Raw genomic sequence first — 72089 nt, forward strand, 5'->3', positions numbered from 1 at the left:
AGTGTTGCTATGTTACTTTTACTAGAATTCCTGTATTTCAGTAGATATAGTAAGACAATATTTTATGTGTTATCTATGTACTGTGTTTGTGTCACATTGTAAAGTGTACATTGACAGCATTAGGACATTAACGTTTTTTTGCGTGTGTAAAAGTTCAATAGTCACTTTTGTAGGACTTATTTAGAGGAGAAACTGTCAATTGCTCATTTACATGGTGGTAACTAGATCTATGTTCAAAGGCAATAAGCAAGCACGCATCACAATGCCACAAAATGAATTAAATAGTGTGAATGCATCGTCAACTAGTGCCACAGAATTTAATACCGCCGTAGTTAGAGATATGTCGATTACGGCTGAGCAACCATCAATAATTAATGCGCTCACGCCGTCGACACAAACGGTTGCTAGTTCCGACATTCATATGTCGAAAGAAGTCCAGAGAAATATGCAGCAACCAACAAACAACATGAATTTTATCTCTGACACAGACGCGTGCGAAAACGAAATGACTGTACCGAAAATTGTGTCGGTACAATCCTCATTAAGCCCAGTGCAATCGCCAATTGCTGAGAATACCGATTTGTTATCCCAGCTGATGTCAAGTTTGACTGTCATAACACAAGGGATTAAGGCATTGGAAACATCGCAATCTAATTTTGCAAACGACGTGAATCGTAGATTCCAAGTATTGGAGAGTGCGCAATTTAATTTGGCTCAGGAGCAATCTAATAAACTAAAAGAAATAAATGATAAGATTACTGAAAAATTCCAGAGTTTGGAAACAAAGCAGAGTCACTTGATTACCAGTCAGGCACAACTCATAGTTACACAAGAACAACAGTATCAGGAATTAACAAACAAATACAAAGACATCTTATGTCGTCAAGATACACTAAATCATCAAGTGCAGGAAGTTATTCATGTACAGAACACTATTGCGCAAGACGTGAATACAATTAAGCACGATAACGAGCAAGCTGTCATTGAGCTTACTCGAAGGATAGACACTCTCAGTCTCGAAGGCGAGAAACACATAGAGAAACTTTTCAATGAACATAAGATCGCATTCTCTAAGGACATTGAAGATTGGGCGAAAGAGCAAACCGAGACAGTGCGAAATTATGTTGACAAAACCTTGAAAGAAACGGTTTCTAACGTGCAAGTTAACAACGAAGCTGCACAAGAACAACTTAAGGTAGAAGTTAAAGAGATTAAGGAGAATATAGGAGATGAATTTCCTGCTTGGAAAGCAAAGATAGAAAATACATTAAAAGCATGCCAGCAAGGTCTAGTTAATACTAGAGGGGCACATACTACTTGCAGTTTATCAAAGGCAGACATTATTCCTGATGAAACCAGTGAAACCGAATCCATGCAACAATATCCATGTATTGGTGCATATTTACGTAATCAACCAGAAACAGATGATCGAGATTATCATTCGCCGCGAAGTAGCCACCAGAATACACCTGTGACCATGAATGAAGAAAAAATGCTTAAATATCGTCAATTCCAGATATTTATTCCCGAAAGGAAGTCGATCAATCCCGTGGTATTTATCAAGCAATTTAAAGGGATATTGCCGCAAATGTGGACTGAGCAACAAAAAATTATGTACGTTGCAGGATTCATACATGGAGATGGATCGATGTGGGCGTCAGAAGCATCCGATTGGTGTCAAGATTATGACCAATTTGAACGCGCTTTCTTGCACAAATACTGGAATAAGGGAGTACAAGAAAGACTACGTAAGGAAGTTTTTGACCCACAACCTTTTTCTTTCAAAAATGGATCTTTAAGAAAGTATTTCGAGAAGTATATAAATAAAAGTAAATACTGGAATGAACCAATCCCGACGCAGGATGTCATTCGAATATTAAAGGGCAAACTTCCACTTGAAGTTAAGGAAAAACTTCTACATGTGCCTGAACAACATGTGGAATATTTTCTAGCCACATTGGATTCAATAGACATTCTGTTCGAAGAATCACGTGTGCGCTATAACCAGCCAAGTTACCAACCTAACAAATATAATAGTAACAACAAACAGTATGGAAACAAACCTTTTGCACACAATTCACCAAACCCACAGGTGAATTATTTCCAGAAAAACGTGAAATTTGGTAACGAAAATCCCGACCAGTGTAATCATGACCAACAATGTGAACAAACATATAAACGGAAATGGAGGAAGAATAATAAGAAGAGGAAAGGATACTATCAAGAAGGGAATCATCAGCAAAAACGCCGATATCAGCAACCAACCCAAGAATATCACAACCAACCACAAACTTCAGGTTGGATACCAAATGATAATGCAAATGAATGGAGAAATCAACCACCAATAATAACCGACGTAACGGAGCAGAGATCTACTAATAATGGACAATCGTCAAACTAAACTCGACTGTCAGAAGCCCCGACGGTGCAGTCGAGGAAGTTTTCAGGGGCGAAAATTCAAGCGTCAATTTCTTTCGGTACAATGATGGCAAATTATTAATAGAAGAACTTCAGAAAGATATGATGCCTTGTCAAGAGGAACATATCACTGAACCTGTTGCGAAAATTCAGGCGGCAATTGAAGGCATTACTGTGCAAGTTACTTTAGATACAGGAGCAGCAGTAAATGTCGTTTCTGAGAAGTTATTTCAAAGAATACTCCAGAAAGCAAATCCACCGGTTTTTCCTGTTCAATGTTGTAGAATTGTAGGTCCTACTGGTCATAAGTCTTCTCAGGTTAAAGTGCAGACTCAACTCCAGTTAGATATAGGAAATGTAGCTATAAATTGCACGTTCCTTGTAATAGAAAAATTGGTTGAGGACTGTATCCTGGGTATAGATGAATTTAGAGAGAGAAATTGGCATATCGATTTTTCTCTAGGCCGTGCCAGTTTTACAATAATGGATCAGAAACATCAAGTGAATCTTCTCAGGGAATATAGTACCCATGGAAAGTATTGTCAGGGACGAAAGCTGCAAATAAAGTGGATACATAGCAAACCTGTACGGTATTACCAAATTAATTACTTGCAACCAGTTTTAAACCCTGAAGATACGGTATATGAAAAGGTACAAGAACCTGAATATTTGCAACAACACCAAAGAAAGCAATTATATGATCTTCTACAGGAATATCATGAAGTCTTTCAAGAAAGACCTGGTGTAATCAAGGGATACACATGTCATTTAGATGTGATACCACACCAAGTTTTCTGCCGTATTTCTTATCCAGTACCGTGGCACCAACGAAAGGCAGTTGATGCGGAAATCCACCAGATGCTTGAATGGGATCTGATCGAACCTTCGACGAGTCCATACTGTAGTCCGATTCATGTTGTCTCGAAAAAGGGAGGAAAAGTTCGTCTCGTGCTAGACGCACGGCAGATAAATAAGATTATCGTGCCCGTGCGAACTCATCCGGAAAATATCGATGAGCTAATTCAAAAGTTCGAGGGGATGAAATACTTAACAAATATTGATTTGAGAAGTTCATTTTGGCAGGTGGCTCTAGACGAACCATCAAAAAAGTACACCGCATTTGTACATGCAGGTAGAAGCTATCAATTTAAGGTTTTACCTTTCGGGTTAAACGTGAGCTCAGGAGTTTTTATAAATGCTCTAGATTATGCTTTGGGACCTGCACTTCGAAGCAATTTAACTTTGTTTGTGGACGACATGCTCATAGCTACGACCACATGGGAGGAGCACGTTGATTTATTGAGAAGAGTGTTAGAACGTTTCAAGGAAGCAGGCATAACCGCAAATCTGCAAAAGTCCCACTTTGCTCGAGATAAAATCAAATTTTTGGGTCATCTTATAAATGGAAAAGGCATCTTACCGGACTCCGAGAAACTAAAGGCAATCAAAAACTTTCCACTTCCAACAACAAAAAAGCAGTTAAAGGGCTTCCTCGGAGTTGTCTCTTTCTTCAGGCGTTTCATTCACGACCACTCTATTAACGCAGAACCGTTGTACAGCTTGTTGCGCAAAAATAGTCCGTGGGTGTGGACGCAACAATGTCAGAATGCATTTGAAGCAATAAAACATGCCTTAGTCAATTCACAAATATTATATCATCCAGATATGAGCCAAGAATTCGGTTTAATGGCAGATGCTTCGGAAATTGGAATAGGTTCATGCCTCTTCCAAGTAAGGATGATAGACAGAAAATCAACTTTCTGTCCAATAGCCTTTGCTAGCCGACTCTTAACTGCTTGTGAAAGAACATATACGACTACCGAAAGGGAAGCATTGGCTGTTGTCTGGTCATTTAAGAAATTTTACTATTACTTATATGGAGCGAAGACAACAGTATACTGTGACCACAAAGCGTTAAGTTTTTTGCAAACATGTAAATTATTACATCCAAGATTAGCAAGATGGACGCTCTCACTCCAAGAGTTTCAATTTGAAATTAAATACGTAAGCGGACAGGATAATTTCATCGCTGATGCACTGTCTAGAATGCCAGATGGAGATTTGTCAACTATCAACATCACGGACAATCCGTCCGAATTTAATGTTCTTATAATGACTGATAGAATATATAGGAAACATTTTCTTGACATGTGTAAGAACATGGAAAAACTGCAGAATGAAGATCCTCGTTGGCATTCAATAAAGGAAACTTTAGCAAAGCCTGGAAACGATGATCTGAAGAGACTGTACAAAGTTGAGAGCGACGTCTTATTCTTCAAAGGGCATCTTGATTCAGATAATTGGAAGGTGTGTATTCCCGAGAAGAATGAGAATGACTTAATTTTGCACACGCACATCACTTGGGGACATTTTGGAGTATTAAAGTGTGCTCGGAAGATTCAAGCATATTGCTACTTCCCAAACATTCGCAGGAAAGTGCACAGACAGTTAAGGAAATGTAAAATTTGTCAGCTAGCCAAACCAGGAAATTTTTGTGTGAAAGATTTCCTACATCCTATTATACCCACTAAACCGCTGTCAATCATTTCGGTCGACGTCTGTGGTCCTCTACCATCATCAAAGGGAGGATGCAAATATATTGTAGCTTTTCTTGATATATTTACTAAGTATGTCAAACTTTATCCATTAAAATCAGCTACTGCTGCATCCATAGCCAAGAAGCTGGTCAAGGATTATATAGTCAAGGTTGGCAAACCAGAGGCTATTCTTTCTGACAATGGGTCAATGTTCACTGGATTTCGTTGGAGGCAAACATTAGCCAGTTGTGATATAAAACAAATTCTAACATCAGTGTATCACCCTTCGGCGAATCCCGTGGAACGAATTTTTCGTGTATTAAACCGGTTCATGAGAACATATTGCCACAACCAGCAACCCAAATGGATCGATTATCTTCACGATTTTCAGGAAATTGTAAACAATATGCCACATACTACGACGGAATACACCCCATACGAACTGATGTTTGGAAAACAGGAACAGAATGACTGGATTCGACCAATTCCTAAAGTAGCTATTAACAAAATAGACCTACAAAATAAAGTACGACAATCCTTACTTAATATAATGGACAAGGCAAGAAAAAGGAAAATATATTTTGACAATCGACTTGGAAAAATAAAAACATATAAAGTGAAAGACCAAGTTTTAGTAAAAACTCATCCTAAGGCTTCACTTATACAGAGGAAGAACACAAAATGGCAATTACTGTATCAAGGACCATTTGTGATTACCAAAATACCCCATCCAGGAACTTATGTTTTGAAGGATGTGAAGAATGGAAGGGTGAAAGGAATGTATCCTCATCACTTGTTAAAGCAATTTCATGATGACTGAAGATTCTGAAGATTGAAAATACTATTCTTACCAAATAATATTGATTACAAAATTTTCATTAAACCTATGAATCATACTTAGGATAGTTTCTTTTTTTTTGCAATTTAGTAGTTAGTTTTTCTTTTCAGGCATAATGTACGAGAGATATGCTGGCATTATGTATTTGTTTTCCACTGTAAAGATAAGTTTTCTTTTCAGTATACAGAGAATTTAGCTATAGTATGAATGATTTCTTTTAAAATTTTTTAATTTTTATTTAGTTGGTAGTAACTTCAATCAGGTTTCACAATGCATAATGACCATGGGTTAGTAACTCAAATGAATCTGGTCTATGGCAAGATATTTTTTTCTTATGTCAATTTAACAATCTCAATGTATGTTTGTATTTGTTTTTTTTACTCGCTGAGCTGAAGTCATGCTGTTCGGAAGGGGTAACCCGTTCTCAGTTTTAAAAGGACGCATATCACTTTGTTTCAATCTTTTGTGATGAACATTGTCTTTAGAATTGCACTATTGTTGTAACATACCTGTGTATGTAAATTATGTTATATCAATTGTTGCTCGCGAAGTTACCAACTGAGCGAATGCCTTTCAGTTACAAGCACATCAACAAGTGTTAAAGTCCATCTGAAGGATGACGAGCATAAGTTGACACGGCAGCTCCAGTTGGATTTGTGTATAGTGCATTCTAGGGTTGTTGATAGAAATGAAGAACACCTTACGACTTCCGAATATTTCGAATTCAGGACAGAGAATTAGAAAGAACTTTAGATTAGATTCTATTTCAGCTCAGCATAGATCAAACACCTTTTCCACGGAACTTACACTGACTCTTATTTTCATGTTAACCATATGCGGAAAACCATAATACCCACGAGGAGACGGTGAAATGGGAATAGAATTCAATCAGTTACCCGGAGATGACTGATAGAAGGGAATCGTAGATGGACGTAAACCAACGCGTCGACGGTTCACCTCAAGACACAGAAGATTAACAGTGTTGTGTTTCTTTTGTGAACAGTGTTTAAATTCATTCAACAAAAAAAAAATCCATATTGTAAATATTTTTTTTATTTTCCATTGTAATTCAATTAATTATCTTTGCAAATGAGAAATACGAGGATGGTAAATCTACCCCGAGGTTTTCCTTGGTTTTCCTTTGTGGGGCTTGGCCGAATGGCTAGATTATCCGTTTGAGACATCCCAAGGCGAGTGACAGAAGCTTTGAGTGATGATGAAAAAGGTTTCTGATCACATCTCATGCCATCCTCGACAAATGAATAAAAGCAGCATGTAAGCTATGCATATATGCTGCATCAGGAATTCAGAACAGCCTTTGTCAGCAGTATATGCACCCAAATCTATAATTTACATTTAGATAGTCATTCACTAATACCAAATATCATAAGAAATACAGTGGACATTAATACTCTAGTGGACTTTAATACAGCGTCATAAACAATCATCGATATAGTGTTGTGTGAACGCTCGTGTTTGTTTTTGCCCAAAAACGTTCGTCCACAAGAGGGGCATATATGATGTATCATGCAGCGTAACTTGCTGTGACAGTGCGAGAGAGAGACAAAGATATTGTTTATTACTCTGTGGCGGTCAGCGCTCACATAATTATTCTTAGGATATAGTTTTTTGTTTTGTTCTTGTTAAGAGTAATTTGAGGAGAGGAGAGCCATTCTTGTGATGTAAAAATCGACGCCATTGCGAGTTTGTGATTCATATTGTAAAATATAAGTGCATATGGAAGGAAATCAGTTAATAGAACAATAAAAATATTGTTCATTTCAAGAAGGTACGTCTTATTATACACCCAGCGATATACTGCTATTGTGATCTACTAATATCCCACAGCTGAGAACAGTTCCGACGGGAGCGTTCAGTTCTAGTGAAATAGTTCGATGTTTTCTTCGGAAAAGAAGTCACTTCATGGATCATTCAAATCCACAATAGTAACTGGACATTTCTCAGAACTGAAAGCAATCTGATTGCTATGCAACAGAGCCCGAAGAATATTTCTCCGTACTTTGGTTACCACTTTCAGCTCAACACGGTATCTGCAGCATCTGGAGCAGATTTCTACAACAGCGGAAGAGTGTAATCGCTATCAGTTTCACACACCGCCCTGTGTACGCTGTATGTATTTACCCACAACAGTGAACAAACAGTTACTCACACACATAGAAGTCAATACTAGGTGGTGTGGAGAACCATTTCAGTATAAAGGCCCTGTAGAGCTAAAATAGTAATTAGCCTAGTAATAATAGGAGTCTTTATATCCTGTAATCTGAGTACTGAATGGTAACAGTGTGTTCTTCACGAATTAATGTTTTACTTTGCCGTAACCTGCTGCTTCTTCGGTTTTGCTTCTGAGTCCTGTAGTTTTGTTCCCGAAATACCGGAATACATCTTTTACTCTTAACGTATTTAAGTTTCATTCACAGGTTGTAATTATTTTCATTTTTCACCTTCTTAGGAATTTTGAGTTCTCTTATATTCCTATAAGGGAAACGTTTTGTTTCTTTATTCTATTGTGAAATTGTGATAACCCAGTTTCACACTCGGTTCCCAATTTTATTCATTGCATTGCCAGCAACTCCGTCAGTAATAAATAGGAGGAACGGTAAACTGTTATGATTTTCAGCTGTCTATTAAATAAATGCAAACCTGAATCTCCGTGGTCAAGAGTAATGGAAATTCTTGCAACTTGCTATGTACACGGCGGTAAGAAACAATCTGAAAAGCTTGTAAGGGTGTTTCAGGGTAAGTTGTGCTGAGAAATAATTCTTTAAAAAAAATTCGATATGTTACCCAGTTTCCGAGTTAATTAGCATTGTAGTTAGCCAATCAGGCCGTTGCGTGCGCAAATTCAAGTGGCCTGCCACATAAATTAGTATCAGTTGTTCTCATACTGTAGATGATAGTGCACGAGGTTGCACAGCTTTGGGGTCGGGTTCGATCCTTACTACCAACCCATGACCAATCTTTGTATAGCTCTCTTGCTTGGTTTTAGGAAACCAAACGAAGAAAATCTTTGGCGATACCGTCTCTGGCGCGCCGTTTGAATTCACGCGGACAAAGGCCTGATTGGCTAACTTCAGTGCTAATTAACGCTGTAACGGCGTGGCGTATCGAATTTGTTATTTCTCAGCACAACCTACCCTGCAACACATCCTTAAAAGTTTTCAAACTCCTTTTCATACTGTTTCTGACCACCCTCTGTATGGTAACACTCAAGTCGACGCTATACGGCACACTTTCATTGGGCTGAGGTGAAAGGACCACTAAAACAAATATTTACTTTATTGTCTTCTATCATATCATTAGATCTGAAATCCGAACTGACAGTTATAGGCTGACTTCATATTCGGAGGATTTTGTCACGACGCTTTTCACAACCTTTCTGATTTATATCCTCCGCTCGCGGTGAACAATAGGAGAATTGCTTCATAAAGGTCTTGTCTTGGATGGAGTTCTTATGAGTCTCAGAGACAGAGCTTCCCAATATCCCACTTGTCAACAAGATTCAAGATGGTTGAAGGGTGGGGGGTGGGGGGAGGGTTAGCGGGCAGGTATATTAGTGAGTCACATTCGGACTCAGGTACGCAAGACATCCGTGGGTCGGAAGAGTAGTCTTTACACAGACAACTCGCCGCTAGTCGCAGTATCTCCGATGTAGAAACCTTGTTTCTAAGAGCACAGGAATATTACTTGCACTGTTCTTTCTTTTTCCGTACGTTTCTCCGAGAATGTCACATACGTCTAGATCTTTATTTATACTCTGTAATACAATGTGAAATGGATGGCATAAGATACTCTCCATCTCACCATGTATTATGGCTTCTTCGTGTCCTATTCGCGTATGGACCGCGGGAACAATAATTGCTTCGAAGCCTCTGTGCATATTATAATTAATCTCACCTTGTCTTCGCCATTTCTATGGAAACGCTGTAGTATAGTACTAGCACACTTACTTACTACCGCTTCCTGAAACTTTGTAAGTAGAATTTCGTCGGAATTTTCAGTAATTCAATGGTGCCCTCCCACGGGTCAAACAAACCTACCATCAGTCTCGCTGCTCTTTTTGTATTAATCTGATATCCCCTGTTGACACTACTTGCTACGGGGCTCATACACCTAGGCTGCATTCAACAACAGGTTCATCGAGTCTTTTGTAAGCAATCTAGCTTACAGACGGATGGAATTTTTCAGAATATTACCAGTGAACCGAAGTCCACTACCTGCGACTGACCCCATGAGATAATTTTATTTCAGATCCTTACAGATTATTACACCCAGGTATTTCCTACAAGGAGGGGTCCCTAGCAGTGCGACCGACTTTTTGAAACTATTTATGCTCTTATACAGGTTAATATCTCAGGTATCTCACACTACAGCCATTCACCCTGGTGGCCCCTCGTTTGCGAGTAATTCATGAAAAAAAAGTCAGAATTTTGTGTGACATTTATAGCGTTAAAAAAGCTTTGTGTGGTATAATGGATAGTATAAAAGCTTCAGATGCAGGACATTATGAATAAAAATCTGATCAGGTACACAAATTTTTTATTTTCAAATCTTTATCCAAACGACATCGATAATTATTTTTATTCAGTTAATTGATTTAATTGTAATTTTTACTTCTATTCCTTTGTCACATCATTTTAATCACCGTATGAACTTTTTAATGTGTTTAATTTTTTCTTTATATCATTCTTTTTCCAATTGGAATTTTTGTGAATATGAATTTAATTATATGTATGTATCATACTATTCAATTATGTGAAAATTTAGATCTATCGGTTTCAAAAAAGACGAAATAATGTATTTGTATCTGTGCAGAGGCGTGAAGAACTTATTTTTGTTACCAGGTGCGCAATTTTTTTGCAACGTTATCGGCATACAAACATTTAAAACATAACCTAAATAGCAATTGGACTATGGTAGAAATAACGAAGATGACAACTTAAATAAAAGGCGGTTTTATAAGTAAAACGAAGTTCAAGCAAAATTAGAAATAGATATAATGAAACGAATAATGTGCACGAAAAAATAGGGCGATACAAAAAATTAATTGAAAACACATGAACAAAGATTTAAAGTTGAGAAACAAAGATAAGAATAAAAATGGGAGCAAATGAAGTAGTTGATATTATGCTTAAAGTTGTGATAAAGGAATGGACTTAAAAAATTACTTTGGAACCAATTAACTGAATAAAAATGAAGAAGTCAATTCGATACAGAATTATTACAGAACGCGACAGAGCCAAGTGACTTACGCCCTTCTAAAGAAGACCGATTGGTCTTTCTCATGCTTCCGTTTAACTGGGCTTATAATTCATTATAATGAAACCGACATCTGGATCAGCAGACTAGTGGCCGCATCCATTTCCAGTCCACTTCTCGAATGCTGCTCAATTCATCTCTTAGTCTTTTCAGTTAGGGTTTCTTTGTAACAGTGATGAAATCTTGTACAGTGTTTGGTTACACCGAAAGATTTGTGAAAGGAAATAATTTTTTGTTTCGCAGTTAACGTGGGATTGAAAATAAAATTTTGTTTTAATGGACGTAGGTTACTGATATGTGCCCTTTTAAAACTGAACAATTGGCAATGTCCAAGTGCGTGCCAAAAACTTGAAGAGCTCGCGTGCCCCGTGTCTTCCGAGCTTGCGATATGTTTACTAGGAGCAAAGTGTGTGATGATGCATGTGTTTATAGTGGTGCTGAAGATAAGACACGGAGAAGGAGGATAGGACGAAATCCATTTTGTTAAAAGAGCGCGAAAATAAAGGTACCACGGTTGAAAGGCGAAGCCTACGTAAATCACAGTGGCAGTCCAATTCAGTCTAAACGATCCAGATTATCTTGCAGGTAAGCTGGTAATTTGCTTATGCAGCATCTACAGATAAGTATGTTTCAACTGGTACTTGTTATCATATCAAACTAACCTACATAGTATGTTACCATCGGTGAGCACTGTTGTGAGTTACATCCCTCTCCTACGTCTAATTGCATTCTTTGGTGTTTTCCCAGGTGTAAGAAAAGATGCTTAGAACATCTTGGAGAAGATAACAGCATACACATCTTTACAACGTTTTCTGGTATTATAACTAAGATTGAACAAGACTTGTTCCTTGAAGGGCTAATAGATTGCAGATAACCAAGCAGAGCCGTCGAAGAAAAAATGAACTACCTGTGGTAGTACGTTCTTCCAGTTTCACTTACCACCTTTTGGTAGGCACATCTCGAGGAGTGTATGACGTCAGTGAAAAGCGAATTAGAAGAATAAGGCAACTGAACCTTTCTGGCAAAACCCCAGAAGACAAGAGGGGTAGAGGAGTTAGTCATAGTATTCCCTCCTCTGTCCGAGCTCAAGTAAGGGAGCATTTTAAGTCCTTTCTATTGAAGGAATTGCACTACTGTTCTACAAAGATCTTTAACCTCAATGCAGATTTATATGTCAAAAATTTGTGGAAGTTGTTGTTAGAGATGCATCATGGTCCCAAAATAAGTTACTATTTCTACTCGAAGTATTCAAGGAGAATTTAAACTATCGATTTAGGGGTCTCAGGTTGACACCTGTTATACATGCGAAGAGTTGAAACTTAATCTTAGTTCAACACATCTCAATGATACAGCAAAACACGGAACTGCTGCAAAACTTATGATACACCAGCATTGAAGTACGACATTTTACTCTGCTCTTATCTATGAAAAATCAGATGAAGCCAAAGGAAAGATACATTTGATTATATGCGAAATATTAACCTTTCAAAAGTACCAATACAGGATATATTTTATCTCAGAAAGATCTCACTCAATGCTCTGCATTCAGGACATAAAAAGGGGTCAACTTTGTACCTTCATCATGAAGGAGTCGCTGGAGAGGATGCCAATGAAGTCTGTTCCTTTTTATTTATCTGAAAGTTATCCACGAAAATATCACAGACCTCGACTGCTCTGTGATAACTGCACGGACAGAACAAAAACCAAACGCTCTCTAAGTTCTTACTTTTACTGACAGATTCTGGACGTTTCAAACTTATTCAATAGTATTTCCCAGTGAGAGGGCACCGTTCGTACCGTGCAATAGATACTTTGCTATCATTTCAAAGAAGCTTCGACAGAATGATGGGATATTCACTGTTCATCAAATAATACATCACATTCTAAAAAAGCAGTATGAAATCTGGAAAATTTATAGTTACAGAAGTTGACACACCTGACATTCTGGACTTTAAAGGTTAGTGGACAAAATTTAATAAGAAGACAGTAGTTTCTAAAGAAATAAGGAACTAGTCAAGATGTGACAGATATAACTTCGTAATGTACAGTTTATTTCCATATCCGAGTGCCAGAATTGGGTTCATCAAAGGTTCGACGTGTATCATGGAGTTAGTGAAACACACTTTCTTCACGGTACATCGGCGGAACCTGTTCCTCCACCAAAAAACGCTGCGTGCCCAGCAGGGCGGGTGCCAATTAAAGCGCAAAAAATTCAAGACTTAAAAAAGGATACAGCAGTACGTTTCATGTTAGCATACGCAATTCTACGAGGTGCTTTTGAGCTGGACTACTGACAGTACTACAGTAGATGACGATGACAGGGGACAGCCCATCACAGGTGAAAAGACTGAAGGTTCATGTACCTTTTCCAATATTTCTACACGTTTATTTGGCCAGTTTAAAATTATTATGTTCATTTTCTGCAGCTTACAGTCGTTTTTGTAACATTTAATTCATTAATGTGGCCAAGTAATGACATTTTGTTCTGTATCTTCTTCTCATGAGACCAATTTTTTTTAAAAGTGTGGATTTTTTTTTTATTTTAAATGCCCTTAACACTGTATGTATTTGTATTCATGTAACGATTAATGTGTGCACAAGTCAAGGAGCACCTATACTGCTAGTTCAAGTGAGCAGACTTTCTTATTTCATGGTATTTTTCTTCTAAAGCATTTTTTTAATTTCGCACTAAGTTACTTTTCTTGACTTGCACCCTTTTAAAAAAACCGATTCAGTTTTTATAATATACTATGCATTTCATCTATATACTGTTTCGGTATCTGTGCTGACTTAAGCAAAACTATAAAACTTAAATGCTTCTTTTGCATAAAAACAACTTTTTGGATAGAAACAGCTGTTACTTCTTGTAAAAGCATTTCACACGTATTGTTGAGGAATCAGAAAACTAAATGATTCCTGTCAAGCTAATGTTTGGTCTTCCACTACCCTGAAAGCGATGACCTAAATGATTCGCAATGCAACAAATACGGAAATTCGCAGACGAACTATAATCCTGCAGCTTGTAAAAATAAAGAACTGTCAATGCAGTGTTACAAACTGTTTGTTACAGATTCTCGTGGAAAAGTGTTGAATATACTAACCGTCACATAAATAAAACAAATTTTGGGGAAATCAGGTCACGTGTATAATTACATGTGTGATACTACGGCTACAAGTTGCTCAATTGATGAAATCACTGTTTTGGTTGCAGATATAAAAGAGATAAACCATAATATCGACTCCACTTCGCATCGTGTGTTGTGACAGAAACTCAATTTTTGGCCCCTTGTCACTTTTCTCAGAAGCTGGTTTCAAACGTTAAAACGAGAGTGATAAAAGTGCGCGGTTTTTATGTATGGCCTACGACAACGCCAAACACTTTAGTAGACTCTCTTTGTTCTGCTGTGTGTCACATGACATGTCGTCAGAGGACTAGCTCACTGTGGGCACTGTCAAATTGCAAACCTTTTGCTGAGATGAATCTAGTGTTTCCTTCGAAGCTGGACCAAGCAGCCATACGTAGTCAGCAACAATTGGAAGCAGGGCTGGTAATCTTCGTGAGTTAGATCCGGTTATGTAATGCTCTGAACAGAATTCAAGCTATTTTGCTCTTTAGATGATCTGATTTTATTTGTCGACAGTTGAATTTCTTATAATTCTAGCAGTTTGTGATTTTCAAACCACGCCATCTCGTAGGTGTGTTTCAGTTGTATTAGTTTCAATTATTGAAAGCCTACGTGATGCTACTAGCTTTTCCTGATTTGGTAACGATTTTATTTGTATTTTTAAATTATTGACTCGGTTTTGTCTCTTTTAGGTTGATGTGTGAAGCACCAGTTTACGTAGTTATCAAAATAAGTCCGTGAATATACGTGTGTTCGACTAATATGAGCCTTCAGTTACTGATCATACATATTTGAATTTTATTTGCCTCACCCATTTCTACTCGTAGTTCGTGTTCCCGGTTTACTCACGTTTCTCTTTGATTATATGCCTATAAAAAGGAAACGCTGGTTTTTGATATTACTTTGGCCTGAGGCCGCTAACTTTTCAGGTTCGTACCGTGCTTACTTACATTGTCTTATCGCCTTTCTTATATACGAGTATATTCTTCTGCCAGCACCTCTTCTTCAACCATACTGTAGTCCCATAGACTGTGACTAAATCATTTATCCGCTATATCCATTCTTCCAGAATGATAGTCCCTCACAACTGTACAGATTGGGGGGGGGGGGCAAACAAGGTAGTGGCGGAAGTAAAGCAATGAGAGCGAATCATGGGTCGCACTTCGTTCAGTCGGCAATCACTTTCATGCTCAAAAGATGGAAATCCTAATTCTAAATATTTCAGTTTCTCCAAAACTACTAATCGTATTTTGAAGAATGAAATTGCGGTGAATTTGTCTCTTTTTTTAGAAAGAGACGAAATGTCATTTATTAAAAAGTTTTGCATAACTCATTTCGATGAAAACAAAAACTACGGTATTTTAAACAGTTCAGTTGGGTTACACTTTAAGCGAAACAACACAAGAAACTTTCATAGAAATATTCCAAAATAGTTTAAGGACGTACACACCACCAAGTAAAGAGTTTATAGATCTAGAAACACAGAAGACTGCATATAACAACATTAAAAACTGTAGAATATTTGCGGTCTACTTCAAAGAGTTACACAACTGCGATCCACCAAAAGAAGAATATAATTTTGATAATGTAACCCAAATACAACAAGGCTCAAATTTATCAACAATAGAGGATCTTACAGAAATCATAAAACAACAAAGCATCAGGATAAAACAATATAGTTGCTGAATTGTGGAAACATTGCAGCCACAACAATTCTATGTCTAACAAGAATCATTAACGAAAATTGGACAACAAACAGCTTACCATCAGAATGGACATCGACATTAATTCATCCACCACAAAAAAGAAGAAAAGAGAACCCTAACAATAGTAGAGGAATCTCCCTCTTACTAGTGACATATAAGACCTTCTCCACGGCACCTTTAAAGAAAGCTCAAGGAATACTCGGCCCACAACTATGAGACTATCAAGCAGGATTTAGGAAGGAAAGATCTGTGCAGAGCAAATACTAAATGTAAAGAACATAAAAGAAATGAGGAAAATCAGAAACTTGAAAAATGTGATGACTTTCGTAGATTTTAAAAAGGCATATGATTCAATTGATAGAAATGCACTACTCGGCATTATAAAGGAATTCGGACTCGACAATAAAACGACAGAAATAAAGGAACTTTAACAAACACAATATCAAAAGTAAAATTTGTGGGGGAACTGTCAAAGTGGGAGATGGTGTATCACCCCACTTCTTAAATGCACTTTAGAGAAGGTAGTGTGAAAATGGAGAAAATCTTTCACTACTAAATGTGTTCAACCCAAATAAAATCACCATAGATTTCTAGCTTTTGCAGATGACATAGCATTCATTACTGAATCAATGGACAGTGCAAAGAACAAATCGCAGAACTACGGGAACAAGAAGACAAAACAGGACTAAAAGAATCGTTTGAAAAAAAAAAGTGTTTCTTGACGAATATCAATGGCGCCCCTGCAAATCTTAAAATTCTTAAGAGGACAATATATAATATGAACTGTTTCAAATGTGTAGGAGACAAAGCAACACAAAAGAAAAGATAGCCGTAGAAAATAAGAGTACATGAAATGGAAAGGGCATTCTAAATAAAAAAAAATGTAACAAAAGAAATTTGTCCTGGAACCCACCGTCAACCTGTGGTCAGGTTTGAAACACTGTATGCAACAGAAACACTAAAACTAACTAGTTTTGGGGATCTTGAAAAAGTTGGAAGAACAATCCTGAGGAAAATACTGGGCTCAAGAAGTAAGAGCAATGTTGAATAGATATTAAGAAGAAACAGAGAGCTCTATTTTAAAATGGAAAAAACTAACTCATGTAATGAGTAAAAGAGTAAAAGAGTTGTATGGATACATGTACCGAATGGAGAGTAACACTAATAAAGCAGATTTTGAATTTACAAAACAGCTGCAAATCCAAACCCATATGGTTCACCAAAATTCACACAATGAAAAACACAGGAATTGCAATGTACAGATGTATCGAGGAATGATCTGGGGAATCCGGTAAAAAATCAAATCTCCGACAACGCTGCGGCCGGAAAAAGATCGTGCAAGAACAGGACCAGCAACGACTGAAGACAATCGTTCAACGTGAGAGAAGTGCAACCCTTCCGCAAATTGCTGCAGATTTCAGTGCTGGCCATCAACACGTGTCAGCGTACGAACCATTCAATGAAACATCTTCGATATGAGCTTTCGGAGCGAAAAGCCCACTCGTGTGCCCTTGATGACTGCACGACACAAGCTTTACGCCTCGCTTGGGCCCTGGACCCGTCAACACCGACTTTGGACTGTTGATGACTGGAAACATGTTGCCTACTCGGACGAGTCTGGTTTCAGATTGTATCGAGCGGGTGGGTATGGAGGTAACCTCATGAATCCATGGACCCTGCGTGTCAGCAGGGGACTGTTCAAGCTGGTGGAGGCTCTGTAATGGTGTGCGGCGTGTACAGTTGAAGTAATATGGGATGCCTCATACACCTAGATACTACTCCGACAGGTGACACATACGTAGGCATCCTGTCGGATAACCTGCATCCTTTCATGTCCATTGTGCATTCCGACAGACTTGGGCAATTCCAGCAGGACAATTCGTCACCCCACACGTCTTGAATTGCTACAGAGTGGCTCCAGGAACACTCTTCTGAGGTTGAACACCAAACTACCCAGATGTAAACATTACTGAGCATATCTGGGATGCCTTGCAACGTGCTGTTCAGAAGAGATCTCCAATCTCCACCCCCTTGTACTGTTTCGGACTTATTGGCAGCCATGCAGGATTCATGGTATCAGTTCCCTCCAGCACTACTTCAGACATCAGTCGAATAGTGGTCACGTCGTGTTGCGGCACTTCTGCGTGCTCGCGGAGGGTCTAAACAATATCAGGCACGTGTACCACTTTCTTTGGCTCTTCAGTATTTCTACAAACTACCATTCTGGCGAGCTACTTACTCAGTGCTCAATAGCCTTCTTTAATCCATTGGTGATGTATTTTATTAGAATATTATTTAACGTAGTTACTGTTGAAATTAACTGTAAGCTACCTGACTGGGGTATGATCTATTCATTACTCGACAGCCTTCAGTAATTGCTTGGTGTTTTGGTATTTTATTGGAATTAGTTTCAATGCTTTGCTTCCAAAACTCGTTTAATTCATTGGTATTTTGTATTTTACTAGGATAAACTTTAACGCTTTGAGTGCTTGTCAAACGCGTTCTATTCTTTGGGGTTTTGTATTTTGTAAAAATTGTGTTTAATTCTGCTTCTATGTGACGGAGTTAAAGCCGAAGTGGTGTAAGTCACGTTTTTAAAACTATTGACTTAAGTGCTGTAATACAATTTTGAAATATAGATCTGTTAAATGGAAGAATTGTGTAACTCACAGTTTTGTTCTTATCCCCATAGATAGCGTTAGCAGTTTCACTTGTGAATGAAACGGCCGCTTTGTTTACAGGCATTGCGGTGCAAGTCTGACTTACGCCATTATTCCTCTAAGTGCTTCTAAGGTGTGCTTTCGTACTGTGTAGTTTGCGTGTTTTGGTGAAGATGGATCCTCACTTTGATGAAGACACAAGTAGTGAATGCGGTATATTGCAAAATGCAGGATCTAATGATGATTATGATCCTTCAGAGAATGAAATGTTTGGTTCTTCAGGTAAGTTTAACTCACGTAGTCTATCATTTGGCCAATTACGTTAGTAACACATTATCATGTCTTTGAAGTTTAACAATGACTGGCCTATAAACGTAATTTCACCGAAAATAATAGCAAACGTGGTGCGCGAGCTAAACGATGTAGCATAATTTCTGCAAAACAATTCGTAAAAATAATAACAGTCTTGATACACAACCTCAAAACGTCGTAGCATAACATTCGGAAAATAATTATGTGTGTTTATTTGGTTTCAGAGGAACAAGTGGAAATAACACAACATGAATTACCAAATCGAAGTAGAAAGAGGCAAAAAAGGGGGAATACGAAGCAGGAAAGAAAGAAAAAAAGAAATTTGCGTCAGGCATATGAAACTAAGGAAGGGAGAAAGGTTCCTGAAAAGACGTTCTCGAACATAAATTGTAACTTCAGATTAAAATGTATAGATATCAGAAGTGGCACGCAGAAGTTGATTCGAAACATTTTGGACTTTAGGTTCTTTTTCCTGTCAGAATGCTTTTCTATGTGGATTAATTAAGCAAATAAGTCCTCAACATAGGCGTCCTAGAGATGGATCAAGATTGCCAAAGTCAACCAGCAATCAATTTTATATTCAAGTTGATGGAACTAGTGTTAAAGTACGCAAAAAATGTTTCCTTCAAACATTCCAAATATCAGATGGGCGGATGACCAGAGCTGTACAAAAGCTGAAAATGGGAGAGCAACCAGGATCGGACAAACGAGGAAGTGGGATACCCGTGAACAAAATCTCTGATGAAAGAATGGATATTGTCCGGAAGCATATTTCATTATTCCTCCCATACCAGTCTCATTATACAAGAGCTCAAAATCCAAACAGAAAATATTTATCCCCTGACCTTAATGTACGTCTAATGTGTAACTTACACAGAGAATACTGCAAAGAGAAAAAAATCTTACCTGTTAAAGAGCCCATTTATCGCAGATATTTCAGTCATGACTTCAACTTGCACTTTCATGCTCCACGTAAAGATACCTGTGTGAAGTGTGACAAGTACAAAATACAGATGTCCACTTTAGAAGATGCGATAGAAAGAAAGAACGTTGAAGCACAACACGAACTTCATCTTCGAAAGGCGGAGGCTGCTAGAACATCCATGAAATAAGATAAAGAAAAGTCACAGAAAGATAAATTGTATTATGCCTTCACTTTTGACTTGCAGAAAGCTCTACCATTCCCCAAACTGACCACTTCTGTGGCCTATTATAAAAGAAACATGTACTTATACAATCTTGGCTGTAATGAGCTGTTAACTGATATTGGCTTTATGTACACGTGGGATGAGACAATGGCCTCACGTGGGTCACAAGAAATAGGTTCTTGTGTTACAAAACATGTTACTACAAGAGCTTCAATTCAAAACATGTTGTCATGTATAGTGACACTTGTACGGGGAAAAACAGGAATTTGAAATTTGCATTGTGTCTCATGAAATTGCTTCACACCAGTGTTAACATCGACTTTATGGACCATAAATTTATGGTTAGTGGCCACTCCTATCTCCCTAATAATTCAGTTTTTGGATCTATAGAATCCTACGCAAGAGGTAAAACAGTTTACGTTCCTGCTGATTGGTACTACATAATCGCAAAATCAAGAAAAAAGAAAGCTTTTATTGTTACGCAAATGTCACGTGAAGACTTATAGTCTACGAAGAATCTTGAACAAGCTATTACAAGGAGCAAACAAAATGTCACTAAAAAACCAGTGTCGTGGCTTAATATGCAGTGGATTAGTTTACTGAAGAACGAACCTTTTATGCTCTATTACAAGGAGACTCTTAATGAGGATTTTCCATTCTCCGCTCTATGTCTAAAGCCAGCCAAACCAGAAAGGCCAGTTTCACTTGGACGTATTGCTATGGAAAACCTATACCATGGACCAAGACCTGTAACCAAGGACAAGAAAAGGGGCATGCTAGATCTTCTACCATACATTCAACCCATCAACCATGCTTACTTCCAGGGCCTTACAACAGCTGAAGCAACAGTAGATGACGCAGGCCCGCTGAACGTGACTGAACATTGTCATAGCTAAGAAAGGATATTTCGTTGTACTGCTCTTAGTTATTTCTGAAATATATAATTTGTCATTAAAAATACATTTTGGTTTTATTTAAATTTACTGCAAATACAAGATTGGTTAAAGGAAAAATGGAGTAAGTCATTTGGGCCCTTCAAAAGACACATAATTTTGTATTAAACCGTTTTCAATTATGAACACATTGAAACAATGACACCTTCCTGTGATGTAAAACACAAAAAAGGTGGTGTTGATTTCTTGTGGAATTTGTTATAATGCTTCTCACAATACCTTCTGTTTCTCAAAATGCATGAAACATGACTTACACCACTTTGGCTTTAACCGCCTCATGTATGTGTTGGAAGATCTATTAGGCATGATGGAATCCACGGGGAAACCCGGAAAGGTTTTGGTTGCTCTTGTGACGTTCACCAAATCAATTTGCAATGTAAACTCCTCGCACCCGCTGCTTCACTCGCCGTAGACTTTATAGTCTGCACTAATTTCTTTCTTTGTTTTTCTTTAATCGAATTTTTATATCGTTGACAAATTGCAGCACTTTCAAAAATTTTCACGCCAATTAATGCCACAGAAGCATAGTCTTTACCGAATGTACTGACCAAAAGCGATTCTGGTAGCTGGAATCGGAGGTTTTTGTTAATCCTGCCTTTTGACTTCTTGTGCTGATATTTCCATGCAAATTTCATCAACCGAGAAGTGAAATACCAGTTTTCACAGATTTAGTTTTAACATTTTTTTGTATAACTAAATATTTTCTTAAAAGCTTTCTTCTCCTATTTTGCTCCTTTTGGGTACGAATTTACAAAAATACTGAAACACGTATTTATTTTTTAAATTTCCAACCGGAAAGTCAATTACCAATTTTCATAGCCGTATCTTTAGTAGTATTTCAATGACGATTTATTAAAAAAAAACTTTCACCCACAATGTTACTCCTTTTGTGACTGAATTTCCAAAGACGCCGAAACATATATTTTGTATTTCTTTCTGACAAGCCAAATAACAAATTCGTAGTTCTAGCTTCAAAACTGACTTAACAGCGACATATTTTCAAAAAACCTTTCATCCGCTACTTCACCTCATTAGGGGTAGAATTTTCAACAATTCCTCACTAAACCTTGCCTACAGAGTAAGATGAACACCCTTTCCAAATTTTAAGGTTCTATTCTTAGTAGTTTGGGCTGAGCAATGATCAGTCATTGAATCAGTCAGATCCTATTTCACCCTCTTAGGGATTGACTTTCCAAAACCACTGAAACACGTTTTTCTTTATTTGTAGCAGAGGAGCCCATAGATGTAACTTTACAAATGATTCAGTAATACTTCTATAATTATTTATTTATAAGACGTTCACTCACTATTTTTAAACCCATTGGTGGTTGAATTCCAAAAATGCAGGAGTTAGCCCCACCCCACCCTCTGCATCAGGTAAGACCTGAAGATAGTGCAATGAAGCACCGAAACTGGTAGCCATACAGTAAATGACATCATAAGAAGGCTGTAGTGAACAGTCGTCGTTCCCAGACCACTAGTCATAAGGATGGACAAACAAAAAACAAATCCGATCAATCTGCTCTATATATTATACAGTTTTGTGTTAAAGGACAAGTAAATGACACAGCATTAGCGACAACTGATAGGACGAATGGGACACTTGTTGTGTAAATAATTTACTTAACAGTCAAAGGAAGTACATTAATTTAAGCCACTATGCCTCAGATGAGACACCTGATTCCAGTACGAAGGATTTTACAAGAGAACTTGAAACTGTTGTATGTACATTGAAGAACTTCTGGAAACGTCTGCTACCAGAGAATTCAACTCTATAGCATACATCCCAAGACTGAAGAAACGATTTGTTCTCCTTGGAGATAAGGTGGTAGCGATCGCTAATACAATTACAATGCTTTGACAACAATTAACAGAACCTGAATGGCTAAGAGGCTTCAATGGATAAATTTACACAATAAGCAGGCAGCTATAGGAGAATAGTACATGTTGCTGGTTTGTGTTGACTTTCTGTTGGTGGGTGGTGAAAGACAATAGCTGCAAGGAACAGAGCAAATAAAACAGGAAGTAGGTCGTGTATGTAAGAATGATAAGTGTACGTAATGGCAACTACTGTATGTTTAGGAAGCTATCAATATTTAATCCGCTGTTATGGGGAAACTTATGCAACTTGAGAATCTCAGTAGGGTAAAATTTAAAAAAAAGTGATAACTTAGAAAAAAATAAAGCAAATGGCTTGTAAGCTATGCAGAATATAGCACTTAAATCAGTGACGTGAAGTTTGTCTTTCGTCGCATGTACAGAGAAGACTACTGTTGTTTTGAATAAAAATGTTGTAATTTCTGACATGACGGCGAGACTAATAGGGTAGATTCGATTAGTCAAAAAAATGGTTCAAATGGTTCTGAGCACTATGGGACTTAACATCTGTGGTCATCAGTCCCCTAGAACTTAGAACTACTTAAACCTAACTAACCTAAGGACATCACACACATCCATGCCCGAGGCAGGATACAAACCTGCGACCGTAGCAGTCGTGCGGTTCCGGACTGAGCGCCTGAACCGCTAGACCACCGCGGCCGGCAGATTCGATTAGTCACAAGTGTTTCAAATATTGTGTACGTATAGCATCATATAATGTCCTCCACTCACTGAAGAGTTACGATGACGTGCCACGTATTATGAAAAAAAAATGTTCATTGTTAAGGTTGATAATTGAAGTCTACTGACATGAGTACCCCCAGAGCGCCTTGTGTAGCTGATGCTCTATTTCCACACAGTGATGGAAGTACGTAGAGGAGCTCACAAAATTAAATCGCATCCTAAAAGCAAAATAGTCCAATACTCAGGGAATGAGTGTAGGGGAGCTGATGCAGGAATCGTGTATGGCCGTTCTTGGCAAGGTCCTAGTGGAAGTGACTTGCCAGTGCTGTCCTCCGACCTGTCATGAAGTGTCACGCTGTGGCAAGGCAGGATTGGCCCACACATTCTTATCATAGAATGAAGGCTTTCACGACCGGATAACATAGTTGCTGATAAACCTTTCGGGATGTGAGAAAACTCTTCTGTCCCTGACGTTTTGTCCAGCACTGCGCTGAACATCTTCAGAGGTGCTCCTCGTCTGCGTCTTGCCGACTGACTGGTCGACTGACGTCCGAGAGCGACATATATGCTCTAAGAAAGGGGACGTAGTCACAGTAACATGTGATAAGCAGACACAGTCCTTATCAAAGATAAAACTTAACTATCGATTGTCATATTTTTAAAGATACAACTGTCCAGCCATTCTGCAGAGCTACTGTCCATTTGTCGCTAAGTTCCATTGTCTTCTCTTTTTTATTAAAATGACCTGATGTTTATAAATTTCAATGGCTTCTCTGTATAGTCGTAGATGATAATTTGACGTTGTAGATAAAATTTATGTTTCAGAAAATTTCAATTCGTGGTTTCCTGACTGAAGAGCATGCTCTGCTACAGCTGATTTCTCTGTTTTTCCTAGTCGACAAAGACTTTTGTGCTCTTTTAGCCGTATATTTACTCTCCTCTTGGTAGTTATAAGCTTTACCACATGTACACGGAATTTTGTATACATCACACGTCGATAGAGGAGGGCGTTTATCCTTCACAGATCGGAGTATTGGCTGATTTTCTTTGTAGGTCTAAAGACCGGTCTGATGTTTCTGTAAAATCTTACCTATCTGATCCGTTACCTTTTTAATAAAATAGAACGGATAAGGCTTGTTTTGCATGGTCAATCCTGGCTTGCAAGAGAAATTACACAAAAGATCCGCAGCGCACATATTGATATGGTTGACACCTTGATATTCGTAAGTGTTATAGCTCTGATGGTATGGAGTTCCCCGTCATGATCCAGGACATACCTAAATTTGAGACGCAGAATACCGCAATGTCGGTTCATGTTTATGGCCTGGAGAAGAAAAGCAAGTGAGATGAGCAAGAGGAGCATAGTGTCGTCGGCTCCCTCCATATCTCAAAATTTGCTGGTGAATGTGAGTTGCATGTAAATATGCTTCTCTTCTATGATGGTGACAATTATCACTCCGTTTGGATCAAAGACAAGTCCCGACTCCTTTCTGCCTAGATGAATAAACATAAACAGCATATTTGCTTAAAGTGTCTGAATTATTACTTCTCAGACAAGTTACACTACTGGTCATTAAAATTGCTACACTAAGAAGAAATGCAGATGATAAACGGGTAGTCATTGGACAAATATATTGTACTAGAACTGACATGTGATTACATTTTCACGAAATTTGGGTGCACAGATCCTGAGAAATCAGTACCCAGAAAAACCATCTCTGGCCGTAATAACCGCCCTGATACGCCTGGGCATTGAGTCAAACAGAGCTTGGATGGCGTGTACAGGTACAGCTGCCCATGCAGCTTCAACACGACACCACAGTTCATCAAGAGTAGTGACTGGCGTATTGTCACGAGCCAGTTGCTCGGCCACCATTGACCAGACGTTTTCAGTTGGTGAGAGATCTGGAGAATGTGCTGGGCAGGGCAGCAGTCGAACATTTTCATTTTCTGCATCCAGAAAGGTCCGTACAGGACCTGCTACATGCGGTCGTGCAATGTCCTGCTGAGATGTAGGGTTTCGCAGGGATCGAATGAAGGGTAGAGCCACGGGTCGTAACACATCTGAAATGTAACGTCCATTGTTCAAAGCGCCGTCAATGCGAACAAGAGGTGACCGAGACGTATAACCAATGGCACCCCATACCATCACGCCGGGTGATATACTAGTATGGTGATGACGAATACACGCTTCCAATGTGCGTTCACCGCGATGTCGACAAACACGGATGCGACGATCATGATGCTGTAAACAGAACCCGGATTCATACGAAAAAATGACGTTTTGCCATTCGTGCACCCAGATTCGTCGTTGAGTACACCATCGCAGGCGCTCCTGTCTGTAATGCAGCGTCAAGGCTAACCGCAGCCATGGTCTCAGAGCTGATAGTCCATGCTGCTGCAAACGTCGTCGAACTGTTGGTGCAGATGATTGTTGTCTTGCAAACGTCCCCATGTGTTAACTCAGGGATTGAGACGTGGCTGCACGACCCGTTACAGCCATGCGGATAAGATGCCTGTCATCTCGACTGCTAGTGATATGAGGCCGTTGGGATCCAGTACGGCGTTCCGTATTACCCTCCTGAACCCGCCGATTCCATATTCTGCTAACAGTCATTGGATCTCAAACAACGCGAGCAGCAATGTCGTGATACGATAAACCGCAATCGCGATACGCTCCAATTCGACCTTTATCAAAGTCGGAAACGTGATGGTACGCATTTCTCCTCCTTAGACGAGGCATCACAACAACGTTTCACCAGGCAACGCCGGTCAACTGCTGTTTGTGTATGAGAAATCAGTTGGAAACTTTCCTCATGTCAGCACGTTGTAGGTGTCGCCACCGGCGCCAACCTTATGTGAATGCTCTGAAAAGCTAATCATTTACATATCACAGAATTTTCTTCCTGTCGGTTAAATTTCGCGTCTGTAGCACGTCATCTTCGTGGTGTAGCAATTTTAATGGCCAGTAGTGTATTAAAGGTGCATATAGTAGACTTTGCTCCCAAGGACCCAGTAAACTTTATTATGCCTACTGAGGAAAACAAACTCATAAAGTTTAGGGATGTTCACCTCCAGGAGTGATGCCCGTTTGTCGTCTACGTCGACTTTGAATGCCTCCTCGCTCCTGTGACCCGCTGTGAAGGTGACCTTACAGCCTCACATAGAACCTTTACAGAAAAGCACGTACCGTATACAGCAGTGTACCAAATCGTATCGTCATAGGAGTCCAGTCTTAACTGTTACAAATCTTACGTCGGGGACAGCCCTGCGGTTTGGAAACAGAAAAGCTGAAACTCCTCGTAGGGACCATGGTCATCTTGCGGTGCAGCTCACAAGGCATGCAATTTGAAGTACCAGCTACATAGACACATACCCGTTTTCTTCAACAATTTAAGTGGGTATGACACTCACTTTCTAGATGAGCACTTGGCTGATTTCAGTTTGGAGAAAGATCAGGTCAGCGTCCTGTATGAGAGCGTCGAGAAGTACATTTCATTCTCCAAAAGAATAATTCAAAGAATTACGCTCTGCTTCCTTGATATGCTACGTTTTATGTAGGCGCCACTCCAGAAACTCGTGACATTCAACCTAGGGGGATATGAATATCACTTGAGCTGTATTTCCCGACGAGGGAAAGTTTCAACTTGTGACTGGGAAGAGGTTTGTCCCGTATGAGTATGTGGATGGTATGGTGAAACTCAACGAAACCAGGCTACCTGACATAACTGCATTCTCCAGCAACCTTACAGGCGATGCCATAACGGATGCAATGAGCATGCCGTGAATATCTGGCGGGAATTCAACATCACTTTAGAGGAGAATGCACAGATGTACATGGACACAGGTGTTCACTTTCTTGTGGACGTTTTCGAGAAATTCCAGAGTCTATGCATGACCACATATTCTCAGGATCCCGCCTTTTATTACACGGCACCTGGGTTGTCTTGGGATGAAATGCTCAAGAAAACGAAGTGCCGCATTGAATTATGACAGATACTGACATACTTCTTTTCTTTGAGCGAGGGACCCATGGGGGACTTTACCAATGTGTCAATAGGTATATGAAGGCTAATAACACGGGGATGGGTGACAGGTTCAACGCATCCCTTGATTCGAGTTACATAATAAACCTCGACGTAAATAACTTATATGGGCATGCCATGCAGCAATCACTGCCGACTGGTGAGTTTCGATGGGTGCCCAAAGACGAATGCAAGGGATTAGGTGGAAAAATCATGGGGGGTATGGCAGCTGATTCTGATGGAGGCACTCACATACCCTATTAATTTGCCGCTGTGTCCAGAGCAGCTAGTTCCACGAGGATGTTCCGTGCCAAAAGCGATGACAACACTGGGGGATAAGCTGAGATACATTATTATCTATTGTAATCTCCAGCAGTGTCTCAGCTTGGGTATAAAGCTGGTTTGAATCACCCGGGATATCTTCTTCAAGCAGTCCCCCTGGTTGAAGGAGTATATTGATTTGAGTACGAAATGAATTCGACACGTCCTCATACACAGCTGATAATGCTTATGGTATTATCCCGCAGAACAAGAAGGTTATTGGTCTTATGAAGGATGAGGCGAATGGATTGCAGTTGCGGAGTTTGTAGGTCTATTCTCAAAAATGTCTGTGTATCACATATTGGAAGGTGCCACCTAGAGGCGGGTTAAGGCTTTGCGTCATACAGCATCGTGAGCCTTCTCTATCAAAGACTATTTGCAGTGCCGGTGCAGTGCTGTTTGCGGTGATGCACCACAACCACCACATATGGCGCGGCGGACAGTATTCGATCGAGAGGACACGAGGTATACACTGTGCAGCAGTCTAAAATCGATCTGTCGCATCATGATGATAAAAGGGTCATTTGTGATGACAGGACTGAAACTCGCCCGTATTCACACTACTCACTTGTAGCGAGAGAAGGGGTAGGGGCATCTGATTGAGTGATAGTGAGTGAGAGAGAGAGACAGAGAGAGAGAGAGAGAGAGAGAGAGAGAGTGAGAAAGAGAGTATGTCTGGAGAGTAGTAGTATGGCCCTTTTATCATAGTGTAAGTAATTTTGTGTGTGTGTTTGTGTGTCATGTAAATATGTTTGTGTACTATGCACACGTGTATATACGTGCATAGAGAGAGAGAGAGAGAGAGAGAGAGAGACAGAGAATGTGTGAAAAAAGGATAAAAGAAAGAAAAAAAGAACAAAATTTATGTTTATATAAGCAAACCATGTGTGTGAAATAAAGAAAAAAGCACAAACAAAATTTATTAAAAAGTAAAAAATAGAAAAAATGTTTTATTGATTTATTTGTTCATACACAATGGAGGTGTAGCCTGTAAATACATACATACATACACACACACACACACATACACATATATATATATATATATGCACCATGTGCGTGTTGTAAATTGAATAGCCTTTAAGTTTTTCACCTGCTGCTATCCATCCAAGTCAGAATAGTTTTTATGTGTATGAAGCTCACAGCCCATCAGAAATGTTATTGTTAAAACTTTTGCTATTGTAGACTGTTGAAATTAGATTCTACGTGAGCACAGTCCAACAAAATTATTGTGAAAACTATGCTACTTGGGCTGTGGAATTTAGCTGTAATAGTAAAGAAAATATCTGCACATTAGTTTTTAACATTGATTTATGAAACAAAAATTTCCTACCAGTGTTACTGTTGTAGCGTGTAAGTCAAAAGTATTTCCGCACTGGAATAGCAGAGTCAATTTATACCTCAAGAATTATATTGTATCTCAAGAATTATATTGTACCTCAAGAATTATACTGTACCTCAAGAACTATATTGTATTTGTGTGAACTGAGTGAACCAAGAAAAAATTATTCACCATACGTGTTTGTTGTGGTTATTTACAAAAAAACCTTATCCCCTATTGCATTATGTATGTGTATGTATATAAAGGCGTGCATGTCTCAAAAGACATTAGTTTTGCTGAAGATGAGTCTATCAAGGAGGTGAAGTTTAAGCAATCGTAATATTTAATTGTAGTTACATTGGTAAATATGTTTCTGGCTCCCAATATTCTTGTGAGTCTTGAATGTATTTGATGATTTGTAGACAAATTTTGTGGGGTTTAACTGTCAGCGCAATTTAGCGATATGTGCAAAATAATTTTGCCACTGAAAGTCTCGTCTGCAGAAAATAATGGTGGATGGTGCTCCTATACCAGCAGCAGCAGCATTTTGACGGGTAAATTCAGTGACAGGTGGGTTTCCCCATTAGGATCGCTAGGAACAATGCACCCTGTGCTATTTTGGGAAGCATTGGAACATCTCTCTCAGTACTGGACCTGCACCACAGCTATGTGTCATTGCATCAGCAATGGTTCCTAGATGAACACATATTCCGACAGGAATTTCTCAGGCATCAAGTATGAAAGAGATACCGCCACCTCATCCTTGTGGAACTTTGGGACTTGAACTGACACCAACGCATCGCTTGGCAGCTGACGACTGCGTCGTCACTTTAAGGTGACCACCAGTTTATCTCGACTCCGGCGTCAGCATCGGGTGTCGGGCATCGAGTGGCAGGATGTGTTTTTTACTACCGATCTTATGTTTAAACTATATTCCATCGATTTGACCGACCGATAGGATGCTGTGAATCAAAATCAATTACCCCCATACATGTGAAGGATACCGATTTAATTCATTTGCATACATTTTTTATATCAATGTGGTGTTAGCAGTACAATAGTTAATGGGAGGGTGTGTGTGAGTGGGTGTCATGGAGCAGAACAGCAGGTTAAGTGCAGAACAACAGGTTAATTTGCATAATTTTTGTGTAAAATGAAGTACAATAGTTCAAGGTGGTGAGTGACAAAGACGAATGTGCCAGAAATGGCGCTCAAAAGCATGTGAGATTCGAAAAGTGTACCAGAAAATGGTGGGAGCACATAACTAATTACTTAATTTGGTATCAAAGGCGGTACATTAGCTTAAGGAAAGGGGGGTGACATGGAAAACATGGAGAACAATAGGATAACTGCTGACGATGGCCCAACATTAGGTTAAGACACCCAGAGTACAGTGCCAACAATAGGTTGTTGTTGTTGTTGTTGTTGTTGTTGTGGTCTTCAGTTCTGAGACTGGTTTCATGCAGCTCTCCATGCTACTCTATCTTGTGCAAGCTTCTTCATCTACCAGTACATACTGCAGCCTACATCCTTCTGAATCTGCTTAGTGTATTCATCTCTTGGTCTCCCTCTACGATTTTTACCCTCCACGCTGCCTTGGCGATCCCTTGATGCCTCAAAACATGTCCTACCAACCGATACCTTCTTCTAGTCAAGTTGTGCCACAAACTCCTCTTCTCTCCAATCCTATTCAGTACCTCCTCAATAGTTATGTGATCTACCCATCTAATCTTCAGTATTCTTCGGTAGCACCACATTTGGAAAGCTTCTATTCTCTTCTTGTCCAAACTATTTATCGTCCATGTTTCACTTCCATACATGGCTACACTGCATACAAATACTTTCAGAAACGACTTCCTGACACTTAAATCTATACTCGACGTTAACAAATTCCTCTTCTTCACAAACGCTTTTCTTGCCATTACCAATCTACATTTTATATCCTTTCTACTTCGACCATCATCAGTTATTTTGCTCCTCAAATAGCAAAACTCCTTTACTACTTAAGTGTTTCATTTCGTAATCAAATTCCCTCAGCATCACCCGACTTAATTCAACTACATTCCATTATCCTCGTTTTGCTTTTGTTGATGTTAATCTTATATCCTCCTTTCAAGACACTGTCCATTCAGTTCAACTGCTCTTCCAAGTCCTTTGCTGTCTCTGACAGAATTAAAATCTCATTGGCGAACCTCAAAATTTTTATTTCTTCTCCATGGATTTTAATATCTACTCCGAATTTTTCTTTTGTTTCCTTTGATGCTTGCTCAATATACAGATTGAATAATATCGGGGAGAAGCTACAACCATGTCTCACTCCCTTACCAATCACTGCTTCCCTTTCATGTCCATCGACTCATAACTGCCATCTGGTTTCTGTACAAATTGTAAATAGCCTTGCGCTCCCTGTATTTTACCCCTGCCACCTTTAGAATTTGAAAGAAAGTATTCCAGTCAACATTGTCAAAAGCTTTCTCTAAGTCAACAAATGCTAGAAATGTAGGTTTGCCTTTTCTTAATCTTTCTTCTAAGATAAGACGTACTGTCAGTATTGCCTCATGTGTTCCCATATTTCTACGGAATCCAAACTGATCTTCCCCGAGGTCAGCTTCTACCAGTTTTTCCATTCGTCTGTAAAGAATTCGCGTTAGTATTTTGCAGCCTTGACTTATTAAACGGATAGTTTGGTAATTTTCACATCTGTCAACGCCTGCTTTCTTTAGGATTAGAATTATTATATTCTTCTTGAAATCTGAGGGAATTTTGCCTGTCTCATACATTTTGCTTACCAGATGAAAGAGTTTTGTCAGGACTGGCTCTCCCAAGGCTGTCAGTAGTTCTAATGGAATGTTGTCTACTCCCGGGGCCTTCTTTCAACTTAGGTCTTTCAGTGCTCTATCAAACTCTTCACGCAGGATCATATCTCCCTTTTCATCTTCATCTACATCCTCTTCCCTTTCTATAACATTGCCCTCAAGTACATCACCCTTGTATAGTCCCTCTATATACTCCTTCCACCTTTCTGCTTTCCCTTCTTTGCTTAGAACTGGGTTTCCGTCTGAGCTCTTGTTGTTCGTACAAGTGGTTCTCTTTTCTCTAAAGGTCTCTTTAATTTTCCTGTAAGCAGTATCTATCTTATCCCTAGTGAGATAAGCCTCTACATCCTTACATTTATCCTCTAGCCATGGCTGCTTAGCCATTTTGCGCTTCCTGTTGATCTCATTTTTGAGACGTTTGTATTCCTTTTTGCCTGCTTCATGAACGGAATTTTCATATTTCTTCCTTTCATCAATTAAATTCAGTAGCCGGCCGCGGTGGTCTAGCGGTTCTGGCGCTGCAGTCCGGAACCGCGGGACTGCTACGGTCGCAGGTTCGTATCCTGCCTCGGGCATGGGAGTGTGTGGTGTCCCTAGGTTAGTTAGGTTTAAGTAGTTCTAAGTTCTAGGGGACTTATGACCTAAGATGTTGAGTCCCATAGTGCTCAGAGCCATTTGAACCATTTAAATTCAGTATTTCTTCTGTCACCCAAAGTATTCTACTAGCCCTCTTCTTTTTACTTACTTGCTCTTCTGCTGCCTTACTTGAACTCCTATTTTTTATTCATTATTAAACCTACTCCTGCATTACCCCTATTTGATTTTGTATTTATAACCCTTCCTCCTGCCACTGAACTTCGCTAATTCCCACTATATCTAACTTTAACCTATCCATTTCCCTTTTTAAATATTCTAATCTACCTGCCCAATTAAGGGATTTGACATTCCACGCTCCGATCTGTAGAACGCCAGTTTTCTTTCTCCTGATAACAACATCCTCTTGAGTAGTCCCCACCTGGAGATCTGAATGGGGGACTATTTTACCTCTGGAATATTTTACCCAAGAGGACGCCATCATAATTTATCCATACAGTAAAGCTGCATGCCCTTGGGTAAAATTATGGCTGTAGTTTCCCCTTGCTTTCAGCCGTTTGCAGTACTAGCACAGCAAGGCCGTTTTGGTTAGTGTTACAAGGCCAGATCAGTCAATCATCCAGACTGTTGCCCCTGCAACTATTGAAAAGGCTGCTGCCCCTCTTCACAAACCATACATTAGTCTGGCCTCTCAACAGACACCCCTCTGTTGTGGTTGCACCTATAGTATGGCTATCTGTATCGCTGAGGCACGCAAGCCTCTCCATCAAAGGCAAGGTCTATGGTTCATGGGGGGAACATTAGGTTATGCAACATGTTTGTCCCATGGAATTACTTCTTACAAGGACTACATGTTTCTAAACAACAGAGAATGATGAGCAAGAGAAATCCAACCCCCACTTACTGATCTTTTTATAAATAATTAATATATCCTTGAATTTTCTGTTATGAGATCCTTCCTCTCCACCACCAGACCCCAATCTTGGAGTATGTCATGGAAGGGACGACAGTGCCCTCTGGTGGCAGTACTGTGTACTGGATCGGTTGGGCTCTGGACCTTGGGGCGAATACACTTGATGGCGGTACTGCCTCTCATTGTTTGAATAAAGACTAAAAATAAAGACTTATGTCCATCCTGTCCAGCACAGGGTGAGTCCTTTTTCCCAACCAATTCCTAGGAAGTGGTGGTGGTCGAATGACTTAGGTTAGTGGAGGTAGCCAAAGTGCCCTTTTATTCCCACCATTTTCATAGGTTAGTGGAGGTGGTCATTGTGTGTTGCATGGACCTGATGGAATTTGAACTTCCCACCATTTTCTAGGGAGGAGAGGGGAGGGGGTTTACCAGTGACTGAGAGTTTAATTAATTGATCAATTTAAATAAGTAGGCAATGAAATTGATAAGAGTGAGAGGAGCTATCCCAATAACTTAGACCTGAAAGTGTACCTGTATCAGAGAATGGTGTGCTGTCCTATGGGGGGAGGGGTGGGAGTGGTGGGAAGGGGTGGGGGAACAATAGGTTAAGTGCCTGTCAATGAAAAGGAAGGATCCTTTTAACAAAACAATAGGTTAACGACCTCTCAATCAAAGGAGAACAATAGGTTTGCCCCTGAGTGCATACCCACACCTTATGTAGGCAACCCGCACTAACAAAATGCACCACAACTTACTCTGTTCCACTGCTTACCCCTTCTCCTCCTCTCGCCAGCCAAATAGTGACAGAGAAAATTTTTCACCGCCAGGATTTGAAGTGGCTTACCTCCGAACCATCACTCAGGCATGAGTTGCAACTGATGCATTGCAGCGAACTCGCCGATGGCCACGAAGCAGTCGTTGCCGGTGGATGTGGCAGAGCACGCTCTTTCGCATCACTAGCAGCATCTGCCGTCAGCCTGCCATGGATGCAGCCTGTTTGGGAGTGGTATTGCTCACTGAGGTGGTGAAAAAATACCCTGAAATACGGGACACATCTTGCAGAGCCTCATGGTTTCGACGGCGTGTAGTGTTTTGTGAACCTTTTGCTGCGGAACCGAATCAGGAGAGAAATGATTCTTCGTTTAACAATAACAGTTTAAAATAAATTATGTTATCTCTGTGGGTTCAGCGTAATCAATTTTTTATGCTTTTGCAGCTGCAAAATACATAATTGTGCACATTTCAGTAATTATATAAACTGAATCGTCTTGTACTTTCGGTAATAAATTGATTCAGTGTTCAATACGTTTGCTACCGACCAGTTTTATATACATTTGTTTTGCTAGCATCGTTAAAGTAATCAGTCAAAACTTTTGTTCCACTGTTTCATGAACTTCCTGTTTGGGTTGATGGGATTTCATTGCCCAGATCACGTAGTATGCTTTTCAAATCCCTTGGCATTTTTCAGTCACCTTTCCTCTGTGAATGTCGGTATGCACTTTTGTTGAAGGCTTCCCACGCAGATTTACAGACTTCCCTTGCTGTTTTACAGTGTTGTGTGGCTGATTCCGTATTGATAATGCATAATAATTAGAGTGCAGCCACTGCCCAGACAATTACGTGAAAAAGATGAACAGTGGACACTATGGCTGTTGTTTTACTGCTGATTCGTCAAAGGACTGCACATTCATTCGGAAATAAAAATTTATTTTCAACTGCTTTTAAACTCATGAACAGATAGCAGTACTAAATCATGTTTTTGATTATAAACTCTCAAAGTGTACATTTACTGCCAAATACTGCACTTTACATTAATTTTGCACAAACAGTACAAACTGAAATTAGAACGTCTTATGTACAGACCTTCGACCATAGACAACTATAGAAAGGGCTTGATGTACAGAGGCTATGCGCTTGGAGTGTCTCAGACTTGAAACCACGTGACTGTTGGCAAAATGTTTGCAGCATTTCAGATCAGGAATTTGGCTCCCGATATTTGTATCCTATTTTTCACAAATTTCTTAATGAAATGCTGCGTAATTCCTACAAAAACTTTTTTTTCTTCTGTGATAAATTAAACCAGAGCTACAGTTGACCTGCATCTGTTGCTGTTGCAGTTATAAAAGCCTAACAAATACATAAGACGCCACTTGAGTAGTTATCGAAACGAAATTACTCGATAAAATATCAATTATGGCAAACGACACTAAAATTCTTGTAAGAAATAAGAGTGAGTTCGTGTCTGAACTAAAAACGTTGTATGCGCGGATTTTTTTTATCTCTGGTCACTTATAAAAGAAAACAAACAGTTGATATTGTTGTCCGCGAAAGCTACAGAAATGCAAACAGGAAGGAGCATTTAACACTGTTTCTTCCCCTTAATATGTTCAGGAAAATAGAAAAGCGTTGGAACACCAACACTGCAAAGCCAACTCCCTCCAGTCTTTGGCCTGTCAAAACATTTTTCCTGAGAGTGTTTCGCGCAAATGCGCTAGTGGAAAGTTGGCTTACCGTCCTTGCGTTTCAGCGCCTGTAACAATAGCTGCATTTGCCCTACAATTTTCAGTAAACATATTTTCATTAGTATAACAATAGTTTCACCATTAAATGTAATTTTGCCACCGGCGACAAAGCGCTCTGAAACCCTTAAGCACAACACGAAACAACCACGTTTTGCCAGTAGTCACGTGGTTTCAGCCGAGAGTTGTTTGAGCCACGAAAATGACGTCGTGTCCAGTCTACTAGTATCTAGCTATGGCCGAAGGTACAGACAAACCTTGTTCAGTGCTGAGGTATTAGCGTACGGTAGGAAGAGAGGAAGCCGGAGCTGGCTGCGGGACTGTCGAGAGGTAGCACAGGCAGACGGAGTCGCGGCACTCGAAGTACCCCGGAGGCGCGCCGCCGCGCCGGATGCTGCAGCTGAGGGCGCAGCCGGGGTCGAAGGGCCAGCCCAGCTGGGTCGACGTGCGGCTGCACACCTCCACGGCGGACCTCCTGCAGCAGCTGGGCGCTGCCAACACACGGCGCCGCTAAGTGTCTGACCAGCTTCCCTTCGCACCTGCTAGGTGGTCGTTAAGTTCCTATGGGACAAAACTGCTGAGGTCACCGGTCCCTAGGCTTACACACTACTCAATCTAACTCAAACTAACTTACGCTAAGGACAACACACACACCCATGCCCGAGGGAGGAGTCGTACCTCAGACGGAGGAAGCCGCGTGAACCGTGCAAGGCGCCCTAGAGAGCGCGGCTACCCCGCGCTGCACCTCTGCTAGCATATGCTACGTGTGACAACACACGTTGTGAACGCTTTGTTCGCCAGATTCCGGATCTACATCTACATCTACATCTACATGATTACTCTGCAATTCACATTTCAGTGCTTGGCAGAGGGTTCGTCGAACCACAATCATACTATCTCACTACCATTCCACTCCTGAACAGCGCGCAGGAAAAACGAACCCCTAAACCTTTCTGTTCGACCTCTGATTTCTCTTATTTTATTTTTATGATCATTCCTACCTATGTAGGTTGGGCTCAAAAAAATATTTTCGCATTCGGAAGAGAAAGTAAGTGACTGAAATTTCGTAAATAGATCTCGCCGCGACGAAAAACGTCTTTGCTTTAATGACTTCCATCCCAACTCGCGTATCATATCTGCCACACTCTCCCCCCTATTACGTGATAATACAAAACGAGCTGCCCTTTTTTGCACCCTTTCGATGTCCTCCGTCAATCCCACCTGGTAAGGATCCCACACCGCGCAGCAATATTCTAACAGAGGACGAACTAGTGTAGTGTAAGCTGTCTCTTTAGTGGACTTGTTGCATCTTCTAAGTGTCCTGCCAATGAAACGCAACCTTTGGCTCACCTTCCCCACAATATTATCTATGTGGTCTTTCCAACTGAAGTTATTCGTAATTTTTACACCCAGGTACTTAGTTGAAATGACAGCCTTGAGAATCGTATTTATCGAGTAATCGAATTCCAACGGACTTCTTTTGGAACTCATGTGGATCACCTCACACTTTTCGTTATTTAGCGTCAACTGCCACCTGCCACACCATACAGCAATCTTTTCTAAATCGCTTTGCAACTGATACTGGTCTTCGGATGACCTTACTAGGCGGTAAATTACAGCTTCATCTGCGAACAACCTAAGAGAGTGTAAAATCGGAAGATGGCCAACATATGGTCCAAAAAGCCTACGATTGTTATCCTATTACGTGATTGCGCAGGGTAGTTATAATTATTAGCCGCGCAGAGTGGTCATGCGGTTTTGAGACGCTATGTCACAGACAGCGCGGCCCCTCTTGCCGGAGATTCGAGTCCTCCCTCGGGCATGGGTGTGTGTGTTGTTCTTAGCATAAGTTAGTTTAAGCTAGTTTAAGTAGTAAGTAAGTTTAGGGATCGATGACCTCAGCAGATAGGTCCTTTAGGAATCCACACACATTTGAACATTTTATAATTAATCTTTCGTTGCTTGAGAAGGTCCCTATGAAAAACGAATGATCGTAGGAACACTGAAATTTTGTGGAAATATTTATACAGGTTTTTATACAGGCATGTGGAAGAAAAATAACGAATTAACCACTGAACGAAACATATTTTAATTTCCACACGAGTGGGTAACATCTGATAATTAGTACCATGTTTATGTTCTAGTCAAATGAAGCTATATGTTTCCAAAGATCTTTTGAAGTATGAGACATCTATGACCTATATACGCAGGCTGGGATTCGAACCCAGTTCTCCTGCTCAGTAGGCACATGCACTAACCACTAAGCCACCCAGGCACAGTGGCTTTGCACACCTGGACAGACTACCCTAGCGCACTTCTCTCCTCTATAGTGGTTAGCAAATCTGCCTATTCATCAGGAGACCAGTGTTCTCTGGAACTGTAGAGTTTAATTTGATTAAAGCAGTTGGAGAGTCTCTGCGATGATGTTCGACTTTAGGGGAACACAAAGGGGCTGAGCTGTCAAGGGAGTTGTGTGAAGCCACTGTGCCAAGGTGGCGTAGTGGTTAGTGCGTCTACCTAGTGAGTAAGAGAACCGGGTTCGAATACTTACCATGGTAAAAATTATCATTCGCCGCTTCAGTCTACATATATACACTCCTGGAAATTGAAATAAGAACACCGTGAATTCATTGTCCCAGGAAGGGGAAACTTTATTGACACATTCCTGGGGTCAGATACATCACACGATCACACTGACAGAACCACAGGCACATAGACACAGGCAACAGAGCATGCGCAATGTCGGCACTAGTACAGTGTATATCCACCTTTCGCAGCAATGCAGGCTGCTATTCTCCCATGGAGACGATCGTAGAGATGCTGGATGTAGTCCTGTGGAACGGCTTGCCATGCCATTTCCACCTGGCGCCTCAGTTGGACCAGCGTTCGTGCTGGACGTGCAGACCGCGTGAGACGACGCTTCATCCAGTCCCAAACATGCTCAATGGGGGACAGATCCGGAGATCTTGCTGGCCAGGGTAGTTGACTTACACCTTCTAGAGCACGTTGGGTGACACGGGATAAATGCGGACGTGCATTGTCCTGTTGGAACAGCAAGTTCCCTTGCCGGTCTAGGAATGGTAGAACGATGGGTTCGATGACGGTTTGGATGTACCGTGCACTACTCAGTGTCCCCTCGACGATCACCAGTGGTGTACGGCCAGTGTAGGAGATCGCTCCCCACACCATGATGCCGGGTGTTGGCCCTGTGTGCCTCGGTCGTATGCAGTCCTGATTGTGGCGCTCACCTGCACGGCGCCAAACACGCATACGACCATCATTGGCACCAAGGCAGAAGCGACTCTCATCACTGAAGACGACACGTCTCCATTCGTCCCTCCATTCACGCCTGTCGCGACACCACTGGAGGCGGGCTGCACGATGTTGGGGCGTGAGCGGAAGACGGCCTAACGGTGTGCGGGACCGTAGCCCAGCTTCATGGAGACGGTTGCGAATGGTCCTCGCCGATACCCCAGGAGCAACAGTGTCCCTAATTTGCTGGGAAGTGGCGGTGCGGTCCCCTACGGCACTGCGTAGGATCCTACGGTCTTGGCGTGCATCCGTGCGTCGCTGCGGTCCGGTCCCAGGTCGACGGGCACGTGCACCTTCCGCCGACCACTGGCGACAACATCGATGTACTGTGGAGACCTCACGCCCCACGTGTTGAGCAATTCGGCGGTACGTCCACCCGGCCTCCCGCATGCCCACTATACGCCCTCGCTCAAAGTCCGTCAACTGCACATACGGTTCACGTCCACGCTGTCGCGGCATGCTACCAGTGTTAAAGACTGCGATGGAGCTCCGTATGCCACGGCAAACTGGCTGACACTGACGGCGGCGGTGCACAAATGCTGCGCAGCTAGCGCCATTCGACGGCCAACACCGCGGTTCCTGGTGTGTCCGCTGTGCCGTGCGTGTGATCATTGCTTGTACAGCCCTCTCGCAGTGTCCGGAGCAAGTATGGTGGGTCTGACACCGGTGTCAATGTGTTCTTTTTTCCATCTCCAGGAGAGTACATCATGGATGTTTGAGACTTGAGAATGTCCCTGAAACCACATGGTTTCCTTTGGTTAAAGCACCTATACCTGGGTTTCTGGCAGGATACCCCATTTCATTAGATCCTGAGGTGCTGTGCCAATACAGTTGGAAACACTCTGCAGTGATGTTCGTGATTAGCGGTAATACCAAATGGGCTGAAGCGTGAATGGGAATTTGGATTGAGGAGGGAGGCGTCCTAAAGATAGCTCGTGCAGTAGTGCAACGCCACTGTTCCAGTGTGCCGTAGGTGTTAGAGTAATTTTCATTTATCGCTTCAGTCTGCATACTTACGTTCCAGGTTACAAACGTTGCCTAATGTGGCGAGCATCTGCACCCACGAAAACATGGAACTGCACGAGAAATTGCTCTACTACTGCCCGAAAAATTTCAGGTACAATGTTGGCCACCTCCTTCGCTGGGCTCATGTTCAATCTCCAAAATGAGTTAGTGGCCCACTGGTAAACCCTGTCTCCCAGGTAACTCCTCAGCCAGAAATCACAAGGGTTCGAGTCTCATGATCGTGGTGGCTTAGCAGTTTAGAACTTTCGGACAATGATTCGGTTTTCTCCAAATGTGTTACAGATTAATCGGGTGAACTCACGAGCAATGCGCCGATACTCGAAAAGAACCATAGCTCTATAGCTGCTGTTTTGATAAGACTGGTTTACGATCAAACCACTGCTCATCTTGACCAGATCCATGTTGACTCTCTGCAGTCGTAATCAACATTTATGCTTGTGTAGCAACCGAAAGTCGGTGTCTCAGCACCGGCGCCTGAAGGCAAGTCATGACATCAACTCTACTAACAACCCAAGCCGCACGGAGTGGCCCTGTGGTTTCAGGCGCCATGTCCGTGTTGCGTGGCCACAGCCGCCGGAGGTTCGAGTCCTCCCTCGGGAATGGGTGTGTGTGTGTTGTTTTTGGCATAAATTGGCTTAAGTTAGTATAAGTAGTTTGTAAGTCTAGGGACCGATGACCTCAGCAGTGTGTTCCCTTAGGAAGTCACACTCACACACACACTCACACACACACACACACACACACACAAACACACACACACACACACACACACACTCACACACACACACACACACACACACATATATATACGCAACTGAAAGGTGATTTCTACACTCCTGGAAATGGAAAAAATAACACATTGACACCGGTGTGTCAGACCCACCATACTTGCTCCGGACACTGCGAGAGGGCTGTACAAGCAATGATGACACGCACGGCACAGCGGACACACCAGGAACCGCGGTGTTGGCCGTCGAATGGCGCTAGCTGCGCAGCATTTGTGCACCGCCGCCGTCAGTGTCAGCCAGTTTGCCGTGGCATACGGAGCTCCATCGCAGTCTTTAACACTGGTAGCATGCCGCGACAGCGTGGACGTGAACCGTATGTGCAGTTGACGGACTTTGAGCGAGAGCGTATAGTGGGCATGCGGGAGGCCGGGTGGACGTACCGCCGAATTGCTCAACACGTGGGGCGTGAGGTCTCCACAGTACATCGATGTTGTCGCCAGTGGTCGGCGGAAGGTGCACGTGCCCGTCGACCTGGGACCGGACCGCAGCGACGCACGGATGCACGCCAAGACCGTAGGATCCTACGCAGTGCCGTAGGGAACCGCACCGCCACTTCCCAGCAAATTAGGGACACTGTTGCTCCTGGGGTATCGGCGAGGACCATTCGCAACCGTCTCCATGAAGCTGGGCTACGGTCCCGCACACCGTTAGGCTGTCTTCCGCTCACGCCCCAACATCGTGCAGCCCGCCTCCAGTGGTGTCGCGACAGGCGTGAATGGAGGGACGAATGGAGACGTGTCGTCTTCAGCGATGAGAGTCGCTTCTGCCTTGGTGCCAATGATGGTCGTATGCGTGTTTGGCGCCGTGCAGGTGAGCGCCACAATCAGGACTGCATACGACTGAGTCACACAGGGCCAACACCCGGCATCATGGTGTGGGGAGCGATCTCCTACACTGGCCGTACACCACTGGTGATCGTTGAGGGGACACTGAATAGTGCACGGTACATCCAAACCGTCATCGAACCCATCGTTCTACCATTCCTAGACCGGCAAGGGAACTTGCTGTTCCAACAGGACAATGCACGTCCGCATGTATTCCGTGCCACCCAACGTGCTCTAGAAAGTGTAAGTCAACTACCCTGGCCAGCAAGATCTCCGGATCTGTCCCCCATTGAGCATGTTGGGGACTGGATGAAGCGTCGTCTCACGCGGTCTGCACGTCCAGCACGAACGCTGGTCCAACTGAGGCGCCAGGTGGAAATGGCATGGCAAGCCGTTCCACAGGACTACATCCAGCATCTCTACGATCGTCTCCATGGGAGAATAGCAGCCTGCATTGCTGCGAAAGGTGGATATACACTGTACTAGTGCCAACATTGTGCATGCTCTGTTGCCTGTGTCTATGTGCCTGTGGTTCTGTCAGTGTGATCATGTGATGTATCTGACCCCAGGAATGTGTCAATAAAGTTTCCCCTTCCTGGGACAATGAATTCACGGTGTTCTTATTTCAATTTCCAGGAGTGTATAAAGTTGGGTATCCGGACGGTAAATAGTTTTCCCTCTACAGTGGTTCAAGTAGCGAAAGTTTAATTGTAACCATAATATATAATGCTACCAAACAAGGCAAAATACAGTGATATCATCTCTTAGAAACCTCAAAACCACCTGAGGGAATAGTAACTGAATGAATATTTAAGTTAGTAGAATCAATGAGACTGCACGTATATCAACGAACTGTCGGAAGAAAATAATCCACCCAATCCTGCAGACATTAAAGGCAAATAAATGTGACAATCTTCGCAATATCAGCTTAACAGTTTAAACATTCAATCTGACCACGAGAATAATATACCAAAGAATGGAAAATAAAACCGAGGAACTATTAGATGACAATCGCTTTGGCTTTAGGAAAGGTTATGATATTGCGCTTGATAATGCAGGGAAGGGTTAAGAAAATCAGGACATATTAATAGGAGCTGTTGATCCGGAAAAAGCGTCCGACAGCGTAAAATGGAGTAAGACGTTTGAAATTCTCAGAAAAATTGGCATAATATTCACGGAGATACGGATAATTTACAATATGTGGAAGAACAAGTAGGGTATAATACGAATGGAAGACCATCACTAAAGTGGTTGGATTAGAAGAGGTGTAAGAACACGATGTAGTTTCTCCGTCTAATAATGCCCAATATTAAAAAAGTGTTCCAAAGTGGGATTAAAATTCAGAGTGAAAGGATATGAATGATAATATTGCTATAAATGATAATACTGCCGGTGACGTAACTACCCTTGGCGAAATTGGCGAAGAATTAGAGAATATGTTAAATGAAGTGGTCTAATGAAATGATGTGGACAGAGTACACCAAAGAAAGACGAAAAGTAACAGGAATGAGATTAGCAAATGGTTAATTTTGGCGACACCGTAGTAGACGATGTGAAAGAATTCTGTTATCTTATAAGCGAAGCAACACACGACGGAGGAAAGAACGAAAGGCAGTCTACTACACTCCTGGAAATTGAAATAAGAACACCGTGAATTCATTGTCCCAGGAAGGGGAAACTTTATTGACACATTCCTGGGGTCAGATACATCACATGATCACACTGACAGAACCACAGGCACATAGACACAGGCAACAGAGCATGCACAATGTCGGCACTAGTACAGTGTATATCCACCTTTCGCAGCAATGCAGGCTGCTATTCTCCCATGGAGACGATCGTAGAAATGCTGGATGTAGTCCTGTGGAACGGCTTGCCATGCCATTTCCACCTGGCGCCTCAGTTGGACCAGCGTTCGTGCTGGACGTGCAGACCGCGTGAGACGACGCTTCATCCAGTCCCAAACATGCTCAATGGGGGACAGATCCGGAGATCTTGCTGGCCAGGGTAGTTGACTTACACCTTCTAGAGCACGTTGGGTGGCACGGGATACATGCGGACGTGCATTGTCCTGTTGGAACAGCAAGTTCCCTTGCCGGTCTAGGAATGGTAGAACGATGGGTTCGATGACGGTTTGGATGTACCGTGCACTATTCAGTGTCCCCTCGACGATCACCAGTGGTGTACGGCCAGTGTAGGAGATCGCTCCCCACACCATGATGCCGGGTGTTGGCCCTGTGTGCCTCGGTCGTATGCAGTCCTGATTGTGGCGCTCACCTGCACGGCGCCAAACACGCATACGACCATCATTGGCACCAAGGCAGAAGCGACTCTCATCGCTGAAGACGACACGTCTCCATTCGTCCCTCCATTCACGCCTGTCGCGACACCACTGGAGGCGGGCTGCACGATGTTGGGGCGTGAGCGGAAGACGGCCTAACGGTGTGCGGGACCGTAGCCCAGCTTCATGGAGACGGTTGCGAATGGTCCTCGCCGATACCCCAGGAGCAACAGTGTCCCTAATTTGCTGGGAAGTGGCGGTGCGGTCCCCTACGGCACTGCGTAGGATCCTACGGTCTTGGCGTGCATCCGTGCGTCGCTGCGGTCCGGTCCCAGGTCGACGGGCACGTGCACCTTCCGCCGACCACTGGTGACAACATCGATTTACTGTGGAGACCTCACGCCCCACGTGTTGAGCAATTCGGCGGTACGTCCACCCGGCCTCCCGCATGCCCACTATACGCCCTCGCTCAAAGTCCGTCAACTGCACATACGGTTCACGTCCACGCCGTCGCGGCATGCTACCAGTGTTAAAGACTGCGATGGAGCTCCGTATGCCACGGCAAACTGGCTGACACTGACGGCGGCGGTGCACAAATGCTGCGCAGCTAGCGCCATTCGACGGCCAACACCGCGGTTCCTGGTGTGTCCGCTGTGCCGTGTGTGTGATCATTGCTTGTACAGCCCTCTCGCAGTGTCCGGAGCAAGTATGGTGGGTCTGACACACCGGTGTCAATGTGTTCTTTTTTCCATTTCCAGGAGTGTATAAGGGCAGTCAAATGAAAACCGAACACCCGGTACAACAGGACCATGAAATGTACCATTCAAAAGTAATCCTCATGCGTTAAGAAATTTATTGCACTGGGAGACGAGATGATCGATTCCTGTTCGCAGAACGCGATAGGCCGCTCACCGATCCACTATTGCACCCACTACGGCATGTCCACGTCCGACTGAAACCGACGTCCACACATGTTTCTTCAGATCGCCAAAGATGTTAAAATCACACGATGAAAGATCCGAACTGTATGGAGGATTTTTTCAGTATTTACCAACCAAATCGCTGAAGCGCAGACTTCGATTGCCAATGTGGGGGCGGGCGTTACCGTGCAGCAGGATGAATCCGTCCGACAAAACTCCTAGGCTTGTTGATGGCGCATTGCAATTTCTTCGAAGTGTCTTCATAACGCTGCGCATTGGTTGAGACTCCACGCTCGAGGAACGCGACGAGCAGAGGCCCCTGCATTCGAAGAAGATGGTCATCATGATCTTACCGGAACCTGTGTCAACAGCTTTGAATTTCTTTAGCAGGGGAGATGTGAGATGTTTCCACTGTTGGTTTTGCCATTTGCACTTGGGCTGTCGGAATGCAAACCGAAGACTACACTAAAGAGACTGCCTACACTACGCTTGTACGTCTTCTTCTGGAGTATTGCTCTACGGTGTGGAATCCGCATCAGTTATGATCCATGGACGACGTCGAAAAAGTTCAAAGGATGGCATCTCATTTTGTACTACGGCGAAGTAGAAGAGAGAGCGCCATGAATATGATACGTGAATTAATGTGGCAATCATTCAAACAAAGGCGTTTTTGATTGCGGCAGTATCTTCTCATAAAATTTCAGTCACCAACTTTCTTCTCAGGGTGTGAAAATATTTTGTTTGGGGGGGGGGGGGGGGGGTGATCGTTATAACAAAATAAAAATAGGAGAAATCAAACCTCGCACAGAAAAATAGTTCGTTTTTCCCATACACTGTTAGAGAGTTGATCCATAGAGAAATAGCTTGAGGATGGTTCGATGATGATCAGCCAGACACTTAATTGTGACCTGCAGAGTAATCGTGTGGATGTAGATGTAGATAGGGAGCACTGCTGAAAATTTGGAGGTAAACGAGTAGTACGTGTTTTTACATTACAAAATAATGGGGTCCTTGGTTTCTTCTGATGCCAACATCTGATCTGCGGTGAATGTCGACATGTCGCCACTGCCTACTGTTTCTTATTTGTTCAGTTTTCACACTGATGGTATAAATGAGACGGTGTAGTGCATCACTGTGATGTGACGGTTGGGGGCAATAATGTTGCGATATTTCCTAGACTATCGTTCCGTTATGATGGCCAGACAGCTAGGCAACTATTTTCTCCTCTCTAACATGGAGAATAACTACAGTCGGTCGCTCTTGTAATTTGTGAAATGAAATTTAGTACAGACGAGCGACTCACCGCGGCTTCGCATGTGTGGCACTTAATACCTACGGGCGGACGACTTGTCTGGTGGAATGGTAATTTGCTTACGACTGAATGCGATGAGTTATAATTAAAATTCAGAGAACTACGTTGTGTAACTGAATATTAGCTCCACATTCCAGTATAATTAAAACGATTTATGCAGGAAAGTTCTCTGGGGGCAAATACATCATGTTTCAGCCAATTTACACGAAATATTTGTAAATTATACGCAGAAACCTTCCTGGGATTCTGTCTATGTATTAGTGAATATCATATCAATATCACTATCGCAGTGTCTGCGATTAACCTCTACACACACAGACAGAAAATATATGCGCCGACAAACTGAAGTTTATATTATTTAGTCACTACATGTGCTGTATCCGTCCAAATGCTTCCAGGTGGACACTTACCGACTTGTTTTCTGTTTCTGTATTAACGCAGGCTGCTCAGACAATTAACAGATACAAATCTCACCCTTACCTCAAATTTTTATACAAAAATAAATTAATTTTACAGTCGGGGATTACCTTATTGCTCACACGGTACACTTAAAGTATCCAATAAATTAAATAAAAGAACTAAAATTTATAACTGAGAACGCACTGTCATATCCCAGTTGTGTTTAATGCAGTCGTGAGAACACTTGGTTCTTCTGTGTAGCAATTGGATTTGAAATGTCCATTTGAAACGATCGAAACTGGTCGTCTGTTAAGACAATTATGATTTTGTTTGAAGAACATGAGAAAAATCATCCTTACTATAGGACTTTAGATTTTCATAGTAAGATGGTGATGTTTGGTTTGTGGGGCGCTCAACAACATGAGCGCCCGAACAAAGTCCCAATTTTTACACAATCCATTTTTTGTTGGCAATCCAATCTAGTCACTCTCACAAATGATGATGATGATGATGAATTAATGAGGACAACACAAACACCCAGTCCCCGGGCAGAGAAAATCCCCAACCCGGCCGGGAATCGAACCCGGGACCCCATGATCCAGAGGCAGCAACGCTGGCCCCTAGACCACGAACTGCGGACTTTTACGTAGTAAGAAAAGAAGTAGCATAAAACTGCGCAGCCGTTCTCTTCGATTTCCTTATTCGATTCCACTTGAAATTACGCTGCTTGTCTTTTCAACTGCCATTCCAAGAAGCCGCGATTATCACTGTGCAGCAGAGTACCGCAGAAAATTATTTATCGAATTTTCGATTGTTCTGAGCGAGTGAGAAATGGCCAATCTGTGAGGCGCTTTATCGTTTTAACTTTTCACTAGCTTCAGGCTCAGTATAAAATCACGGGAAAGCCATGTCTCATGACCAGAGATTACCGAATGTTACTATCAAAATCACAATCGATACACTAGTCAATAGTTGGCGTAGAAAGGTGAAGCAGCAGACTTGTTGCATAGGTATCATAATGTCTGATGTGACTAAATTCTTTAGTATGTTTCTGGAGTATAGTTATGGTAGACTCAGAAACTTACAATACCTATGAAAATTTCAGGGAGAAGCAGATAGTACACAATATTCTGTCGTTGACAATGTCATAAAACTCATGCTACAGGTATGTTACCAGCTCGTTATTCGTCTTTGTAGCCGAGGCAACTAACGGAGAGGCATCTAGTTCGTAGAAGTCTTCACCGCCAATATTTCGTCCACATAGTTGCGACGCTAAGTTCCTGATCACCAGTCGTTGCGTCAATGTCGTGGATTAAATTCCAAAACTCTCTGCAGTAATTTATGGAAGAGAGCATATCGGTTGCTGGTGATCCATGCGGCACTGTAAGCTCGGCTGCCACCTCGATTCTTTTCGAGAGTAGTAGGCTACGTGCTGCAGAAATTTTCGCCCTCTCCCTTTCCTCATCATCATATCACACAAATATTACATCGCACTATACATGCACCCATTACAGCCACGTACACTCGACAGATACACTTCAGACACTCACACACCGTGAGGGCTTTTATGCATGAAGGAAGAAACCCCTTTTCCAATAGACTTATCAAATTCTCTCATCCAACAATGCCATATGACTCCTTCGCTCTATTTTACCATCTCTTTTTGGTTTTCGATCTAAGTCCGGAAAATAACAGTGGGTGCGTTTTTGGTAAAAAAAAAATGGCTCTGAGCACTATGGGACTTAACTTATAAGTGTACCGCAAGTCTCTAGAGGAACGGAAGGTTCCAAATGATTGGAAAAGAGCACAGGTAGTCCCAGTCTTCAAGAAGGGTCGTCGAGCAGATGCGCAAAACTATAGACCTATATCTCTGACGTCGATCTGTTGTAGAATTTTAGAACATGTTTTTTGCTCGAGTATCATGTCGTTTTTGGAAACTCAGAATCTACTATGTAGGAATTAACATGGATTCCGGAAACAGCGATCGTGTGAGACCCAACTCGCTTTATTTGTTCATGAGACCCAGAAAATATTAGATGCAGGCTCCCAGGTAGATGCTATATTTCTTGACTTCCGGAAGGCGTTCGATACAGTTCCGCACTGTCGCCTGATAAACAAAGTAAGAGCCTACGGAATATCAGACCAGCTGTGTGGCTGGATTGAAGAGTTTTTAGCAAACAGAACACAGCATGTTGTTATCAACGGAGAGACGTCTACAGACGTTAAAGTAACCTCTGGCGTGCCACAGGGGAGTGTTATAGGACCATTGCTTTTCACAATATATATAAATGACATAGTAGATAGTGTCGGAAGTTCCATGCGGCTTTTCGCGGATGATGCTGTAGTATACAGAGAAGTTGCAGCATTAGAAAATTGTAGCGAAATGCAGGAAGATCTGCAGTGGATAGGCATTTGGTGCAGGGAGTGGCAACTGACCCTTAACATAGACAAATGTAATGTATTGCGAATACACAGAAAGAAGGATCCTTTATTGTATGATTATATGATAGCGGAACAAACACTGGTAGCAGTTACTTCTGTAAAATATCTGGGAGTATGCGTGCGGAACGATTCGAAGTGGAATGATCATATAAAATTAATTGTTGGTAAAGCGGGTACCAGGTTGAGATTCATTGGGAGACTCCTTAGAAAATGTAGTCCATCAACAAAGGAGGTGGCTTACAAAACACTCATCCGACCTATACTTGAGTATTGCTCATCAGTGTGGGATCCGTACCAGATCGGGTTGACGGAGGAGATAGAGAAGATCCAAAGAAGAGCGGCGCGTTTCGTCACAGGGTTATTTGGTAACCGTGATAGCGTTACGGAGATGTTTAACAAACTCAAGTGGCAGACTCTGCAAGAGAGGCGCTCTGCATCGCGGTGTAGCTTGCTCGCCAGGTTTCGAGAGGGTGCGTTTCTGGATGAGGTATCGAATATATTGCTTCCTCCTACTTATACCTCCCGAGGAGATCACGAATGTAAAATTAGAGAGATTAGAGCGCGTACAGAGGCTTTCAGACAGTCGTTCTTCCCGCGAACCATACGCGACTGGAACAGGAAAGGGAGGTAATGACAGTGGCACGTAAAGTGCCCTCCGCCACACACCGTTGGGTGGCTTGCGGAGTATAAATGTAGATGTAGAAGTATGCAACACACGTAGCATACAGGTAATGCGAATACGATCCTAACTGACCAAAGCTAACAGGAAAACTACCATAATCTACACTTAATTACGATAATCTACAGTAGCTTACAGTAATTTTACAACTTTAGATTTGACTCACGTATAGGTCAATATATGTGGTCGCCCTGTGTAATCTTTGATATGCTACGATTTGTACGTTTTGCATCGATTATCACACCCAGCGTAAAGTAAATTAGCTCGAGACGTGCTGCCATGTTCACTGTATATTTAGCAGACTGCACAGATACTGTGTCTACACTCTTGCCATGAGCTACATTTAGCCGCAGCATTCTCGTGTCGTAAACAGCAAGTCTTCAAATAAGACAACCCGTACTGAGATTTTTGAAAACTCAATTTATATATTCCGAGAAGTCTGAATTATTTTTTGTATTGATGTTTCTCAGAATAATACAACGTTCTGCGCAAGAATACCTAATCAGCTAAATTGGATGGTCTGCATAGTGGGTGGGTCAGAAACAAGACTGAAAAGCATGTAAGGATGTCTCATGGTGTCTTGTGTTGAAAAATAATGTTAAGAATTAAATTCTGTACATTGTGGCATTTCAGACTTAGTTAGCGTTGAAGTTGTCCAACCAGACCGTTGCGCGCCCAAATTCAAGCGGCCCGCCAGAGACCGTGTCGCCAAACGTGTATTACGTTTGATTTCCTAAAACTGAACAAGAGAGCAATACAAAAATTGGGCATGAAGTGGCAGTAAGGATCGAACCAGAGCCAAAAGCTGAACAGTCTCGTGAGCTGTAGTCTCTGCAGTGAGAATAACTGACACCAATTGCACTTGGCAGGCCGCTTGAATCTGCGCGCGCAAACACCTGACACGCTAACATCGACGAAAATTAACTCGAAAACGCCGCAGCGCATCGAATTTATTTCTTAACAGTCATTTCTCAGCACAACCTACTTTGCAACACCATTACAAGCCTCCCAGTTTCTGACTATCCTGTACAGATGAAATATCGTCAAAGACGTAATAAATAGTGACTACGACGAGAACACAGCAAGTGCCATATTAGTTTGTTTTGCTTTTGAGTTATATACTCATGCCTGTAGAAGATTAATGTACGAATGTTTTCCTATGTCTATTGAAATAACGTTGTCTTTATTGGTCTATTAACTGTACGTCAGATGAATGAATAAAAAAAGAATGGGAACATTATTTGAGATCGTTTTCGGCGAAATTCCTGTAGTGTCTTTTGGTACATAATCAGTTTCAAGCGCTAGTTTTCGGAAAAGTGATCCATTATGTACGGTTCGCCTCCGAAATTGTTACCAGCGCGCAAAATCTTCACAAATGTTATTGTCATTTCTTTTCCGAGTGAGATCCGTAAAAAAAATGTCACTGTGGCAAACCTGCATTTGCGCGATGTTCGTGGGGTTCGGAATATCTATGTTCCGAATGTTTTTGCGATCGGTGTTATTCAAGGGAACGGTCCAAATCTTCCTGAACAATAATTATACGTCTAAAGTGTAAGAATTAATGCAAGACGTGATATGAGAATGAAATATCAGAATATGATAATTTTAAAAGATTGTAGCCCCTCCATATGCCATGCAACATATTGTATATTATACAATAAATGTATGACACTTACAATTAATACAATGCCCTTGTAGCCCATAATTTTGTAAGAAACATTCGTGTGGTAACCCTCTACGGAAATAAAAACAATAATCGGTTTTCGAACAAGGACCGTAAAATTGAAGAGCCGCGACGTTAATCACCATTTCATCTGAACATAGCTGTAAAATGCACATAAAGTGTTTCGGTAATAACTCGTGAACTTTTTTGTCAGAAACGGTCGAGTATCCACGGATGAGTTGAGATTCGTTTTCTCTTATTTTGACTCCTCTTCCACCTAGCGAAGTTCCTTGGAAATCGAGTGATGGCTGTAGCCGTGTTCTCCTCGTCAGCATCGGTTAAGATGTCTATTTCGCTCACCCAGCTGGTGCGTTTTTGTTCTACATCTATATGCTGGAAACCAGTATGAAGCGCAGTGGTAGTGGGTACTCCTCATTGTGCTGTAATTCCACAATTCATCCTCATCATCATCACAACTTCCCGATATCAGGGTCGTGTCCACTCTGAATTTGTTTTTAGGACAAATACTATTATCCTCCCCCTCCCCCCCTCTCGTGAAACACGGACCTTGCGCGTTGGTGGGGAGGCTTGCGTGCCTCAGCGATACAGATAGCCATACCGTAGGTGTAACCACAACGGAGGGGTATCTATTGAGAGGCCAGACAAACGCTTGGTTCCTGAAAAGGGGCAGCAGCCTTTTCAGGAGTTGCAGGAGCAACAGTCTGTATGATTGACTGATCTGGCTTTGTAACACTAACCAAAACAGCCTTGCTGTGCTGGTACTGCGAACGGCTGCAAGCAAGGGGAAACTACAGCCGTAATTTTTCCCGAGGGCATGCAGCTTTATTGTATGGTTAAATGATGATGGCGTCCTCTTGGGTAAAATATTCCGGAGGTAAAATAGTCCCCCATTCGGATATCCGGGCGGGGACTACTCAAGAGGACGTCGTTATCAGGAGGAAGAAAACTGGCGTTCTACGGATCGGAGCGTGGAATGACAGATCCCTTAATCGGGCAGGTTGGTTAGAAAATTTAAAAGGGAAATGGACAGGTTAAAGTTAGATATAGTGGGAATTAGTGAAGTTCGGTGGCAGGAGGAACAAGACTTTTGACCAGGCGAATACAGGATTGTAAATACAAAATCAAATAGGGGTAATGCAGGAGTAGGTTTAATAATGAATAAAAAAATTGGATTGCAGGTAAGCTACTACAAACAGCATAGTGAACGCATTATTGTGGCCAAGATAGACTCGAAGCCCACGCCTACTTCAGCAGTACAAGTTTATATGCCAACTAGCTCTGCAGATGACGAAGAAATTGAAGAAATGTATGACGAAATCAAAGAAATTATTCAGATAGTGAAGGGAGACGAAAATTTAACAGTCGTGGGTAACTGGAGTTCGGTAGTAGGAAAAGGGAGAGAAGGAAACGTAGTAAGTGAATATGGATTGGGGCTAAGAAATGAAAGAGGAAGCCTCCTGGTAGAATTTTGCATAGAGCAGAACTTAATCATAGCTAACACTTGGTTCAAGAATCATAAAAGAAGGCTGTATACATGGAAGAAGCCTGGAGATACTGACAGGTTTCAGACAGATTATGTATGACAGAGATTTAGGAACCAGGTTTTAAATTGTAAGACATCTCCAGGGGCTGATCACAATCTATTGGTTATGAACTGTAGATTAAAACTGAAGAAACTGCAAAAAGGTGGGAATTTAAGGAGATAGGACCCGGATAAACTAAAAGAACCAGAGGTTGTAAAGAGATTGAGGGACAGAGTAAGGGAACAATTGACAGGAATGAAGGAAAGAAATACAGTAGAAGAAGAATGGATTGCTCTGAGGGATGAAGTAGTGAAGGCAGCAGAGGATCAAGTAGGCAAAAAGACGAGGGCAAGTAGAAATCCTTGTCTAACAGAAGAAATATTGAATTGAATTGTTGAAAGGAGAAAATATGAAAATGCAGTAAATGAAGCAGGCAAAAAGGAATACAAACGTCTCAAAACTGAGATCGACAGGAAGTGCAAAATGGCTAAGCAGGGATGGCTGGAGAACAAATGTAAGGATGTAGAGGCTTACCTCACTAGGGGTAAGATAGATACTGCTTACAGAAAAATTAAAGAGACCTTTGGAAAAAAGAGAACCACTTTAACGAATATCAAGAGCTCAGATGGAAACCCAGTTCGAAGCAAAGAAGGGAAAGCAGAAAGGTGGAAGGAGTATATACATGGACTATACAAGGGCGATGTACTTGAGGGCAATATTATGGAAATGGAAGAGGATGTAGATGAAGATGAAATGGGAGATATGATACTGCGTGAAGAGTTTGACAGAGCACTGAAAGATCTGAGTCGAAACAAGGCCCCGGGAGTAGACATCATTCCATTAGAACTACTGACGGCCTTGGCAGAGCCAGTCCTGACAAAACTCTAACATCTGGTGAGCAAGATGTATGAGACAGGCGAAATACCCTCAGACTTCAAGAAGAATATAATAATTCCAATCCCAAAGAAAGCAGGTGTTGACAGATGTGAAAATTACCGAACAATCAGTTTAATAAGCCACAGCTGCAAAATACTAACGCGAATTCTTTACAGACGAATGGAATAACTGATAGAACCCGACCTCGGGGAAGATCAGTTTGGATTCCGTAGAAATATTGGAACACGTGAGGCAATACTGACCCTACGACTTATCTTAGAAGCTAGATTAAGGAAAGGCAAACCTACGTTTCTAGCATTTGTAGACTTAGAGAAAGCGTTTGACAATGTTGACGGGAATATTCTCTTTCAAATTCTGAAAGTATCAGGAGTAATATACAGGGAGCGAAAGGCTCTTTACAGAAACCGGATGGCAGTCGATGGACATGAAAGGGAAGCAGTGGTTGGGAAGGGAGTGAGACAGGGTTGTAGGCTTTCTCCGATGTTATTCAATCTTTATATTGAGCAAGCAGTGAAGGAAACAAAAGAAAAATTCTGAGTAGGTATTAAAATCCGTGGAGAAGTGATAAAAACTTTGAGGTTTTCTGATGACATTGTAATTTTGTCAGAGACAGCAAAGGACGTGGAAGAGCAGTTGAATGGAATGGATAGTATCTTGAAGGGAGGCTACAAGATGAACATCAACAAAAGCAAAACGAGGATAATGGATGTAGTCGAATTAATTCGTGTGATGCTGAGGGAATTAGATTAGGAAATGAGACACTTGAAGTAGTAAAGGAGTTTTGCTATTTGGTCGAAGTAGAGAGTATATAAAATGTAGACTGGCAATGGCAAGGAAAGCGTTTCTGAAGAAGAGAAATTTGTTAACATCGAATATAGATTTAAGTGTCAGGAAGTCATTTCTGAAATTATTTGTTATGGAGTGTAGCCATGTATGGAAGTGAAACATGGATGATAAATAGTTTGGACAAGAAGAGAAGCTTTCGAAATGTGGTGCTGCAGAAGAATGCTGAAGATTAGATCACATAACTAATGAGGAGGTACTGAATAGAATTGGGGAGAAGAGAAGTTTGTGGCACAACTTGACTAGAAGAAGGGATCGGTTGGTAGGACATGTTCTGAGGCATCAAGGGATTACCAATTTTTTATTGGGCGGTAGCGTGGAGGGTAAAAATCGTAGAGGGAGACCAAGAGATGAATACACTAAGCAGATTCAAAAGGATGAAGGTTGCAGTAGGTACTGGGAGATGAAGAAGCTTGCACAGGATAGAGTAGCATGGAAAGTTGCATCAAACCAGTCTCAGGACTGAAGACCAGAACAAAAACTACTCTCTCAGTATTGTCTTGCATTCTCTTCCGTCGTAGCCATCTTAGCGAACGGGTGGAATAGAAGGTGGTCTGTTTTGATGTTGTTTTAAATAAGCTGAATTGCAGGAATATGGATATTTACTTTTCTCATTTGTACTGTTTAATTTACTCCTTGTCCTCATGTGATATGCGACGACGCAATAGACCGGCCGCCATTGTAGTAGTTCAAAATGGTTCAAATTTCTCTGAGCACTATGGGACTCAACATCTTAGATCATAAGTCCCCTAGAACTTAGAACTACTTAAACCTAACTAACCTAAGGACATCACACACACCCATGCCCGAGGCAGGATTCGAACCTGCGACCGTAGCAGTCCCGCGGTTCCAGACTGCAGCGCCAGAACCGCACGGCCACCACGGCAGGCCATTGTTGTAGTCTTAAGTGCTAACATCACGTTCCAGAAAAAGAAGCTGTCTCATTCAGATGAATGACAACGAAGTCCGCTGCCATTTATGAGTGTCATCATATTGCGAAGTTAATTCTAAGGCACAAAACTGATTAATCGCCTTTCCACGATCGCATATTTTCGTGTTAAAGTTATGGCTATAACATAGGCTTCGCCGATTTTCGTCATCTCATAATTATAGTTGCCCTTTCTCTCTTTTTCCTTTCATATTCAATATAATCCTACGAGGGGTTTTTTTCCTTTCAGTTCGCGAATGGAGCACGGGAAGAATAATCGCTTAAAAGCCTTTTTTGTCTTCGCGGTCCACACGGGAAGGATATGGGACGGGTTGTAGTATATTCCTAGATTCCTCGTTTAGTACCGGTTCTAGTAGACTTGAGCTGTACTTTTCACCAGCTTCTAGCGTTTGCCAGAGGTTTTTCAGAATTTTAGTGACATTAAGCTCTGGGTCATACAAACCATACCCTATTCATGTTTCATCAACGGTATTACTGCATGAAACACACTTTGGTTAGAATCTTTTATAAACGTTTTTGGTTCTGTTAATCATTTGAGAAGAACGTAAGTGTAAGATTTGTTATGAGATTAAAAAGGCTCTTTATTCTCAATATCAGTGATTGATTCACAGCAGCGGTACAACATAGTAGTGATGCTTCAGAGTTGAAGCATCTCAGTGTCAATAGAGAGGAAATCAGTCTTGTACGTCAGTGAATTTTAGTGAAAGAAAGTAAAATACACTGAACGCAAGAGCGGGGATGCTCGAGAATTAGTCTCGTCGAGCTGTGACGTGATAGTTCGGCTGCTTTTCGAGGCACATCGAGAAGTGTTTCACAAGATCGGAACTCCACTCCCAAATTCGACCGTTTAATATGATATTATGTAACAGTAATTATGTAACAGTAATCTAAGAATATTTGATGTTTTCAACAAGATAATTTCCATGTTCAAGGTCGAGAACGGTAGGGAAAACCGTAAAGGTGTAAGACGCAAACCTGAGAGCTCTTAGCTATCGATTTAGAACTATTAGATAGTGTTGTGCTCCTCGAGGCCTTGCAGGCCCACAGCTTACTCACGCATCTCTGGGTAGGGGTTGGTGATCCATTTGCTGCCGTTCTCCACGAACATCTGTCCCCTTGCAGATGCCACCAAGACTGCGATGGCGACCAACAGCGTGAGCACCTTCATGTCGGACTCAAGTACCGCGGCCACCAACGCTTGCTTGCCTTCCTTTATAGCTTCGCAGTCAGTCAGAGGCCTGTCCAGATAAGATTAGCGATGTCCTCGGACACTCGTGTAAGACCTGTCGCCCTCCAGCGCTCACTGCGGCACGAGGCACATTTTTGCGACATGCCACTAGAACATAGTAACTAAATGACAGGTAGAAGACAATCATTGAAAGATTTTATTGCCTTAAACGCTGCAGCGAGTTACATATGTTTCAGGCAGTGAGAAACAAACTGTAGATGAGTAGGCTTCTGGAATCGTCGTTGAATTAAAAATGGTATAATCTCGACTCTCACTTGAAACAATCGAGGGAAACTATAGGAAACTTGGACTGGGATTACTGTTCTTCCCAAGTACGACTCTAGGGTCTTAACCACTGCGTCTAATCCTCGATGGACCAACGTGATTTATATTTACCTCTCTTTTTCTGCGCAACCCACTGAGCTATTCCATAGTCTTGTTCGTTTGTACACGATCACATATACAGCACGTATCAAATTTCAAGTTAAAAATTACGCAGATGATGGCTACTAAAACAAGAACTTTGAGATTACAAACTAATGGCCAGAGTTCAATATTTCGTTTCTTTAGTGACATTAACAACTTACCCGTATCACCAACAACTTAAGATGATCAAAAACTGATAAAGATGATGTTTCCCAGTCTCAAAACATACATTACAAAGGCATACAAAATTTTATCGAACAGCTAAAACATCTAAGTTGTCTGTTTCACACTGAAATAGCCAGTTAAGGCTGGGGTATGAATACGTCACATTTAATATAACAAAGTAGGCATAAAGTCCATCGAAGTGAGATACAGATACCACACTGACCATATGACAGTGTGACCCCTTATAATCCAAAGATGAGTGTATCTGTTGTTTAGTTGCTCACGGACATAAGTATCGAAGTGGGATTCCTTAGGGTAAAGTGCCCATATTTCAGGTGGTTTCCTGATACTTGCTAATTGAATATCTCACCTGGTTGGTACTACATTCTATGGCTCGCTCCGACAACCTGTAGAGAAGGTTGACTCGCCATTGTGAGTTTGACGCCGGTGCTGTTAACGTTTCGTGCACCACAGCTATTTTTGCATGATCAAGATAAACATTTTCTACAGAATTCGTTTGTAAGTCCTTTTGTTAACCCAGGTAAGACGTACTTTCAAAGTATTTTACATGAGAGAGTAGTTTGAAGCATGCTCTTTCTTATCTAATTGATAAAACGTGTCGTTGGCTGGTCACTTAACGGTTAGGTAGTGCCTAAGCAGAGGTAACGGATGGTCAGTAATAGCGAGCAACAGGTTGCACTATTTCGGGTTCCCGAAATTTGGTGTCGGTTTATACAAGCAGATGCGCTGAACTGTGTTCCGGATGCTACCTTTCTAGTATTTGAGGTGTCATTGACCAGAGCCGCAGCAATGTAAGTGGCTGCAGATGATATCGAATAATGTGGGATCTATCCTTGTAAGCCTCTGCTTTCTACATCTATGACTTTTTCTTCTCAGCAATTTGTAGCAAATGCAGATAATGACTCAGAAGCCAAAGCAGGGCGATTGTCGACTGGAGCTAATGGAATGAAAGAAACAGTTGTTTCTATTTTTGAAATCGACCCATCTCCTGTACTGCCATCATCAAACACAACACCAAAAACGGGTAAAGCAATAGTGTTGACGTTATCTTCGTTCTGAAAAGGCTCTGGAGCTGTCCCTGGCTATAAGGAAAGAAAAAGAAAGTATTAAGACGGTAAGGAAGACATCACTATCAACAAAACCTACTCCAGGGGCTTCATTTGATGCAGCTGAGAGACTTTCAACATCTGGGGCTACCAAGAGGAAGCCGTCGTAAGAAAGATCCAGAAAGCCACGAACCGGCAGGATCACGGTGAGAAAGACTCCGGTTCAAGCCTTCGTGGAACAGTGTTGAAAGACTCACCGCCTGAATATGCAGAGAATGAGGTGCGTATGTTTTGCGAACAGCTGTGGTCAACTGACACTCCAAAGAGCCCTGCGTTCAGTGCATCAGTTGCTCTCACTGAAGTTACGAGTTTTGTGCGGGTGTCGACGATAACGCCTAGAAAGTTTTTAAATATGAGTTCTGTATCAAAAGGCACAAAGACTGAACATTTTTCTTGTAATGGCTGGAATATCTGCAGAATAAACGACGGTTATGCAGCACTCTTTACTTTTGAAACAAACATTTGGTGCGTATAAAGGCTATTTTATTAATTCATTAAATTTTAATGTCGTTTGCAACCCATAAATAGGAAAGGAACCACATCTTCTGGAGGCAAAAATTAACATTTTAGTTGTTCTGCTATTACAGAATGAGAAAATATTCGCAAGATTTTTTGCAAGGGTAGTGTTTAAATATTCCCTAGAAACAGTAGAAAGATTTCCATAATTTAAAGACTGCCAATTTACTGGAAATTGAAATTTAGAAACGCTACTCAATGAAAGGGCACTTCCCCCTACTGTCGTGTTGAAACTGCTACTAGAAATACAGCTTTCATGTCCTGCTTCAATGAAAGCGTAATATTTAAACATGGTGGCAGCAAATAAACTGTTTGAAGTTGTGAAACGTCCCCTTTGAACAATTATATAAGACTGTGCTTAAACTGACACAATATTTTTAGCGCAACGCAATCTGACAAAAATCTTCATTACTCGAACTACTGCAATACAGCGAGCGCCACTACTGCCAGCTAAATAAAAGATTCAAACTACTGAAGGCACTAACTACTGATAGGCATAGTTAGCAAATGAAAGATTTTGATACAGAACAAACAATGTATTTACATTAATAGTGTTGAAAAATCATAATATACATAGCAGTTCATAATATCCAGTATAACAAATTTCAAAACTCCGCCATCTCTCTCCCCACATCCACCACTGCTGGCGGCTCACCTCCAACTGCGCAACGCTACGCGCTGTTCACATCCAGCTGCCCAACACTACAATGGCAGACAACAATGCAAACTAGCCACAGACTGCACACAGCACAGCCAGTGATTTTCATACAGAGCGCTACGTAACGTTGCCAATAAGAAAACATAAACAGCCTACTTACAGTTGATTTACAGTTCCAGTGCATAACTTTAAGTATTCTTGTTCGTTGTCTGAGGCAATGAGGAGCAAAGGATTTTCATCACTCCAGACATCGATACTCCAGCGGTTGGAAGCAGCATCCATGAATAATATGAACGGTAAGGTCCGGCACTGCGGTACCACGCTGATTAATCCAGTGACATGACTGAACACTGAATTCAAAATTATCTGTCCCCATTGCTTAAACGTGTTATTTATGACAGGGCTGCGGTTGCTATTCCAACAGTACTCTGCAAACTGAGTTACTTCACACTCAAGGTGACTGATGTGTCTCATCCACAGGATCCACAATCAACACTTTAAATTTTACTGCATAAAGAATCGTCTGACGAGAACGTTGTACAGTTCTCTCTGCTTCAATTATCCTGCTTATATTTAATTTCTATTTATGATAGCAAATTTATATCCCCTAGAATGATCGCTATTGTGAATCTTGTACCTGTACATTTGTTTGGTTTTACGAGAACTACATCCTGCTACAGTATGCCGTAAATGAATTTCTGCAAGTTCATGTAAAGAATTATGCTCCATCTTCGATAGGCAATCATGAACTGGAAATCATACGTCACAGACGATTGTGTGATTTTCAAGATATTAATAGGAACATGTTGCGGTTCCCATCTCTCACTTGATCTTACAGGGTCTCATTTGCTCTTTCGTTTGTTTTACTGGTAATCTTTCAGGATTAATTATTTGTAGATTTACATTCAGTCCACCTTCTCATATTTCCTTCTAACTTTTTGTGTGCGCTCTCTTACATCCCTTGACACTTCTTGGAAATCTCATCTCTGTACTCTGCAAATGCATTGCTCAAAATATAACCGCTTCTTTTAATAAATTAATCTGTTATTATACTTCAAGAACAGAATCGTACGTTATATCTGTATTACTCTATAGCCATCCTTGCTATGATTAGCGCTACTGAGTTTAAAAACTAACTGACGCATGTATAGCGTCCTGAATATCCTTTCTTCTATTGTCCGCCTTTTGTAAGAACGCATTTTCTTGATACTTATTCTTCTACAAATGATAATAATACTATTAAGATGCATTTAACTGTTTATTTCACAGCAGTCTAATAGAGATCGGTTACTAATGACACGTCTAGCAATTTTCTATGTTCCACTTTCTAATTACGTTGGGAACCGATTGATTTGGTGAAGTGTCGAATTGCGTACCATCCGCACGTCATTATACACAGATCTGCATTTTTTACAAGTCGAACTCTGCAGTCTAAGTTTTTTTGCAACAAAGTGCGATCAATGTTGTTTGCATAATGCAAAACATTTGTCGCATTGTACTTCATATTATCACGATCCGCCGTCACCAAACTTATCTGCTCCCCAGCAACGATTCTGAACCTGAGAAGTACAAAATCAGGTAACAGAAGGGTTTATTTTGGCTAACAAGAAGTGAATTTATTCTTAGTTGAGCTCATTATACCATATATTTCCTTTTACTGCTCCTTCTCTGGTCATAGTGATGTATCCCGAGTTAGAAAAATTAGTTTTGAGAGTAATTAAGTACGTTCATTACTTTTCATTCACGTTTCTTCTTTTATTTTGAAAGGGTTACATTACAATGTGAAACATGATTACCATTCACACGCGAGTGTGAGTATTTGGCACTACTCTCGAAACATTTTAGAAATACGGTTCCAGCGGATGATAGTGAGATTACAAAATACAGGAACAACTAGTAAACATCACAGTTGTGCTTATATTTACATAATGAAATAGTGTTTGGTATTTGAAGGCGTACAAAACTTACACAAACAGCGATCTGAAACGAAAATGAATGACAGTTTGATCACAGAAGAATCTAAAATTTGAACCGCAATCAAAATCTTTTTAATTTCTAAACTAGACTACACTAGCAAATGATACTAACAAGTAATAGATAAATGTACGCCCGAGGAAACCACAGGTAATGGCTGCAGCAGTTTGTTTGGAAAAGTAGATACCGAGGCAGAACACATAATGCAAGAGGTAAAAAAAAGTAACTCGAACCATCACATTCTAGTAATTTAATTTTTAGGCCTAAATTTCGTTACAAACGAGACAGTCGGGACAAACAATCACACCAGCAGAAATATTGTGTAGCTAAGGAACTTGATTGGCAAAATTTTGAAAAAAAAAATAAGACTTTAAAGTGCAGATATGCATTTGTTTTGAATATAGCTTACTTTCAAGTGCTTTGAAAACGTGCTGTTGATAAAATAACAGCACTGAAACACGTCTGGCACAAAGTATAAAAAACTGCAAGGAGCGAGAATGTGAATAATAAGGGGATGGTGACTCAAAATTTTCTTTAGATATTAAATTAGTAGGTTGCCAGTACATTACAACTAGTGAAAATTACAAAAAGCTGAAATAGTGTGTTATATTCACAAGCAATAAATTTTGATCTGGCGTTAAATCAAGAAATGTGACTATTATTCAATGGCTGATGTAACAGCATTTCGTTGACCTCACGTAAAATAAAAAATTGTTAAGTTATCACAAAATATAAAAGTTAGTAGAATTTCGTTTCTTAGTTTCATTTAGCGAGAACTCAGTCAATCAATGATGAGCTTTCCATTACCTACTTTGATCACTTCTGTGCGACAAAATGACTGAAATGGAGCACTAAAGAGATAATGCAGCTCTTATTCAGGAAAAACAAGTTCCGAATCCTTCCCTGGTCATCATATTAAGATTTTTAGTCTTTTAATTAAATCACTTCGGGCAAATGGGGGTTCAAAATGGTTCAAATGGCTCTGAGCACTATGGGATTCAACTGCTGTGGTCGTAAGTCCCCTAGAACTTAGAACTACTTAAACCTAACTAACCTAAGGACATCACACACATCCATGCCCGAGGCAGGATTCGAACCTGCGACCGTAGCGGTCGTGCGGTTCCAGACTGTAGCGCCTTTAACCGCTCGGCCACTCCGGCCGGCGCAAATGGGGGTTGATTTATTTATAATGTAACCGCCGATTTCATTCTCCCAAGTCTTCTGATCAAATATCTTGTTCCTAATTGTCTCAAGGTCAGACTATACCATACTTGCATTTCCTCTTCAGAGCGTAAAGTTCCGAAAATATGTAGACAGACAGCACTTATGTCTTGTTTTAAAGAGGGTAAGTTCTTTCAAAAATGTGGCATATTCTCAACACACAGGACTCTAGCAGGTATTGCATTCCTGTCAAAGTGTTATTATGATCAGGACGCAAATATTCGCCGTCCCATGCTCAACACAGCCTTAGGTTAACAATATTTATCAATAAAATCGGTTGTACTAGGATTACAGATCATCTTCAGATATACAAAGAAGAGGATCTGTGCTCTAACTGAAACAAGTTTTGCGAATAAAGATTTTAATGTAGGCAGATGTGAGGAGTGACGCATCATTACTTTTCACAAGAATCTCAAAGCTGATCTACGGCAGTCGGTGAATATCGTGACGAAGAGTCACTGGTACCAACATACGTTTTATCATTGCTCTCCAATACCATTTACGGACAATTATATGTTGGTTGGAAAGATTGTTGAATGGAATTGTGTCAGATGAAAACCTGTCTGTATGACGGTAGGTTGCAGAAAACGACTATTGTTGGATAGAATGTTTTTTTGAAATGGCAGGATGGAGCTTGTGAGTGTGCGAGTGAAGATACTGTTCAAAGTCTGAGGTGCCAGTTCAGAACTCTGACAGTAGTCGAAGTGTTTGTCCGTACACTAATTACACAGATTCAGCTATTTTTTGGTGACAATCTTCTTTGAAAGCTGCGTGAAAGCCTAGTAGGATAACAGGGAAGATGTGGATCCAATGCTCTGCTGCATGATATTTGAGTGAGATATTTAATTGGTAATGGAGCCATTTGACAAGGCCATTATCGGCATGTGGCAGGAAGAGTGCTTTAAAGAAATATGTTTCGAAATTTTTGCCCTGATAGGTAGTTATGTGGGGAGGAAAATCGAAGTGTGAAATTCACTCATGAAAGAAAGTTTGGCTGAAGCTGATGCCATTGTATCTTGCACAGAATAGATTTCGGGCCAATGAGAGAAATGTTTAATCGCTGTCTGGAAGTATTGGTACCCTTCTGACGGCGGTAAAGGTCCAATAATGTCGATGTAGACATGCTCAGAGCATTAACTCAGTGGAGGAAACTATCAAGCAGAGACATAACACGTCGAGTTATTTTGTCAGTCTGACATGCATTGCAGCCTTGTAATGCTGTAAAGAGAAGAAATTGTTTGTTTTCGAAAATATGCTGTAACGAAGAGGAACGTACTTGTGGCATTCATACGTCACAGTATAACACTACACTGGATTTCATTATTCGATTAAACTGAAGACGTTTCAAGGCAAGTTTTCAGTTTACTGTCTCCTTCCTAGGTGTTGACAAGTGTTATGAAGTCAAGCTTTTTGACAATGATGACAATGTGGAATATTGCATCTGCTAGTCCATTCTGCTCACGATCAACATGTTGAATATCCATAGTGAATTGCACAATGAAGTCCAAATGCCACAAGCAGCACGGCGATGTCACGTCTGGCTTCTACCGGAAAGTGAACACACGTTGCTTATGGTCTAAGAGAATCATAAAATGTGCCTAAACTTTTGATCGGTACATGCCGCAAAGATCTCGTGATCATACATTGACCAATTTACTTCTGAAGGGGATAATTTTTAGCAGAAGCAGTTTGTTCGTGGTGTTACACAAGCTGTTGTAACATGGCTCCGACTGTAGGAGATGTGACAGGAAAAGGATGGACCACCACTGCAACCTAAGCAATAACTGCTTTCACTCTGACCAAGGCTGCTTTATTTTCACCAGACGATTGTAGCATGTTTCTAGGTTTAGACGTACCTCTCAGCATTTAGATGAGAGGTGCTGCTTGCAATGCACGATTGCACACAAAACGTCGTTAAAAGCTTGCCAAGTCCAAGAAACCGCATAATTCTCATATTATTGTGGACTGCAGGAAACTGAGGAATAGCATCTACTCCGTCTTGAGGTGGCAGGATTCCTCGTGTATTGATAAGTTCCACTAAGAATGTTATTTTTGTCACTCCGTGGAATTATTTTTGTGGGTTAATCATTAAACCATGTCCTTGTAGTCTAGTGAACAGTTGCTCTGTGTTAGATAATCTGCTTCACTGGATGATATTAGAAGTAGGTCATCAGTATCTATGTTACAGAGCTCTAAGTCTCTATATACTTCAGCCACGAAGCGCTGGAAAGTCTGAACGACATTCGCACAAATTCACAAAGTTCGAATTGAGTGTAAACAGCAGCTTTGCATATATCTTCCAGTTCAACTAGTGCATGATAAAAAGCATGGACAAGGTCGATCATGGGAAAAAGAACCCTACCATGAACGTTCATAGCAAAAAGTCTTCAACAACTGTTTTGAAGAGCCAGGCAAGCATCGATTGCGAAGATCTGGGGCCGGCCGCTGTGGCCGAACGGTTCTAGGCGCTTCAGTTCGGAACTGCGCTGCTGCTACGGTCGCAGGTTCGAATCCTGCCTCGGGCATGGTTGTTTGTGTGATGTCCTTGGGTTAGCTAGGTTTAATTAGTACTAAGTCTAGGGGACTGATGACCTCAGATGTTAAGTCCTATAGTGCTTAGAGCCATTTGAACCATTTGAAGATCTAGGAGGAGGCAGTAAAATGAAAGAGATCCGCTCCAACAATCGGGTACAGCACGTCGGCAACTAGGAATCTCCACACGAATTCACACTGAAGATTGAAGCTTAGATGTAAGTTGTTATAATCGGAGATTTTAATGGAAGATCCATCGTAGTGAACAGGTATTTACCTTCGGTATTCCACCATAGAACAGTTTAACCTTACTGAGAGACCAAGATAATGAGAAAGTGGAGTTTGGTAGAATGCTATGTTATAAATCGCCCACAGCTGTTAGGTTTGAAATCAGTCGCCGTAACGTAATAAAAGCAAAAATTCAAATAAGGAAAGATCGATCGGGACACTTGAGCGTCCTTGCTATAATCGTTACAAAACGAAACAACGAGTACTCATTCACTAGCTACAGAAAAACCACCATCGATACAATATTACATGAAAGATCAAGTCATCAGTTGGCGTGAATGCAAGTTGCACTCTTACGCAATAGCAGCCTGCTCTCGGATACATGCTCCACACATTAAGTGTAGTACTACTGAAAAAGTGCTTTGTAATACGGTCACTAGTTGCAATAACCTAGATGGCAAGGAATAATTATTATCACTGAACTATTGTTACAAAATAGAACAACAAAATTCAAAAGGAGGTAATACTCAACAAGCTAAACAAATAGACGTCATAGATAATGCCAAACACACATACACACACACACACACACACACAAATGTTTGCAGAACCTACGAAGGAACAAACATTAACACGGAGTAACCAATATGGCCTATAATCCTACCACGCAGTAATACCAACACTCTCACGAGATAATGTCAAAAGATAGCGTATCAAAACAATAACTCCATATGGAAACATATACGAAATACGTAGTGTTATAATCTCTACCTACAATAGAAAAGTCAAGTATCTGAAGTAAGATAGAGCGTCTTTGGACAGAGAACCAGCACATAACAAAAAAAAGGCACAAGCATGAAAAATAATAATTAGCTAAGTGAACAAACTGCACCAAAGCGAAGAAACTGCTCATGCATTATGTGGTGTCACCGCCAAACACCGCCAGACACCGCCTTTAAACCGGCCGCGGTCCGTTAGTATACGTCGGACCCGTGTGTCGCCACTATCAGTGATTGCAGAGCGAGCGCCGCCACACGGCAGGTCTAGAGAGACTTCCTAACACTCGCCCCAGTGGTACAGCCGACTTTGCTAGCGATGGTTCACTGTCTACATACGCTCTCATTTGCCGAGACGACAGTTTAGCATAGCCTTCAGCTACGTCATTTGCTACGACCTAGCAAGGCGCCATATTCAGTTACTATGTCTTCTGAACAGATAATATTGTGACTCATGTAGCGTCAAGAGCGACGTTCATCATTAATGGATTAAAGTTAAGTATCAAATGAATTACGCCAACTTTCTGAATTCTAATTCCTTGTCATGTTCCAGACCTCACGTCAGTATAGTCATTCCCTCCTCACGCCAACCTGCGTGAGCTAAAACGCGTGCATTTCGGCCTCCTCTAGTCACACGGTGTTGGCTCTTCTGCCAACACCACACATTATTATTGAAACGTCCCCTTAGAAAAATTATAAATGACTGTGCTGGTAAACCCCTTACGTTATTTGATTTTCAAACAGCTGAGCAGAACTGAATGTACTCAGACATTTCTCTCTTTACTTATTCTGATCAACACTAAACTGAGACACAATATTTTTGGCGCAACGCAATCTGACTTTCAAAAATCCCTACAAAAGAATGGCCCTGACTAAAATTAACCAATACCTTTCACAAACCACTTACCTCACAAAAATCTTCGTTACTCGAACTACTGCAATACAGGGAGCGCCACTACTGCCAGCTAAATAAAAGATTCAAACTACTGAAGGCACTATCTACTCATAGGCATAGTTAGCAAATGAAATATTTTGATAGAGAACAAACCATGTATTTACCTTAATAGTGTTCAAAAGTCATAATATATATAGCAGTTCATGACATCCAGTCTTACAAATTTACTGTCTCTGATGGACACACGTCCAGATCATCCGCTCTCAAAACTCCGCCATTTCACTCCCCACATCCACCACTGCGGGCACCTCACCTCCAACTGCGCAACGTTACGCGCTGTTAACAGCCAACTGCCCAACACTACAATGGCGAATATTACTCCAACAATGCAAACCAACCACAGTCTTCACACAGACAGTCAGTGATTTTCATATAGAGCGCTACATGGCGTTACCAACATAAAAACCTAAACAGCCTACTTACATTATGTCGTCCGTCTGTAATAACTGCTAATAGCTACACTATTTCTAACTCCTTAACTGTCACTTTTGCTGATGTGACAGCCCCCATGCTCCCCACAAAAAATTTTAAAAATTGTTTTGGGCAGTGGCCAATGCAGATTTGAAAACATTTTTCATAATTACAATAACAAAGATATCAAATGCACCCACTTATTGATCCAATGTTGGTCAAAAGCTAAAATTTTCTCACAGTCAATAAATACAGTCTACATCTACATCTACATCTACATTTATACTCCGCAAGCCACCCAACGGTGTGTGGCGGAGGGCACTTTACGTGCCACTGTCATTATCTCCCTTTCCTGTTCCAGTCGCGTATGGTTCGCGGGAAGAACGACTGTCTGAAAGCCTCTGTGCGCGCTCTAATCTCTCTAATTTTACATTCGTGATCTCCTCGGGAGGTATAAGTAGGGGGAAGCAATATATTCGATACCTCATCCAGAAACGCACCCTCTCGAAACCTGGCGAGCAAGCTACACCGCGATGCAGGGCGCCTCTCTTGCAGAGTCTGCCACTTGAGTTTGTTAAACATCTCCGTAACGCTATCACGGTTACCAAATAATTCTGTGACGAAACGCGCCGCTCTTCTTTGGATCTTCTCTATCTCCTCCGTCAACCCGATCTGGTACGGATCCCACACTGATGAGCAATACACAAGTATAGGTCGAACGAGTGTTTTGTAAGCCACCTCCTTTGTTGATGGACTACATTTTCTAAGGACTCTCCCAATGAATCTCAACCTGGTACCCGCCTTACCAACAATTAATTTTATATGATCATTCCACTTCAAATCATTCCGCACGCATACTCCCAGATATTTTACAGAAGTAACTGCTACCAGTGTTTGTCCTGATCATTCATCACAGTAAAATTGCAGTGTTTTTCTTTCTCAAAGTCTGAGCAGTAAAAGAAGTAGTGGATTTCCATGCAGTCTTGAAGAAGTAGTGTTGTCCTTCCAACGCAAAGACAGTGCTGACTCTTGACATGCAGACAGGTAATGGGCCACAACAGAGCAAACCCACAGCAGAGTCAGTCGAAGTTTTGAAGAATATTGGTAGGTGGTTTATCACAGAGTAGACCCACTGTAGTCCTGGTAGAGATTACGGTATTGGTGGGTCGCCAGAGGTGTAGACCCACTGCAGTCCTTGTAGCAATAATGGTATTGGTGGGTCATCAAAGGTGCAGACCCACTGCAGTCCTTGTAGAAATAATGGTATTGGTGGGTCATCAAAGGTGCAGACCCACTGCAGTCCTTGTAGAGACAGCCAGCAGCCATCTGTTACAACTGTGCAGGTGCACAGTCATCATCGAAGAGTCTTGTGGACAATATAGCAAGTCCATAAACCACCACTTGTGCACTCACAAAGTTTTTGGAATTGTCCTTAGAACCAGCAATGCTGTTAACCAGTCCCTTACTGAATTATCAACACACATGCGAGCACTAACAGTCCTCTTTTTTTCACATATTGTGCATATACTATGAGCAACAGAAATGTGTGCAATGAAATGAATGCTTACAAGTTACTTAATTTGATGAACTGGTGTCAATTACAATTTTATAACATGAGAATACAATAACAAAGGTACAAAATACATCATTAAAGAATATTACAATACAGATAACATTTGTAGTATTACGGGCTTAACAAAAGAATCGAAATAACATATACCCCAGTGTTAGAGGAATTATGACATAAGTACATACATAAAAGATCAGAATAACTTTTGAAACATCAGCTTCACACATGACCAACAAAACAGAATAAACATCTTTACAAAGTAAATAACATATCATTAGAAAAATTCTGCAACATAACTCTTATCAGCTAAACACATAAAGACAGGAAGAACACAAATACACAAGGGTACACATACACATAGCGAAATAACACAAAAGGGAAGGACAGGGTTCGTTTTCAGTATAACATTTGGTACTGCAGTCCAACCCAAACTTCATTCCATAGATCTTTCCTCTTATTTCAACATTTGTTTCCACCAAAAAAATCCTATCCAATTGCTGTATTTATATGTTCACATATTTCTTACCTCATTATTTATTTTCCAATATCTTACCTCAACATTCATTTCCAAGAAAATCCTACCTAAACCTGTAGTCCATAAACCCTACTTTTTTGTTCATGTCCTCTTTCAAAATACTTTTTTTAGCCAAACCATTTTCTTATAGCTTATCAATGCATTTCTTCCAATTCATCACAACTCGTTCTCTTATATAGCCTACCCCATCTTAAGCTAACTTAAATCTACTGAGCTCAGATGTTAAACTAAGGGACGAGGCAATGCACCAGCACAAAACAATTAACACAAACAGCAATGACAAAAAAAATGCAAATTGGCAAAGCAAGCAGCAGTAAATCTAAATTAGTAGAGCAAATGCAACATTACAACTAATATGAGCCAATGTGCAGCAACAAGAAAAATAAATCAGTAGTAAAACTGGCTTAACAAAGTAATACAAAGTGAAATTTAATAGTACTATGCCTGGCAAACAGCAGCAGCAAATGCTATAACTTATATCTAAACATGACAAAGCTCAAGCAGAGGAAATATCACAGTAAAGATAGGAAATGTCTAATAACTATGTCAGATCTTAACACTAGAGTGATGCATCACCTTAACTTACACTACTAAGAAGTTACCAGTCATTGACAAAAATTATGTATGCAATTCCTGTGGGGGAAAATGTCTTTTTGTGCTCCCTCGTTTTTTTTTTTGAAGTAGATCATAAAGTTATTATTTACTGCATCTGTAGGCATAAAATATCTATATTAGTACATCTATAAAATTTTATTTTAACCAGTGCTGCAGTGCAGCTAGAAAGTAGATATTAAACAAAATGAGCAAATAAATTCATGAGGCAATGCATGAAACATCGTGCACTAGGCAAATGGCGTCTCCAAAGGCAGTAATAAAACTCTCAACTAGAAAGACAATAGATATAAAATGTTTCTCATCATTTCATTAGGCATTTTAGTAAATATCATAAATTAAGAGCTCCACAGTGTAATCATATGTTTTCAAGTTTGAGCGTGTCGTAATTGCGATGCTTTCTACAAAGAAATGTCAATAGCGAGGATAATGGCCTCTTCTTTTCCTCCACCTAATGGCTTTCTTTTTTCAGGTGGCTGGCACAGCTGGCCGCTCACAATGCATTACATCAAGGTCACTTGGCTTTCTTACCGAAATATTTACGACAACAGTTTGCGCTACAGTGGCAGTTTCATATAAAAAATTTCACAGGTCGAGAATTTGCGTTACAAATGTGTAGAAAAAAATGCTATAAATACAACAGTGTCCAAAAAATTTTCGGTGGCATTGTGGTACATTCACACATGTACTCACATTTCGTAATTCTTAAAGTAAGATTCCTGGTTTCCAACATCCTTTTCCACAAATGAGAGTTCCTAACCACTACTCATTATTCATATACATATAAACACGTAATCACATTCCTCATATATGGTAGCATCATCTTATTGATCATAAACATACCTCAACAGCATAATACACATCGTCATCATAATAATATCATAACGAATCAATCACATCTCAAAATCATCGCAGCTTCTTTCAATAATTTCAAGACCTTCAATAAAGTCATCTACCTCAAACCTACTTCAAAAATCATCCTCCCTTACCAAATACGACATTCAAAGCTCTCATAGTATCACAATGGTTCCGAAAAAGTATAAACAGTTCACGCAGTGCAGACAAAATACAATTTCATAAGTGTGAAGTTATCCAACTGTGTAATTGCATAAACATGTGTCACTGACATAGTAAAAAGAATGTTTGTTTCTCTGTCAAATAATCAGATAGCTATGTAATTATGTGTTAGAGAAATATGGTACCGATGTGTACAATTGTATAAGCAAATACC

The 72089-nt window shown here is 41.2% G+C and overlaps 1 protein-coding gene across 2 annotated transcripts; it reads right to left on the reverse strand.

The window, feature by feature from the left end:
- Positions 1-35222: 35222 nt before the first annotated feature.
- LOC126092371 (uncharacterized) lies at positions 35223-57099 on the reverse strand. Of its 2 annotated transcripts, none has more exons than XM_049907921.1 (2): positions 56981-57099; positions 35223-36536 (listed from the first exon to the last, which is right to left on the reverse strand). In XM_049907921.1, exons 1-2 carry the CDS (start codon positions 57090-57092, stop codon positions 36322-36324), a joined length of 327 nt encoding a protein of 108 aa, XP_049763878.1. In that variant the 5' UTR covers positions 57093-57099; the 3' UTR covers positions 35223-36321. The 2 variants fall into 2 exon arrangements, with proteins under 2 accessions (XP_049763878.1, XP_049763877.1); XM_049907920.1 differs by having other exon boundaries at positions 56977-57099.
- Between the last annotated feature and the right edge of the window lie 14990 nt (positions 57100-72089).

This window comes from Schistocerca cancellata, chromosome 7, assembly GCF_023864275.1.
Source record: "Schistocerca cancellata isolate TAMUIC-IGC-003103 chromosome 7, iqSchCanc2.1, whole genome shotgun sequence".
Lineage (NCBI taxonomy): Eukaryota > Metazoa > Arthropoda > Insecta > Orthoptera > Acrididae > Schistocerca > Schistocerca cancellata.

What these genes read in the sequence shown, in the direction of transcription:
- LOC126092371 (XM_049907920.1), bottom strand. Translation starts at nt 57,092, where the DNA reads ATGAAGGTGCTCACGCTGTTGGTCGCCATCGCAGTCTTGGTGGCATCT. An exon ending in CCCTACCCAGAGATGCGTGA is followed by an intron (nt 36,537 to 56,976) that starts GTAAGCTGTGGG and finishes GTGTGTTGGCAG; the next exon opens with CGCCCAGCTGCTGCAGGAGG.